Raw genomic sequence first — 65,340 nt, 5'->3', positions numbered from 1 at the left:
GACAAAGGCGGGTGCCGGGAGCGCGCGTGCGCTGTGAGGGGGGAATCGTTCCTCAGGGAGCGGGGAGAGTGAGGGGAGGTGCTCAGTCGTCCCCGGGGAGGGGTTTTTTTTGTCATTCCCGGTGCTTTTGTCGCCTTGTGAGGGAGGGGAAGGGGGGGTCGCGGCTGCCTGTGTGGGAAGGGGCGTGAGGCTGGTGTCTGCAGGCCCCCCGGGTGTAAGGTGGGGCTGGTTTGGGCCAGGCCTCCTGTGTTAAGGTCTGTGTCAGGTGGGCAGTGCCGGGGAAGAGCCACGGGTTTGGGAAGGCGTGTGAGGAGTTGAAGGGAGATCATTTGGGCCTCTTCAGGGTAGGGTGACTTAGTTGCCATGTGAGGAGTCTTTGTGACCTTCCTCCCTTTTTTGGGGGGCTGAAGGGTGGAAGGAAGGTGCTCCCCGCTGCAGGGGATGACAATCCTGCCTCATTCAGGTGCTGTGGGGCCTTCCCTCATATCTGTCTGGAATCCAGGAAGAAGTGCATTTGCAGTACTTTGCCATACTCTTAATCCCCTTGAGGAATTGTGGTTTGAGGTCTCATGGTTTGGCTCCTGTGAAACTTCAAACTCCATCGCCTGTGAGGTTTTTAAGAGCTCAAGTATAACAACAACAACAACAAAAAGGCAAGTGGGGGGAATCGGGAGAGATTAGTGACTCCCAGGTATACTAAGGAGCAATAGAGTAGTGAGTTTAATTTCAAGTCTGAGAGAAAATAAACAATTTATAAGCATCTAGAAGGAAACGAGAAGGTGAATGCTAGCCAGTATGGCTTTGTTGTGAATGAATTGAGCCAATCTAATTTCCTTTTCTGGCAGCATAACAGAGCTTGCAGATAAGGGAGAAGCAGCATAGGTCATATATCTTGATTTTTAGTAGAGCTTCTGACACTGGCTTGCAGGATATTCTAATAATAAACTGGGAAACCAGTCTAGATGATACCGCTCTAAGGGAGTTGTGGAACTGGTTGAGGAAAAATGTACTTGATATCAGTGCTTGTACAGGGAATTACCCTGGGTCCATTACTCATCCATGATGAAATAAGAGAGTGTAATTACTACATTTCAAGATGAGATCGAGTTTGAAGGCAGAATAAACATGAAGAACTAGGTTTCAAAATGAGAGCTCTGTGGAAAAAAATAGGATGCAGTTCGGTAGCAGGTGCATGATGCACACTTTATTGTAACCAACTTCAGAATTGCGAGACTGGGAAGAACTGGGCAGCTGGCTGTACAGGGAAGGTAAAGGATGGAGGGGCTGCCGTGGGTCGTAAGATGAATAGGAGTCCTTAACATCTTGCTGTTTTAGAAGGAGCAAACATCATGCAGGTCCATATAGGTAAGAAAATGCCGTTAGTGCAAACACAGGAATGCTGCTTTGATGAACTGTGCTAGAAGAGTATGTCCCTTCCTGGGCTCCACAGAGAAATATGAATGATTTGGAGAAAAAGGTGGCAATAATGATCAGAGTCTTTGAACACATGACTTTTGCTGAGCCTGTTGAGAGGACGGAAAACTGAGGAAAGCTGTGGTAAGCCTTCAAATAGATAAAAGGCTGCTGCTATGAGGAAAAGAACAATCTGTTCTCTTATGTCCACTGGGGGTAGGGCGAGAAGTCGTAAGCTGAGATAACAGCAAGGCAGATCTAGGTTACAGTGAAAAAAATTCTCAGTGATTCCTTTGAAGTAGTCAAGCCCTGCCTGGGACTGACGTGGCAGGTTGCAAGGCTCTTCTTAGAGATTTTTAAGAATGGATCAGACAAATATTTGTCAGAATGGCAAAAGTGCGGTAAAGATCTTGCTTTTGGGAAGGAGGGTAGAGTTGATGGTCTCCTAAATCAGTGTTACTATGATTCTGTAACTGCGAGATATGTAATCATTGCAGCCCTTATTGGCTTAACGATAAAACTAGATCAGCTGCACAGATTAAAGATACGCAACTAGGACAAGTAAAATTACGTAACAGGAATGAAATTACGTTTAAGTACAGTTTTATGTTTACAAAACAATTTTCACCAGATGGGGTGAAAGTATCCAAATGAAGAACTCTGCAGAGCTTTTAAGCATTAAAAGCTAAGGCTCTTTCTCCACTGAAGCTTTGCAGAGAATTTTCCACCATTGTTCCTGCTCTATTGATGATACAATTCTGCTGTGCTAATCCAGAAAGGATGCCAATGTTTTTGAGATTAAGGTCTCGGAAACAAGACTGAACAGATCTCAGTGAAAGTAGTTTAGATGCACTCTGACCTTAATATATATATATATATATATATATATGGAAAAAAAAAGTTGAGGTGGGACATCCTCATGCAGTGAATGCACGCGGATGGGGAGCGGCTACTCGAAAAGAGGTCTTTTTGGAAGCAGGTGTTAGAGATACAAACAGGTAATTGCAGATGAAAACGCAACAATGTGTGTTGTTTGTCTCAGTATTTGAAAATGGAGCAATTTCCAGCATGGTGTCATATCATGTCTGATGTTTAAAAGGAAAATGCAACAACTGTAATACTGTAATTTTTTCCCCTAATTGTATTCCCTGTTTCCCTAGAACTGCCATGTAGATCACAGTAATTTGTCAGAATCATTTTTCTCCAGTAATATTCTTGAATTATCCAGAACTTTGCCTTAAGATTAGGTGAAGTCACTGATGATCTAAATAACTGCAAATTTGGGATTTTTAGGCAGGGAAAGACAATGTATCCCAATGTCTGGGCCCCCCCCCCCATTCATTTATATGAAATGTGTGCAGTGGTCACGATGCAGAATGAGATAGAAGGAAGACTGCTCCCACCGCGTGCAGCTTGACCAGGCTTTTACTGGTGCAGTCTCTTTGCAATACTGGTTTTCTAGGTAATGATGAGCTCGATGCTGACTGCTTTGCCCCCTGGCAGGGAAGATCAGCGGTGGAGCAGGTAGGAGCCTGTGTGCTCAGGCTGGCAGGCCCCTGGGCTCAGGCTGTAAATGACCACCTTCAGAGCAAAGTGTAAAATGTGTGATATCTGGCAGCATCTGTGGCCCGTTAGCCTGCTTTTCAAAGGTTGTATGCCTAAACGCATTTGTTCCAGTTGTCCGAGCAGGGCTTGGTGAACAACAGCAGGGTGTTTGGATGACAGCAGTGTTTTACTCTAGCTCCTGCAGAAAATGACCACTAGAAAAGAAACAACAACAGTCTTTATCACCATGTTTTTCGATTATGGCAGCAAAGTTGTACATTGGCATTGTTAACGTTGGCTGATTCATTGGCTGGATGGGGTTTTGAGCAACTTGGTCTAGTGGGAGATGTCCCTGCCCAGGGCAGGGGGGTTGGAACTTGATGATCTTTAAGGTTCCTTCCAACTTTAACCATTCTGTGATTCCTTAGGGGTCAGCCCTCTTACTTCTGGAGTAATTCTCCTACAACAGGCGAAGTCTCATCCTGCACGCTGAACCACACTGTGCTGCCAGCGGAGCTGTTTCTGCCTCCCAGCTTGTCTAAATTTGCTCTTTCTGTGATGCTCTTCTCTCCTGTTGCATCATCCTGCTCCGTCTAACATCTTAGGTTTGAGCAGCAACCCCAAACACAATGTTCTGCTGTCTCACTCCAAACAAATTCCAAGTTTTCCCCCATACAATAAGCTTTATTAAGACTACGGATGAAGGCTATTGATGAGAGGAGTTATTTGCAAGAGATGGCCCGGATCCCAGCTCCTATCCTTTACTTGAAAAATCCCAAATCTGTTAGCACAGATCCTTCAAGTAGCATTGGATGTCTTCTACCATTCCAGGTATACTTGAGAAATATTATTTGCAATTTTTCAGGTCTGACACACAGATAATTCTTCTATTTACAGATCATTGCACACTTTTTCTGTCTTCTAGCCTTTTTCCCATATAGACTTAAACCTGTTTTTTAATCAGTACTAAAGCAATTTTTCAATGAGCAACTCTTGGCAAGATACATAGTATTTTGGAGGAAAAAAATAGATTGAAGTGGTGTTGTAGCAGTACCTTATTTACTTTTCGAACCCTTGTTAAGAAAGAAGATAGAAATCCTATAATGTGTAGGCGTGTGCCCATCAGACCTCTTGCTATGGAAAGAAATCACTTTTGGAAGCAATGATGTGCTACCCCTTGTTTTTAGCCCGGAGGAAGGAGAGGGTGGAGGAATTACATACTTGCTTTGTGTAGTTTTGGTCCCTGTCTTCCCTGCTAGGCTGCTGGTGTGTACAGAAGTGTCCTGAGTACCATGCCAGGGTGAGGTGGGCTTTTTTCTAAGAAAGGTCCTTGCTGTGCAATTTTGTTGCCCTTGAAAAAAAGATTTAGCCCTTAATGTGCATCCCTTTTGTAAGTAGAAGGATGCTTCTTTTTTTCCGCTTTGTGTTTTATTAGTGAAAACACCTCTGTACTAACCAGTAGACATTTCAGAACTTATCTCTGTGCGTAAAGACACTTGAGGAATATCTCTGTTCCCTTTTGTAGGGAACTGCATGAGTCAGCTGGTGTTGAGAACACACCTATGTTTTCCTCATCTCCATCCCACACCCTTTTCTGCTCTAGTAAGTTCATGGCAGTTGGGTTCAAACATGTGAGCTCTGTCTTTGGTGCCTGTTCCTGAGCCGCTGATGCAGAGGGAGAGACTTTAGGCACTTGCATAATCTCTCCAAAAGTGAGCCCTTTGCTTGCTGAGACATAACGCCTGGTGTGCATTTTGTTTAGAGCTGATTCAGCCATCCCATCTCCCTCTCTTCAGCATCATCCACTTCATGTATGGCCTTCCTGTCCTTGGCCAGGCTTTGGTTGGCCTCCTGTTCCTGTACCAAAAGGGTTTGATTGAACAAGGGGAGTCTTTGCGCTGGAAAAAGCTGACCTGGAACATATCTGATGAGTTTCTTCAGCATAGTGACGTCAAGGTGAAGAGTACAGTCATGACCCTAAAGAATGGTAGTTAATAGGTGGGTTTTTAATTGTGTGTTCATATCTATGCACATATTAGAGGACAGGAAGTGGTTGCAAAGAAGGGAGAGGAGAGTAATGCTTTGTAAAGAATGATGCACATTTGTGGGTAACAGTCTGAAGAGGGGTGTGCAAGTCAACAATGGGCCAGGTGTCTACGGGTGCTGACAGTTTAAATTGAATATGTGCTTCCTGTGGTACAGAGAGACAATATGCCTCTGTGTGCGAGGTATGATTGTGTGACAGTTTGGTTTTTGTATGTTTTCAGTTTGTCCTGCATCTTCTCCAGCTGTTCCTGCATGCAACTGCTTGATTTTGTGGCCATCTTTTGTGGAAGACCAGCTCCTTTAGAAGCTTCTTGTTCTTGTGCAGAATTTTCAGTCTCCACATGGTGTTTCTGTTTGGAATCTGTTTCCAGTTCCTTAATCTGAAAAAGAGTAGAAGAATAAATGGTTATGGAAGGGATTTGAAGTGTCGATGTGCAATTGTGAGGATTAGAAAAAGAAATAGAAAGATGGTGTTTACCCCAGGAATTTGAAGCTACTCATGCTCTAGACTTTTGTAGTAGCTGAAAAATAAACAGCAAGTCATGCCGCTGATGGCAGTACACCTTGCAGATTCTCCTTCGTGGGTGTAGATCAGCTGCTGAGACCAGGGTCTTGTTACTGCTGTACTCGAGCACCATAAAGATCCTGATGGATGGACTCTGTGTAGGATGCAAAGTGCTGAAGTTCTGTTGCGCTCCATTGGGCCAAGAGTGCCCTACATGCATCTTTTCTGCCTAGTGTGGATTTCCTTAAATTAGTGCATTCCCTTTGGGACATGTTGGCTGTTAAATGAAAATGTTTCTCTTCAGGTATTTGTGCTGAACATGGGTGCTCAGATGCAGGAAGGAGTTTCATAGCTGCTCTGTTGGAATGATCTTTCTAATATATTTGTTCATGTTTTTCTTACCCTGGAGTTTCATGATGGTGCTTTTTTCTCCTTTCAGGGTTAACTGCTCAGCCTATTCCATCTTGACTTACAGGTCTTTTATTGCAATTTAATAGTGCTTCTTAATCTTTTCCAGCTGCATGTAATGATCCTTCTCCTGACAGATCTTTTGCCACACAGAAAGCCTACGAAGAAGGTATGAAACAGATTGGCAGCACAGCTATTTATACAGATCCTTGAAAAGTGGGATATGTAGATCTGCTATCTGAATGTTACCTTCTGAGAAATTTTGCCATATCTTTAATTTTTCTGTGTATTACAGGCTGCCTTTCTAAAGACTGGATCCACAGTTCACTGAAATCAATGGAAGTGATCCCAGCTGACTTGGAAAACTCTAGATTGGACCATAAACCAGGTGATGGTATGTTTGCTTAGTACCACTGGACTAGTCAAGGGTACTATACCCACCTATTATTATGTCAATAGCTTTAGTTCTAATGCCACTTCAGGCTTTTATTTCTACCCTTCAATGGAAAGAGGGTGGTTGCGAGTTTGCTGTAGATGGAAGGTGAGGATATTGTCTGAACACGCAGTAGCTGAAAGCGCAAAGGTGGCAGAAGGCTCAGCCCCACTCTGGGAGGAAATGCTGTGCGTTAAATCCGCAGCTAGCTATGATATTTCTGACGTGCCAGTTGTCAGCACAGTGCCAAAGGAGCAATCTGCTCAGTGCTGGCAACTTTTCTCCCCTCTGTGCCAATTACGAATGCCATTGACTAGCTAGAGAGGGAAGCCGGCCTACTCTTTGTTGGAGGCCTGATAGGTGTGATGAGTGGAGTTGTGTAATAAGCGAAAGAAAGGACAAATCGAGAGGAAATGGAGGAATTCCTCAGTGAGCCATCTGTGATGTAGATTACCAGGGAGGCAGGGAGGAAGTGGATTTCTTCTTTTGTAGATTAATTTTGCCAGGCGGCTGCAATCAGCGAGCTAACATGCATTCTGCTTTTCAGAGTCATAAAAAGCAATGCAAGAGCTAACATGTATTATTAACACTTTGCTTTCAAATCAGCACTGGAGAGAAATAATGGAATATATACCTTAAGGTTTCCAGCTACTAACGTAAAGGGCAGAAAGGTGAGGAGGTGACTTACATCAGCTGCAGCCTTCGTTGCTCTCTCATCAGCTGCTCAGTACTCACTGATGATTTCCTCATGCTCATTAGTAGTGTGTTGGAAGGTCAGGCTCCAGCTTTTATTTAAGAGTAAGCAGATGGATTCCAGAGGGCAAAAAGAAGTCTTAGAGACTGAGAATGTCTTATCTGCTCAGCTCTTCCATTTGGCTCGCAAAGGGATGATTTGTGCATCGCAGTTTTCTGTAGAGTTTGTTTTTTCTCTATAAAATTGTGCACTGTTAAGCCAAGTAGGATTCATCCCTGCTGGATCTGCATTACAGAATATTAGGACCCGTGTATTTACTTGCATACTAAATGAGAGCTAGAATGATGATACACTTCTGAGGCAGTAATAGACCCTGTTGCTTATGAAGGCCTTGAGTCTCAGTCTGTTTTTCTGAATTTCTGTGTGTATGGATTTGAGTTTCTATACCAATATTATTTATTTCAAAGTTATGCTGCAGCAGCAGCTGGCTTTAGACCCAGCTGAAGCTGTATTTGATTGCATTCTAAACAAACATAGTCTGTGCTCCACGGTTTACAATATGTATGTATCTCTTTATCTCACGGAAAATATGAGACCCGCAGCTCATTTAGCGCTTACTGTTTACTGATATGAATTATTGGAGGACTGTTGTTGCTGCTGCTGTAAAAATAATGTCTTTCTTTTGAAAAAAAAAAATCACTCTAAGGAAGGAGAACTGCAAGGGCTTTAATAGGAAAAAACTGCATTCTAGCAACACAAGCTGCTCTTCAGCAAAACAACATCATGTAAATGTGCCATTGTGTTCCAGAATGCTGCACAAGCTCTGTGCTATATAGGTTTTGTATAACAAATAAGTTTAAAACCCCAAATCTGGTATGGAGATAGCAATTCACCTACTAAAAATGTATCCTTTTGTTATCACTCAATTGGAAGTGAATGTATTGGTTGCATTTTTTAACCTATTTGAATAAAAGCAACATTTATGACTCGGTTTTTATAGCTGATGTCCCATAATTGCAGCTGAGGAATGTTTCTTGTATTATCAGTCCTTTCCAGAAGTTACACGCTTCTCCTTGGAAATGGTAGCACGTGCAGTCTTTATGAAAAAGAACTGCAGGCTATAATGGTCAATGTTAAAGTAGCTTCTTAAATCTATGCACAAAATGAAATGGCAGGTATATTATTTCATACTGCAATCTGTAACACAAGGGTGCTTAAAATGTCACTAAAATGGATCTCACTGTGGGCTACGGTCTATGGAAGGAATCGGAGCACCATGGAAACAACTAGTAAAATTATAGTTTCAATGGAGGCAGGATTTTACATTGTCCCTTTTAAGGTGGGTTTTTCGCAAGCACTCAGCATGGCCTTAACTCTTCCTCCAAATTTGCTAGAAGTCTTTTCGTAGGCCTTGCTAAGAGCAAAGCTGGGCCAAGATGGTGCTTTTTTAAAAATCCTGTTATCATCTGTCTGCTGTCTCTAAAGACTGAGGTCTTCACATTCTGCAGAGTTATCAGACCTACCTTAGAGACCACTGTTATCCGTTATTGGCCTAAGCCTGTGCTTCTTACCCAGATCTAAGACTTCTTACCCAACCAGTTGCACATAAGCCCTCTGACAAAATAGTTCTAAATAGTTCTGCTTTCTCTGTGCATGGACATTGAGTTCGTTATGTCTTCTCCATGACCTCTGCCTGCTTTAGGAGTTTGCAAGAGTGCTTGCTGCCCTCCAGGCTGGTCTGCGCTGCTTCCAGCGCTGTCTGTAGCGGGCTGAGGCAGCATGTACTGCTCCTGCAGCTCCTCCTCAGGCTGGCAAGCATCCTCATCCATTTAGATCCAAAAATGAAGGATTAATGTAAATAATGAAGGGAGAGGAAGCTGAAAGATGTAGGAGGTCTCTCTCTGCAAAGCTGGTCTTCAAGGTGATGCAGATTTTAAAATAGTTTAAAAAAAAAACCAAACCCTCCCCCTATAAAAAACTCCAAAAACCATCGCTGGATCCCATTGTCATGTATGTCTGTCTTGGATCTTCGGAGCCACACTGACTTCAAGAGACTTACTTCTGACTGAGACTGACGTAACTGAGGACAAGTTAGGTTTGAGTGTGTCTCTATATATATACACACATGTGTATATAGAGAAAGAATCTTTGTTGTTATTCTTTAGGTTACTAAAATTAGATTTTTGGCAGCAGTTCTGTCACTTTATTCCAACAAAGAGACTAGCCTTTTACTAATTGAATTACTTAGTTTTATTTTGGAAATGAAGCACCAAAGGAAGCTCCTTAGTTTTACATCTGTTAGTTTCTAGTCCATTTCTTGGTTATCCTGTTCTAACAGCAATTACAACTAATCTTAAAAGCAAGACTTTTTTGTTTTAACTACATATGACTAGTTCCTTGGGTTTCTAGTTCAACAAAAGCTGATAGTAATGCTTGTCTTCTGTAAGGTTTGTTGGAGCTACTGCAGACTGAAATCGATATGAGTGGGAGAACCAGGGCTTTTAAATATAAATTCTCAATTTGTTCAAGATGTCTGTCTAAACAAGAGCACATAATCTACTGCTGTGTTGCTTAAGCTCTGAAATAGAACTGGTTTGCTTTGCCATCCAGGGACCTGCTTCTACTCTCTCCAGTTTACCTTGACGTGCTGTTGCAGTTTGTTCAGTTTCCCAACAAGCTCACTGTCATTCCTGTTGGCGTGATCCAGTTGCATTTCCAGTCTGGTCGGGTGAGTGTCTGTCGTCTTGAGCCCAAGAGCTTCAGCACTCCCTTCGCTTCAGCCTCCAGACTCGCCTGCAGAGACTCAATTGCATGCTGGTGGTTATTGCTGTGGAGTCCAGTGAAGCATATGGTACAACATTCTGTTACATTGAGTCTGATCCAGCCTTTGTATCAAATTATTGCCCACCAAGTAATAGATATATGAGAACTTTTCAAACCTATTTAAAACCGAGAAACCAGTATTTTGCACTAAGGCATTAATGAATACCTTCTTTTAAAACATAGAGCAGGGAGAGGCTTTCAAATGGTCATCCTGAAAGTCTGCTGCCTAAAATCTGGATCACCTTCTGCTAAACCAGTCCAACCAGCCAACATGTGACCAGACTGCACCTAACTTCTAGTAACGGACACTCTACAGCCTCTAGACAATTTGGTCTAAAGAGTGATTCCCCTTAATGATTATAAATCTTTCCTAGTGTCTAAGTTAAAACCTTTATTCTGCAGCCTGAGACTTAATGTCACATCATCATGGTTGTTTCAAATTCTTCCTTCTCGTGTTCTTCTGTCAATGTCAGCTTTAACCTGAGCCATTTTGAGCTGAATGCAAATCGGTTTACTTCCTTCAGCCTGAAAGGAAGGGTGCAACAGATGAATAAATGCCCTTTGTGGGGTTAAACATACAAAATCCATCTGGTGGAATGTGGGCAGCAGCCACCCAGCTGGCGTGATGCTCCTGCATCTGTGGCATTGGTACCTCCAGGGAAGACTCTGCTTCCTCCAGTGCCACCTGCAGTTCATCCTTCTCAATCTCCAGTCTCTGTCTTTTGTAGCTCATGAATGCTCTTCCCTACCCCTCAGCTGATTGATTAGATCCTTAATCTCCTTTAGGGAAGAAAACAGATATTTCATATGATAGGTTTATTTCAGGACTATGAACTTTACCAACTGCACCAGGCAGATTCTTTGAATGGAAGTGGCATGAAATGATTCCAGTCACTTTATATCAGCTGCCCTTTTCTTTCGTTGCTAAATATTATCCTGGATTTCTGAATGAGCCCTGCTCGCTGCATGCGTTCATGGAGGTGGAAGAATGAAACCTATTAAATCAAGAGAATTTTTTTACAGTTTTTATCCAGCCTCCCCCTCTCCCCCTTTTCAGATGGTTGCTCTTACAAAATGCAAACAGGGCACCACATCGTTCTGTAGAGCGGAGCGGGGCTCTCTGCCAGCTGCTGTGGGCCAGAGCAAAGGGTTGGGGGAGATAGCCCAGAAAACACTGGGGCTGTGCCAGGGAGTCCATCATTGTTTTCTGTTGGCTGCAAGGGCAGCAGATTGTAGCATCTTCTAAATATTTACACTGTCATCTTCCAGCCTCCTGTAAGAGATTAATTCTTGCAATTTTCATCTTCCAGCCTCCTGTAAGAGATTAATTTTTGCAATTTACAGAAGTGCTTTTTAAAAAAAAAAAAAAAAAACAACCAAAAAACAAAAAACCAAAATGCCAAGAGAAACACTCTGAGCAGCAGTTTAACTGACTTGCTCTGAACTGATTCCTGGAGATGCCTGATCCTCCCCACTGAGGTTCAAGGGAACATCTTCTCAGTGTAAACCTGGCCAGTGCTAATAGTCCCCTAAGTGAATTGCTCAGGATTAGAGAGAATTCTGGTAGCCAGGAACTGGGACTGCCTCTGTCTTAGTTAAGCCTAATGCTGTAACCAGTTATTATTCCCTTATGCAGTGCTCTAGTGATGATACCTGGCCCAGCCTGGAGTGATGATCTCCTACTACAATGGCGAGTACAACTAAGCTGCTATTGTGACTGTGTTTTGAGGGTCCAGAAAGGACCTCAATCCTGCATGTTATCCCCAGAGTCGGTGTCCTGGAAGCAGTAAACTGGTGCTAGTTACAATTGTGGGTGATCTGATCAGGGTGGGCTGTGTGTGTGTGACCCAAGAGCAGAATCTAACCTTTGACTTCAGGTCCATCAAATATATGTTTCCAGAGAGGGAAAGCATTGCTAGAAATAAGAAAAGTGGAATTGGTGCAGGGAGACACCAGTAGGAATCAAGGGGCTTATGATTTGCAGAGTTTTTTAACACCAAACCTGTACTTACCCTAAAAGGCCTTGTTCTCCTTCTTCATAGATTCCAGGCGCTCCAAGGATTCTTCATAGACAGTCTTTAGCTCAAAATTTTCAGTTGTACATTCCTCTTTGCGTTTTTGTTGCCATTCTGTGAGCATTTTACCAAAGTTTCTCTGCTTCTTGTCCAGGGCACCACAAGCAGCATTAGCCTGGAAAGATAAAGCCAAGCATTCACTGGACACAAGTTTTCTTTCCACTTCACTTCTCTGCCTGTGCTGCCAGCTAGTCACAGTTAAATTGGCAGCCACTCTAATGACTGGCAGAGTTTCTCTTGGTCACTCTGAATGGATGATTAAAATGTTTACGAGGCTTTCTTTCCTCACCATTAGGAATTTAACAAGATCACCCAGTTCCCATCAGTGTGATAGTCTTCCTTGCTCCTGTGGTTATAATGAGGCTGCTGTGGAGCAAATGTTTTCCACTTCAGATATTCCTTGTGCAGATGTGCTGTTAGTAATTGCCTGGGTTGATTAGTATGACTCTTTCTATTTCAAAGAGGGTTCGGTTACAAACAAGATGTTATTCAAGACTATTTTGGACTTGTGTTTAACTGCTTGTCATGAAGGGAAAGAATAAAGGTGCATTTTTCTTTCCTAGGAGCTTTTAATCACAAATATTCTACATATCCTTATGATCTGCACATGCGTTCAGATACCATGGTGACAAGCACACCACAGGAACCATAGAATAAAGAACTGCTTCATTAAAGAAAGTGATGGTGAAACAGATTTTTCAGCCCAGTAATGTAATGATGTATGTGGGATTTTCAGCTCTTGAGACCCTGTTCTAAAGCCGACTGCAGTCATTGGCAGATACCCAAGGACTTCAGTGGATTTGGAGCAGCCTTTGTGCCTATTTTAAGTAACATTTTTATTCAAACGTCCCACAGTTGCACTACTATTCATGCTCTTACACCAACACTAGCAAGAATAGAAATACTAATTTAATGAAGGAGCATTTGTTGCTAGTGTTTAAGCTGCATGTTGTTTAGATCTGCTTGGAGTGTGGTGGTTAATAACCAGTGGCCAACCCACTGGTACTGCAACACTGAAAAGTTCAAAGCAGGATATCATTATCCTTAAAAAGAAGATGAATACCTTGGCTTGCAGTAAAGGAGGGCTTTTGCTTTAGCTGTACTCTTGTTTCTGGAAGTCAGCTAATGAGCTTACCAGAAGCATGCTGTGTGCTCCTAGGAATTAGCTGCGGCTCTCGTACGGGTTTTCTCTTGATGTGATAAATCTTAGCCTTGCTTCTCATGGTCATACAGATTACTTGACGTTTAATAGAGAGATCTTAAAATATTAAGAAATAAGGGACCAGTCCAAAGCTGACCTGGGTTAACAGAAAGATTCCTGGGGTTTCCAATACCAGATCTTATGTCTTGCTGGGTCAGGCTTGTGCTGGATGCACTCTTGAATATCCTGGATTTCTTGCCTTCTCAAGGTCAACAGCGAGGTCCTCCACTTCTTTCTGAAGCCTCTGCCTAATTTTCTCTTATGTTGGCAACCCAGGCTTGGACTGATTCAGCTGTCTCCTCCGCTCCTTGGAGCTTCACAGCCAACTTTGTCCTGAGGGAGTGAGGGCAGAAATATCCTGGTGAGTAAGTAGTTAACGGAGCAAGGAGTGGTAGGAGTCAGGAGCCCTCATCTCAAGCACCATCACTGTTTTCACCAGTGAAAAGGTGGAAACCTGGTAGCAGTCTCAGAAAAGGGACTGCAAAACTATTACTAGGATGTGGCCGATTCATCCCCTCCACTGGTGGGGTATGGCATACTGGGCCACAGCTCAGCTCTTCATTACTGGGTTGTAACCTGGTGACAGACACTCCCACCGTCCATTAAAGTACCTTAAGGACTGGGATAGTGTCTCAGAGCAAAGGAGCCTCCCTCCCTTGTGACTATCCCTGGGATTCAGTACAAAGTCGTGCAGAGATGCACTACCTTATTCCATTTGTCTCACCTTGTTCAGGTGCATAGTGATGCCTTAACTTTTGTTGCTCTTATGCGAAAGCATCTTTATGTTAGCTCTGTTAGAGAGACTGCTGCAAGGGTTGGCTCAACTTCTAGTCTGTAATACCAGATCCCAAGGACCAGATTCTAAGGGGTGGGGCTGCTGGAAGAGTAAAGCCCTTGTTGGAATAAAGAAAGGCTGTCCAAATCCAAGCCTTTATCAGAAAGGATCAGTGTTGGTTTTCTGTTGTCAGTGTGTAAGTGTTAGGTCTGAATACTCCCTGTTTATTATTGCAAGTATTATTTTCTTTCTCTTGGCTGGGGTTCTTTGCTTTCTCTCTGTCTTACTGAATTGAGTCCTAACAGATCACACCTCCAAGCTGTGACTCAGCGGTCAAACTGAATAACGAGCCTGACATAAGTCCCATCCCAGATTCCCTGAAAGGCAAGTGCTCACTTGATTTCTTCCAGCTCTTTGGTTCTTTCAGTGACATCAGTCTTGTATTTAGTCCTCCAGATTGTGACTTCAGTATTGAGTTTAGAGGCCAGGCAATGCAGTTCAGCTTTGCTCTCCACCTCTTCCTCCAACTACTCTTCCATTGAGTCCAGATCACGCTTGGTGTTGGCCAGAATCACTGCAGCAGCAGCACAGGACTTGAGACATTATGGCCATTACCGTTCATCTGTCCTACTGGATGCATGAATGCACTGACCCCACTCCCCAGAGCTGGAGTGTTCCACTTGAACAACCCAGTTCTGAACCAGCTAGAAACATCTCAAGCTTCAAAATACCTTCCTGGTCAGGAGCCAAGTTTCTGTTCTCTGTACCTGCTTTTTGCTGTGCTGCAGTGAATTGAATTGAGTTCATACAACTGAAAACAGAACTTGGCTTGTCATCATCGCTGTTTTCTCTCAAACAATGTTTCAAAAGAACTATGACAGTAAACCCATTTGGTGATTGTTCTGAACACACAGGCAATTCTTGCCAGACTTTTGATATACAGGTGCAGCACTCAAATTACTCTTTGGAGATAAGCAGAAATTTCCAAGACAGATGTGTCAGACAGACCTGAAATGCTGGTGTATTTTGAGCCAAACTTGTGGGATCTATGCAAATAAACTGCTGTATGAGAATGGACAGTGGGCTGAGAATCTTCGCTGCTGATTCATGGGAGATTTTGTATCTTATTTTCATATCCAGGCTCACGCTCCCCACCCCACTGCTTCCAAGATCAGCTGGTGACAAGCCCAGAGATTAATTTGGATGAGAAAGTTTTCCTTTGTGAGGAAACAAGATTTGTTACTCTGCAGTGGACAGCATGCAAAAGAGCAGTCACTGCATGTCCCATGACACCAACAACCTCTGTAGGCAGTTGGCGGTCCCCAGTACCTTCGACTCTTCATCCAGCTGCCTCTTGAAGTCATCTGCTTGTGAGGAGAGAGAAATCTTCACGTGGACGATCTGGTTTAAGTCTGCTCTGAGCTTCCTTGTGCCCCCGACTCAGCTGGCTGTTTTCAGCTGTGGGAAAAGTCTGTAATGAAGCAGGGGAGGAACTAATTCAATCTGACTGGAGAGAAAGAGAAGCAAAGGCTGGAAGGATGGGGCAGATTTGCTAGAGGAGACAGGGCAAGGCTGCCAGGGTTAAACAAAATGTAGGGGAAGAGGAGGATCAGAGTGAGGTAACATTGCACAAAGCTGTCAAGGAATTTACCTTGAAGCCTGATGGCATTAATTTCAGCTTGGCTTTTCTCCACCTCAGCCAGCTGGGCATTGGCTTCAGACAGGTTATCTTCCAGCTTGTGAACAAGAGCATCTGAATTCAGCTGTGAGAGAGAAGTCAGTCATATGATGCTGAGGCTTGAAGAACCAAAATACCCTCCCTCTCTTGCAAACTCAAGTTTATTCCAGTTGGTTGTATTTATAACAGGATGACTGTAATAGCCCGGGGGAGTGGAGAGTGTCTGGATCTTTAGTGAGGGGGATGTCCTCTCCATCAGCCAGGGTGGGCAGTGTTCACACCACCTGCAGACAGCTGCTTGCTGGGGTGGGTTATCTCCCATTGCAGAGGGCTGAATTCTTCCTTGCACTGATGGCTGCACCCGTGGCTGTGTTGGTGGTTTGTTGAGGAATTCCCTCCTGGCCTTTCACCTTGGATTTCTGCAGGAATTCCACTCTGTTTTCATGACCTGTTTGTTTGTCTGCAGCTTCCCTTTGACTCTGAGGATGCTCCAGGAGCTCTGCCATCTGCAGCTGTGTGCTTCCTGTGTGGGGTAGAGCCTGTGGCCTGGATCTGCTGGGCTTCCTCCTCCAGCTCAAGGATCAGCTTCAGCAGCCCAGCTTCCCACTTGCGGTTCTATTAGATCTGAGAAGGGGCCAAGTGGGTGTTGTCAGCTGGGATCTGGCAGCCCTGGAGTCTCGGTAAGGCCCTCAGGGATGCTTTATAAGAAAGGCTTCTGGAAGCTTTTTATTTAGCTTTAATGGTCTCTTTATTTGGGACAAATCCCATCTTTGGTATTTATCCATTAGGAGGTCAGTGGCTGATATCTTCCAGAAAGATTAACCATCTCTAGGCCTCCGTGCTAAAGCTCAGAGTAATTCTTTGGACTGCAGGCATTGTATATTTCCTTGCAAAACAGTATAAAATGCACCTAACAGTCCTGCCTCCTCTTTTTACTGTATGCTTCTGAATTAGCAACTTTCTAATGAATTTCTGATCCCCTTCCTCTCCAACTCTATAGGAATGACAAAGCTCACAGTGAATTTAATGGACCCTTGGTGCTTTACCCCATCCAAGGTCTGCAGTGTGCAGAGAAGGTTGGGTAAGGTCTGCAGGATCTGACCCACTTATGAGCTCAGAGAAGCTGCTGAAGAAGCTTTTTCTTTGGAGGGTCCCAGGGATGTTTGTCGTTCTCTTAGGAGAGACAAGATGCCCTGATGCTGGGAAGGTGTTTGAGCTCAGCAGTTGTTGCAACACCACCTTCTTCCAGGCAATCTTCCGTGTTTCTCCACCTAGTGGGAAAGAAGGGAAGAAATTCTTACTCCATGCCAAAGAGCCTTTGTAATTTAGGAGCATAACCATTTTGGAAAGAACGGTAGCAAGTGTGAGGGCATAATCAGAGAGGGAAGAGAAATTCCCCAGTGCTATGCTCTGCTTTAACTCACGTTGCTGCTTTTTGTGTCACTGGACAAGTTCTTTTACCTCGTGTTTTCCCACCTAGAAAAGCCCACCTGCAGGTTTCCCACCTTCAGGGTGTCTAACAACACTGACCTATCTCCTGATACGGTTGAGAATTAATTAGCTAGCATTTCTACTGTGAACTGAAATGGAAATGTTACTTATTATTGATGCTATCAATTTGTAATAGTCATTAGACTGTGTTCAGAGCATTCTATTAAAATATAACCTTTTTGGGGAGTGAATTATCTTCAGGCTTTTCCATTGTTAATGAATCTGATTATATATTTAACAACCACATCCTGGCAATTTACGAAAGATTTATTAGGGTAGATCCACCCATCACTACAGAACTGTAAAAGGTGGATGGGGTGATTTGATGGCTGAAGCACAGGACAGAGAAATCCCTGTTTTCCCCAACTTGCTGCTCTCCTGCTCTGTGGAGGGCTGCTCCATCCATAACTGGCTTCTTCAGAGGTTGCTATGAAAGGAGTAGCGTGTTCAATTTATAACTCTGAGTTTGCTTGAGCTAAAACTAGAGTTCAAGATTGTTGTCCATCTTACTACTCTTTCATGAGGAATTTTGGGGTTTTAATTAGTAGTTTAATGTCTTTAGGTCTTTTCAGAGGTGTAATCACTCCCCTGGGGAGTTTTTCCCTCCTTGGATAATGTTACCTGTGTTCTTAGAGTGTGCTCAGCATCTAGTTCTTCTTACAACCCTTCAATATATGGGCCTGGAAGGTGCACACAAGCACAGCTGTGGCAATGTGCAAGAAATGTGAGAGAAATCTGTGGAAATACAAACAAGAATCACAATTTTTTCCTTTTTCCATATATATGTCAGCTGTACTGGATTTTTTTTTTTCCTGGGAGAGATCTGCTGGGAATACTCAGCCAACAAAGCAAGAAAGACCTGGCCAGGTGTCTCAGCAGACAACTGATGTTATCTGCAGCGTTGTTGCCTTCCTGTATCATGTTGGAATTTGGCCTTCAGGAATAGGATCAAGCTGATTTGGTTACTTGAGGGAAAGAGAGGCTTATTTGTAGAAATAGCTGCAGTCTAGGTTTGTGGGTCATTTTTTTTTTTGGTTAAAACGCTGAGTTTTGGGCACTGAAATATGTCGGATGACAGAAATATTTGAATTCAGAATAGTAACACTGTGCATTCATTTTTTTTTTTCCTGGGAGAGATCTGCTGGGAATACTCAGCCAACAAAGCAAGAAAGACCTGGCCAGGTGTCTCAGCAGACAACTGATGTTATCTGCAGCGTTGTTGCCTTCCTGTATCATGTTGGAATTTGGCCTTCAGGAATAGGATCAAGCTGATTTGGTTACTTGAGGGAAAGAGAGGCTTATTTGTAGAAATAGCTACAGTCTAGGTTTGTGGGTCTTTTTTTTTTTGTTAAAACGCTGAGTTTTGGGCACTGAAATATGTCGGATGACAGAAATATTTGAATTCAGAATGGTAACACATCTTGTGAGCTGTGGCCTCACTTCTGGTTTTATTTACCACCTCTCCTTCCACGGTGAGAGGGAGAATGCCTTCCAGGAGCCTTTGGCATTCGTGTGAGTGAAGAGATCTATCGGCTGTCTTTGCTATCTGCCTGCAAGGAGAAGAGGAGGTGCTGGCAGCAGATCACCTTTCTGCAGGCCACAGCAGCATGGCAGGACATCTGCAGAGAGCGTACCATATCCCAAACTTCAAAGAAGGCAGAGCATACAGTGAGTGGATAATATACAAGGCAAGCTGGATCTCAGAGCTGGCTGAGCTATTGATTCACTGGAAGCTAACAAGACAAATGTTTCCAAGCCGAGGGCTTTCACAAGCTCATAGAGAAGTAGTCAGAACCTGCTGCAGAAAAAAAAAAAAAGTCAAAATCTACCTGGGGAAAAATAAATACTAGATCTCAGCTGGTTCTATTATTTAAGGGTTTGAAGCGTGATAGGCTCCAGACTCCAACTTAACAGGGTAGGTTTAAAATGGCTGTATTAATCTTTTATGCCAATTCAGTCTTACCAAAAAGATAAAGCTGCGCAAGCAGGCTACTGCGGGGTAGGGAAAGGAAGGACGTTACAGCAAATGAGTTAAGCCAAGTAAGTGTTTCTACAATGTACTGAACGTGTTAATCTTTGTTGAAAGTGGGTTGAGATCTAGTGTCCTGTCTCCTTGGTGGGACTGGAAGGGCACTTAAGTCCCTTTTTCCTTTGTGGAAGCTCCTCCTTACCCCATCATTAACTAGTCCACACGTAAAGGCACAAGCAGCCCAGGAAGTTGAATTGTCTGTTTGCAGCTCTGAAGAGCTAACAACAGCACTTAATTTTTCTTCTGTCACTTAGGCATCCCAGTGGCCTTGCTCTGAAGCACAAGCATCTTGTACTCCCTGTGGAGCACTGTGTTAGAATTTGAATTAGCAAAGCTTGCCAGTATTTATTAATGATTGTACACATTGCCTTAGCTACTTAGCTCTTTAACTAGGTAAATTAGTGGTTTGGATAATGTGGAGTGGGATATTTGTATTCTGGGAAGTTAATTTCTAAGGGGAGGTTTGTCAGAGAAGTGCTGGCAGACCCATCACTAAAGTAGTCAATAGTGACACTAAAATAAAGTTCTAATTTGTGATAATATTTTGCATTTCTAAACCAGTTTTTATCTGGAGATCATAAGGCCTTACATAAACATGAATCATTTAAGCCTCATAACTTCCCAGTGATTATACACTTTTTATATGTGGGTGAGCATGGAAGATGAATTACAAATATCAGACAATGAGTCAGAGAAAGACACAGGAAACAAAATCCTGTATTTCTGATTCTGCTTGCCTGATCTACTGAACTGTACTTCTGCTTGTCATTAGGTTAATACTGAAGAGATCAGGGTATGACACTGGATTTTCCTGGTGACTTTATGATCAAGTGACTTTTCAGGTGTAGCTAATGCTGTCAGAGCTGTGATGTAGCACAACTGCACCCAGTGGGATCCTGTACCCTGGGAAATTCTGTTACAATTGACACTTCTTTACAGCCTCTTTCAAGTTTGGCTCATTTCATCTCCTTGAGGTTAGCAATTGTTATTTTGAGGTCACTCTACTTTATGATGAGCCTTTTCCACCTTGCTATGGATTGTCTTTTCTTGTTCCTCCAACAAGTTGAAAAAAGTGGAATCAGTGTGAAAAAGAACTTTGTAACATACATACAGGTGATGTTTATCAGAAGGGTGCAAGATACCAAAAACAGATGGAAGAGGACCATCTAAAATACAGACCATGGCAACTGCACCTCACCTCGTGCATCAGAGTGGTAGGTTTGCTGTCCTTGGTTGGGTTCTCCTCACATTGTAGTTTTCTAGGAAGGGAGAGACCAAGACAGAGTTGGTTGAGAAACTAATTCAGCCTGAAAACCCAAAGAATAGATTCATCTGAGATGCCTCCCGAAAGCAGTATGCGCTTCATGTGTGTATTTTCAATGGGCCCAGAGGAATCTGGTCCAGCATTGACTCTTACGGAAGAATCCTGCTCGCCCTCAGCAATTCATGTAGCTCTTTTGGGCAGTGGCACAAGTTGGCAACACTTCACTGTGCTGCCATGAGTTAATACCTAGAAAAACACAACTCCCTTCCTGTTTGTGCAGCAAACTGTGGCCTCGCAGTATTTAAGCAAGCAGACAACATTGGGTTTTTTTCCTTTCCCCAGACTGGGAGAATGAGAATGGGAGAAAGTAAAGAAAAATGGAGCAGTTATTTCTGCCTGATGAACTTCCTCCAAAGCCCTCTTCTCCTTTTGGAATTTAGTGACTGAGTCATTCTGAGCCGCGAGATCTGAAGTCAGAGTTCGAACTCCGTGGTCTAATGCCTGGAGACAGGAAAGGGAACATCATGAAGGTTTTGTGGATCACACGAGCCGTTAGCAGCATCGGGACAAAATGTCACTGGAAGCTTATATTTCTTTAGAAGGGATCTGAGCTTCAGTTAATAAATTCTGAGACATATGAGGCATCTGTGAGTTTAACATCCTGTGGATGTTAACACTGACTTCAGAAGAAGCAGCAGACAGCCACATGGCTGCTACAGTACAGATTTAAAACTTCTCCAATTACATTAAATCAAAAACAGTTCAGGTGCAGGAGAGGGAAAAGTATTCCCCAAAGCGAGGTGGAAAGGAGTTACATGGCTGTGGAGGGGAGCATTTTATAAGTAGAGGCTGGTCAATATTGCCATGTAAAAGTGGGTATAATTAATAAAGAACATAGAGGAGATGCAGATGTCTTTAGGGACATTTCTAGGGTTCATTTCCCTGAAGAATGAGGCAGAAAAAAACCTCTCTGTCACGTTTCATACCTGCCTTTCCTTCTGAGTTTGAGTCAAGGTAGTCTCCTGCCCTTCCAAGTCACATTTCAGATCACTGAGCTGATCCTCCAGGATCCACTTGCTGGCACTTGATGTCACCTCCTTCATATCCAGGATCGGGCTCATTTGGGCCAGGTGCCCCTCAGCATCCAACAAGTTCTCTTGTTCCTAATGAAGGCAAGAGAATCCAGTGTTCATCCTATGAAAGGCTGCTACAACTCCTCTCTTACAGCAGCAAACTTCCATTAGCAAGAAGAGTAAGATTTTGCCTCTTCTGCAGAGTTTATTAAGATTCCTTTAACATACCTGTTGATCTGAATCTCTGTGACTCAGGCCATAGCTTCTTAAAGTTAAGCATCAAAAAATCTGTTTGTTTATACGTCTTCTGCAGAGTTTATTAAGATTCCTTTAACATACCTGTTGATCTGAATCTCTGTGACTCAGGCTGTACCTTCTTAGTTAAGCATAAAAAAATCTGTTTGTTTATACACACACAGGTCCTTAAAGAAGAGTTTACATTTTAAAAAGATGCCACCCTGACCTGGTGTAGATCATGCTGAGCATCAATGGTTGACAAGGAAGATAACTTGGGACTTGTGACAACAGCTCCTTTGCTTTAGCCATGAGGCCTCTCGTCTCCTCTGTTTTCTAAGGGCTTAACTTTATTTCAGATACAGTCAGGCTGTCTGTGAATCTCACGCATCGTCCCCATATGCTCTTTATTCGTTCCATATTCTGAAAAGGAGCCTCTTCTGAGTCATTTGAGAAAGACAATGCCCTGCCTAAAGGAATATGAAGCCTTTAACCATTGATAACACTCAGCCAGCAGTTGGATGGGGAGGTCATTTTTCTCCTGACTGAGGGTCCCTGTCTGCTCCTCTGCTCTTTTTCGGGTTTTGTGGGGTCCTGACTCTTTGACATGATGCTTCTCGGCTCCAGTTCTTTCTGTTACTTTTTCTTCTTCTATTGGGCCACATTCAGCAAAGGCTTCACCTGGAAGTAAGGAGTTCAAGCGTGAGGTTCCCCAAACAAGCCTTTTCTATTATAATGGTCCCTGAAAGCCCTGAGGTGGTCCTTTTATTATCAGATCCTGGTATTTTTTGCATACCAGTGGGAGACCTGGTGTTTCCTGAAATGCCTGTTTAGTGCAGAGAGTTTCATATCTATAGTATGAGTAATACCACTCCTAGAAAAGGTTGTTCTGGTGCACAGTAGCAGATCTGCGTGCCAGCATAGAAATCAGGACTGCATTCCAGATTCTGAACTGATATAAATGCAGAATGATTCTTATAATGCTCTAGATTCCTACCAGTCCAAATGGGACCAGAATCCTTTGAAAGCTCTTTCTTTCTAAGGCTGTGGAAGTTCATTTGGTTTGCACTAGAGTTGGGAAGGTATGTCCCCAGGCAAAAAGGCAGATTTTGTTTCACCTACATGTGGAAAATTGGCTTTAACATAGTTTTGTTTCACTTGAATGTCTCGGTCAACACTTTCTTTCCTCTCTTACCAGAAAACTAACTGAATTATCCATCCTGGGACTAATTGAAGAGAGTCCGAGCTGGAACTGTTCCTTCATGGTGACAATGTGGTCCTGCTTAAGAGAAGTGAACTAAGCAGCTTTATTTCGGCTTTTAAGTGTTAATGACTAGTGAAATCTTTTAGTCCCGTGCTCATAACCTCACCGCTTTTCTCGATGCTCTTTTGAGAAGTGGGAAGTCCAGGTCTGGAATTTCTAAGACACTCTCTTTCCACTCCCTGGAGGAAGCAAGCTTAGACTCAGATTTCAGGAATTTCTCTGTCTACTAACTTTTCTGGCATTGATTTGGAAGGAAATCATTCAGGCCCCTTGCCCTATTAATAATTAACCGGAATGCCACTCGCTTTCTCAGTGTCTTTACTTAAGTGAACGTGGCCATTCTATTTTTTTCTCCCAGCCCTTATCTTCCCTGCCCAGACATCCCAAGGTTCTCAGTGCCTGTAATTGCCACTGTTTAATTCTGCAGATGAGGACAGCCTCAGAGTATTTTCCTCACCCTACCATACAATTTCCACCCTCCCCAGAAAAGCAGCTGCAGAAACTTCTGGACATTCCTCTGCATTGCCATCAGGTCTAGCCTGCAGCAAACAGAACGTGTGTGGCTTAGAAACAATTCTGTTTCCAGGCACTGTATATAGGGGGGACTTAAAGTGTTCACTCTCCATTGTAGGCAGCAGAATGCTGGAGTCAGTGTGTAGTCTCGGTCAAATGGAGAAGACCTCGATGCCCCACAACTTTTCAGCATGCAAGAAGAGCCATAGCAGCTTTCTGACATAGGAAAAGGGACAACAGCATTGAATTTGTTTTAAAAATGCTACTGGGGATGTAGAAAATGAAGTTTTTCATGCACTGGAAGAGCCAAATACTGCTGGAAATATACAAATATAGAAATAAACTGGAAGTTAATTGAAAGGATGTTTTTTGCCTCCTGTCTTTCCTCTCCAGTCAGTGACAATGAAAAATTGTTTCAGTGACCGTGAAAAAAATAACAGTAGTAATCTTGTGGTGCTTGTCTTTAAAAGTAACATCAGGGACAGTGTCTGGCCCACCTAACCTCCATCCATAAGTTGAAATTTAAGGATAGAATAGGCGGGAGGAGTGATGAATACTGCATAATTATTATAAAAGTTGGGAAATGCAGATTTTAGGTTCACACAAAGAACAGAATACTCCCTTTTGCATGGCTGTTCCAATAGCTACTCTCATTATGTTATGACAAAAACATATATGCACAATTAATGATATATGCTGCTAATATTAGACAGCTACAACAGTCTCTCTCCATTTTTAAATTGGATAAATGATCAGTTAGTAGGATTTTTGCCTGACTAAGGAATAGTAAAGAGCAAGTGAGATTTATCGCATAGCTTAAGGTGCACTTCATTTGCATTATATTAACTGTACTGTCTGATTAAAAGTCAGTTTGGGGGAGCATGTGTAAGAGAGAACATTATATGCATGAGGAAGTGGGTTGCTGTAGAAACTCTAACTCTGCAGCTATATCTACACCAAAGGCATGCTGAGTCATAACTGCCAGCAATTTATTTAGCTCAATTTGGTAGGAGCAAACAGGACCTCGTTATATCCAATTCTGCTCTTTCTCTCCCCCAGGTCAGTAGAGCCAAGCAGCAACTCTGATGCTTTCTTATTGTCCACAGACCCTGGAGGGATTATGCTGGGATTCAGCCTTTGGTATCTAAAATGAGAAAGACAGGTATAATGTTATAAGAGCTACATTTAGCGGTAGCGCAGAAAGGCTCATCGCTGCTTAAGATCTTCTCTGGTTTAGCTTCCTGGCCCCAGGGGCACGGACTGAAATATGAGTGGTAAAGAAGATTGTGGACATTTCTATCCGTCTGTGAAAAGTGGAAGTTCTCGGAGTGGGAGATGGAAGTGTTAGAAGTAGGCATTCCTACCCACTCCCTCTGATTCCTCACGGACAAATCGCTGCACAGGATGCACACCTCCATCATCTGAAAGTGGAAGATGTGCCTTCATAGTGTTGGAATTCAAACAACGTGAGTAACTGCTTATTCATAGCAGATTTGTTTGCCGTTTTCCAACTGCTTTCCATTACTTGCCCTTCCACTTTATTACATGTCAGAGGTGAAAACTTAGGTTGCTCTTCCTCTCTGCAATTCACTGTTTCTGCGGTTGGTACCGAAAAAAAAAAATAGGTTGCAGGAGGGAATGCAGCCTAATGAATAATGGTGCCAATTTGTCTAGTTCCAGGTTGTGTATTTCCTAATTCTTCATGCTTCTCTCACAAAATTAGAGGTTTATTAGACATCCTGTCTCTAGCCCTGGCGCTTGGAAGCATCTCTCAGACTAACATTCCCTTGGAGGGGTACAAGGTAGTCTGTGAAGCGATGACCCAACTTCTTTCGTTCCTGAATAAAGATCTGTTGTTCCTCCAGCCACAGCTTGTGCTGGAGCCACGATGTGGCTTTGCCTGAGGATTCCTCTGCAGTGCTGCAGACTCTTTCCGTTCTGTGTTGGTAAAATCAGGGTGACACCGTTATCCAGCCTTAGGCAGGGTTGAAGATGAACTAGGGAGACTGAGCTGCTGCTGGAATACAAAGGCATTGATGGCAGTTTAAATACAAAGGCACAGATGATCGCTTACCCTGCAGAAGTTGGGAGGCAGTCACAAAAAAGGACCCTTTTTCCTGCCTCTTGCTGCCACCAGCTAAAATCAATATTATTGCACAGAATATGAGAGATGCTCTTGAAAGGGAATCACACTGCAGTAGTATATTGGAGCCTCCGATGTAAATCTGCCTGGACTGACTGAAGTTAACAGATCAGTGCTGTCTGGATAAACTACCAACCAAATAAAAATGTGCATCATTTTACCTGCATTGTGCTTTGGTTTAGAGGTTGTTCTTTCGTTGTTTAGTACCCTAAAAAAATCCTGAAGCCAGAAGTGAACATCATCCTTGGAAAAGAAGAGAAGCTGCGTTCACAGTCTGTTGGCATTCACCATTTTTTGCACTCTAAGTCGGTCTCCTCTCACACTGGTGCTGCTTTGCCAGTTTAGCGTAGGCTGAGATGGAGTTGCACATGGAGGAAGTAGAAATAAGATCCCACCCTATTTGATAGCTCGAAATCTGAAAAGCAGTTTCCTAAACTGTTTCCCGTTCACCTTTCAACTGCGGAGTCCTGGGCTGATGACAATCCCGGTAGGCAGCAAGTTTTCCTGGTTGATGGAAACCTGACATTTGTCTGGGCAGCAGAAGGCCGCTGAGTGCCAGGAGGGGATTATGTAGCTCATCATTAAGCTGGGCCTGTGCTCACGCTTCCATCTGTGCGAGCGTGTTCCTGCGGCAGCCCTCGGTGGTGCCTTCACGAGCACGGTGTGCGCCGGCTGCCTCTTGGTGCTGGAGGGGCAGGATTTTCAAGGGCAGAGCTGGATTGTCTTTTGGCACGGAAGAGACGTTTACAGAGACAGACACAGGCTGTCACCTGGATGAAGAGAGTGTTATAATGACAGGCTTAATCCTTTCCAGGAAAGAATGATGGGGAAGCACTGGGCACCAGAACCGATGACATTTGCTTGCCCACACGTTGAGCTGACACTATTGATTGTACCGCATAACGTTCACCCTCCCCGCAGCCTCCTCCTCTTTAAAAAGGACCCAGAGTAGGGTCAGTGCTGGATTTCGGGAGCAAGCCCACCACTGCTTCATTCTTCTCCTGCCACCCTGTGATACCATGTCACACCTGGAAAGGAGCAGGGGAGAAAAGGTCTGCCCAGTTCAGGAACAGTGAGAGAATAGCCCAGCAGCAGGGCATGAGAAAGCAGATTTCTGGTTGTTAACCTGCGTAGAAAGAGGGAGAAATCCTCTGTGGGTGCAGGGAAAAGAAACGAGTAAATGTTGACACGGGAATAGCACTAATGTACTCCCTGGAGTCTCAGGACTCATGAGGGGCCCTTACCATGGAAAGCCCATTTGCCCTGAATAAAGGATTCTGCAGGACTGCCAAAGGAAAGGATGTTGTGGAGAGATTATATTTTTACCTTTTAGGCTTCTACTTGGATACGCTGACAGTGGGGACAATGCGGCTTATAGACTGGTATAACCAAGCACAATCAGAACATATTTTGGCACAGTCCAAATGTCACATTCAAAAAACCTGCTCGGTAGCAAAGAAAGGAAATAGTTGCTGAGTGTAAAAAAGCTAGAGCAAAGGGCCTGTGATTCATGCTCTGATCATGTTCTGTCAGTATGTCTGTGCAGTGGAGTATATGAATAACTGGTGGAGTTTGATAATATGCTTAAATACTGTTCCCGCTGGTAGGCATTAGCATGGCTGCTTGACAGCACAGCAGAGAGGAGAGTCACATCCACCAGGAAAGGCTCCACAAGCTGCAGTGAACTGCAGGACTCTGGCTCTTCCAGCAATGTGTAAGCAACAGAAGCAAAAATGAATTTCGTCCTTTGGCTGATGTGCCTTTTGGGTAGCTTTCCTATGGCTTTGTATCACTAGAAGCAAGCCTGGGCTTGAGTTTTTGGTTTTTTTTTTTCCTTTTCAGAATATCTATAAGGATTATATTTTTAATGGAGGCCAGTGGCAACATGTTGAAGACTCATGAAACAGCCTTGCTGTTCTGGGTACGTTAAAATGCTCGGCTGTGGCGTCGCTGGTCAGACATTTGCACAACCAGTGTTTTCAATTAATTGTTTCTGGAAATTATTTCTGAGATGCACATTTCTGAGCCAATCTCCGGCTGCGGTACTTCTTTAGGGCAACAGGGCCACATTAATTTGCACCAACAAAGTACTTTTTTTCCAATGCTGTTGTGCGTTAAAACCCATGGAAGTTGGATGTCATCTCTTCATACAGAGGACTTGCCTCGTGTCTGCCCTCGCTCAGTGCATATTCCAGCTTTCTCCGGGTTGGAGACAGGGCTGTGGCAGAAGCAGCCCTGGTCTGCATTTGCTAGTGGTTGGCCTTCACTGGCCATCAGTGGCCTTGAGGAACTTGCACTCGCTGGCCAAATCCCTGGTCCTGGCAGCGTAGGGCCAAGAGAGCTTCTCTGCTCCAGCTTGCTCCCTGCTTTCACCCTGGACCTGGTGATGCCCCTCTTGAGCTTTCCAGAGTTCAGACCCATGAGCAGAGCAACTTTGTCAGTTGGAGGGAAGAAGATGACCATGTTAACCTCAGTGAAAGGATGAAAATTGCTCATCGTCCCTATCCCCTTGTTGCATACTCAGAAACATGGCTCCAGGCTCTGTCTTCAGGGGCAGGGCAGGTCTCCAGAAGGAGAGAAGGGCAGAAGGGAAGCGGGTCTCAGCTCTGTCCCTTCACACACACCCCCCAATCAGCAGAACTCACTGGATGGAGCCGACAGGGCTGTGGCAGAAGCAGCCCTGGTCTGCATTTGCTAGTGGTTGGCCTTCACTGGCCATCAGTGGCCTTGAGGAACTTGCACTCGCTGGCCAAATCCCTGGTCCTGGCAGCGTAGGGCCAAGAGAGCTTCTCTGCTCCAGCTTGCTCCCTGCTTTCACCCTGGACCTGGTGATGCCCCTCTTGAGCTTTCCAGAGTTCAGACCCATGAGCAGAGCAACTTTGTCAGTTGGAGGGAAGAAGATGACCATGTTAACCTCAGTGAAAGGATGAAAATTGCTCATCGTCCCTATCCCCTTGTTGCATACTCAGAAACATGGCTCCAGGCTCTGTCTTCAGGGGCAGGGCAGGTCTCCAGAAGGAGAGAAGGGCAGAAGGGAAGCGGGTCTCAGCTCTGTCCCTTCACACACACCCCCCAATCAGCAGAACTCACTGGATGGAGCCGAGGCAATAACACACACCTCAAACAAGGTGTTAGAGCAACTGCTCTGTGTCTGGGCTCCCATATGCTCTGGGAGGTCCGTGCTGGTTTGCTCCACCGTTGGGTCCAGAAACACCTGCAAAGCAGGGCTGCTCCACAAAGAAGGATCAAGTCCTCAGCTGACAGCTCCGCCATCTGGCTCAGCCTGCTGCCCTGTGGCAGCTGTGAATGCCAGCTCTGACTCTCAATGAAGGGAAGTGGGTCTCAGCTCTGGCCCTTCACACACACCCCCCATTCATCAGAGCTCGCTGGATGGAGCCAAGGCAATAACACACACCTCAAACAAGGTGTTAGAGCAACTGCTCTGTGTCTGGGCTCCCATATGCTCTGGGAGGTCCGTGCTGGTTTGCTCCACCGTTGGGTCCAGAAACACCTGCAAAGCAGGGCTGCTCCACAAAGAAGGATCAAGTCCTCAGCTGACAGCTCCGCCATCTGGCTCAGCCTGCTGCCCTGTGGCAGCTGTGAATGCCAGCTCTGACTCTCAATAGCACATCTGTTCATTTAAAAAAAAAAAAAATAAAAAAAAATCAGTGTGTTGTTTAAGGTCATTTTATATTCCCTGGGAACAAGCGTCTGGTTTTAGCAGCTTTTTCAATCTTAGTGAACTGGCTGAGCTTGGAGCATTCTGGCTTCCTCCTGGTTTGCTGTCACCAGGAGTGAGACCTCAACCCACCACCGTGTTGTCCACCTCTGCCTGCTCCTCTCTTGGCTTCTGCTTGAACTTCCCAGTGCCCAAGTGCACAGTCCCCCTCGTCAGCTTGGAAACACAGATCCTCTCTTCTGGACTGGAGCCCAGGACATCAAAGGCCACCTGGCAGAAGGGGTACAGACCCACACAAGGGAATTCTTAATCTGCACCATAAGCTGGAAGCCAGCCTGTAGCGCTAAACAGCTAAAATCATTTTCCAGCCCATTGAAATTTGACCAGCCAGGTCCCTTCAGACTGGTGTGGGACAAGAGCAGCTTAACGTTGCTGCAAACCAGCCCTCTGCTTTTCCTCCGTACACAGATTTATGCCAGCTAAGAACCACGTGCTTAGTTCTTAGTGTCTCTGATACCACGAGCGAAATGCACCGGGGATATCAGCTCATTCCATTCTTCACCACGCTTTTTAAAATCAGCAGGACACGAGCAGCAACATCCCCTTGTAGCAATTATCCCACCTCCCAGCCAGCAGAGCCGTGGAGGATGTGGAGCTCTGCGGGGAACACGGTGCTTTGCTCTCTCACCGTGCCCGGAGAAGGGAGAGCGCAGGACGAGGAGCACGCCAAGAGAATCTCACAGCCATGGTTTGGGGACTGCCTGTCGTAGAGGCTGTGAAAATCATATCTGCTTTGTACAAAAGGCTTGTTCCCCATCTACAAATCCTGGAAGCTGTAAAATACCAACAGCTGCTGGAAGGGGCACTGTAAGTTCAGCAGCTGGAGACTGTTTGATCTCTCTGTAGCTCAAGTCCTGCTTGTAATAATAGTCTCGGGAGCCAGCAGACATTACCAATAAGCTCTTTTCAGTAACAGATACTCTTCAAGATGATATTAAAAAGGAAAATGTGTGTCAAAACCAGACAAAGGGTCAACTCTTCTTCTTACAAAAAGCTGCTCCTCGAGATTACATATGTATGCGAGATGAACAGGTTTTAACCCGTGGTCTCTGCCACAGCTTTCAGATCTGTCAGTTTTCAGGCTTCAAACAAACCCTGTAACCAGCTCGTTTGAAGTCCTGCAAACCCCGGGCCATTGAATGTTAACCAGAAACTCCTCTGTCAGGCTCATTTGCTCTGGAGCAGATCTCTTACATTCAGGCTTCAGCTCACAGACAATTGAAGAAATCTTTCGGCTATCCCTAGCTGCTCTTTCAGTAGTTTATTTATCCTCAGGTTGAAGAAGCGGAATTTTATTCCTAGGGGAAACTCAGGCTGGAACAGCAGCATCCTGTTTGTTGTATTTTCAATTTCACTGATGTTCTTGCTTATTTCAGTAAGAAAGTGATTCTTTCCCATCATCTGTGTTGTCTGTTGTGATCACACCTCGATGCACCCAGGGGTAATGATTAAGTTTGGGCACAGAGACAGACCAAGAGGTGATTACACCAATTGCCATCGGTACAATCAAACATGAGCTTTTTGACTGGACACTGAAGGTTCTTCTCCCTCAGGTTTCAATATCTAAGCACCTTTTGAGTGCATCACTTCAGAAAAAACCCTGTTACGGGTTGAGTTGCTTAGACTGCCTAGGAGATTTTGACAACAGCCGTGTCAAAGTAAGTGGGATTGAACACCCAAACCTTTTCACCAGTATTGAAAAACTTGTCCTGGCTGTCTTTCCTGCACTGAGGAGACGTCAGCAATTGACATGAAGCAGCTCAACACTTCAGTTGGAAAATGATCATTTTTACCTTAGTGGCAGCCCTGCCGGATCAAGCGGGACCTCCCCATGCATTGATCAAGATAAGGGAAGACAGCTTTCTTTTCTCACCCTGGCCTGCCTAAGGAAAAGTCACTTGCAATCCTCTTCTTCCTGGATAATTAGTAACAACCCCCCACTGCAGAGAACCTATTTCAATCTCCAGCCAAGCACGGTTCTGGTGAGTAGGTTTCTTATTCTAGAAACAGCGGATGGAGCAGGGATGTGTGCATTAAAGGGAGTGAGTAACACACACAGAGTGCCATACCAGTAAATTCGAGTTTCTTCTTGGAGAGAATCTGATGGAAGATGTGATAATCTCTCTCAGCTGCTTCTTGGGAAATGCCAGGTGACTTCTCCAGACCTGGAATTCCGAGGGAAACACATCCAGGTGTAGGAAGCAGCCACAGATTGAAAAATCATGGCCCTGTGGATGTCAGTGAGAATTTTGCTTTTAATATCAGCAAAACCAGCATTTCACCAATGATGTCCTTTGGAAGTCCTGTGAGTGCAGCAAGAACCACAGTATCTTTCAGAGATACTCTCAGAGCATGCTTTTAAGCTTCACAACATTCCCCCTGGCACAAGTTTTAGTGTAGCTGTTTTGGCAGTGAAATGGAGGCAAAAGATGCCTTGAATTGTCCAGTTATGTCAGTGCTGGGTTCAGGAACAGATCTCCAGACCAACTCATCGTACTTCTAAGCATCCTCTGAATTGCCAGTGCATGCTTTGTATGATTGACCTGTGAAACGTGTCCTTATACTTTCCTTCCGATTTGCCAGTGCATGCTTTGTATGATTGACCTGCGAAGCGTGTCCTTATACTGCCCTTTCCTTCCGAGAAGAGCTCTGGAAAAGATATTTTGTACTTTGTAGTCACTCTGTCCATACCTCTGTCAGGCACTAACATGCTCGGTTTGGCTTCTGATCTCCACAAAAACCACCCTCCTCTAGACCTCACTGTATCAGTTCATTCAGCTGCACCAAATCACCAGATCTTGCTGAAAGTCCTGGCTGGGCATTTTTGCTCCTTGTCTCTTAGCTGAAGTCTTCTGTCTCTATAGCTCTGCTGGTGAATGGCATCATGTGAGTTCTTCAGACAAATTTGGGTTGCCTTGGTTGCCAATTTTAGTTAGTCCGGGTGACTTTGGGGAGCACTCCTACAATCCCTGCTGCCAGCAGAGCTCCAGCAAGGGTGAAGAAGGACCTTGAGCTGGTGCTGCAGAGTCAAGGTCTGTCCAAGCCCTCGCTCTCCAGGCCTGGAGATGCAACCTGCTGGTAAACAACCTGAAACTTGCCTTGGCCCACTGTCCAGAGAGGCAAATCCAACATATGGTCTCTGGGTGTGATGCAAATCTGGGATGAGTTGAAAGTAGGAGGGATGCAGACAATCCCACATTAAAGAATACCCGGTCCATATGTTTCCTCTCTCTTTTTTCTGTGTGCTAAAGGGCTTTAGTCAGGAAACGTGGTGGGGTCTTTTTACCTTGAGAGCTGGGATTTGTGGTTCTCAATTCAGTCTTGGATGCACGTGTGCAAACAGAGAACAATGCACCTTCCCTGGACAGCTATTTTTAGGGTCTTGGTTGCAAGACAATTATACCATTGTACTGATGAATGTGAGTAATGGTTGCAATATAATTGTAGAATGAGAAGTGCACAGCTTTTGGGGGAGGCATTGTGTCTTTTATGTGTTCACACAGAGTCTCATAGGCAACTAAAGAAAGAAGAAATAAATTTCTCATCTGAAGCACGTAACTTCACTGCGGAAGTAGGGGCAGATTTGGGGTTCATTTACAGCAGAGCAGATCCCTCAAGTTAACAGAATTTATTTCAGATCTGCACGTGTCTGATGTAATCAGAACAGGGTCCATTCAACACAAGAAAAAAAATCCAAAAGCAAAATTAATATGAAGAACTAGGTGCGTAGTTACAGCTCTCAGTGTTAGCCCCAGCCAGCTTCCCTGTGCCACCAGAGTGAATTCAGATAAATTTGCCCTAGATGAGAAAATAAAAGATGAGTCTGTTAATCAAGATTGCAATATCTGTAGGAAAACAGAAAGTAGCTGAGAGGTTCTGAGCATTCATCAGGGACAGACAGCATTGCCTGTAGGGGCAAATTTGCAAGTCAGTGAGAGGAAATTTAATCTTTTCAAAGATCAGATCTATAAAAAACCTCTTTCTTCTTGGATTCTGTATTAGAGCTTAAAGAAATCCTCCTTTCTCTGCAGCATATGGCAGAAGTATGTAGCACACAGAGGAATGAGACTTCCGTTGAAAAGCCCAATGTTTTACATTTTCACTGACAATTTCAAAATTAAAAATAATTTGCAAAAAATGAAAGCAGAAATTTACTGCTTTGCAAAAGTAAACAGCTGAAAGGGCATGGATTTGGGGTTAATGAAAACTGTTTTTTTCTTTTGGCATATAAAAATATGAAGTCAAAACAAAATCAACTGACAAACTTAGTTAAAGACAATCAGAAACAATAATGCTTCCTGTGAAATGTTAATAAATATAATCTAGCTGTAGTGCTTGAGAAAGCATTTTAAAATAATTTTTGTTTTTGTTTCTTCTGAGAGAACATCTTTGTATGACCTACCAATCAGTGAAGGGCTGGTACTTCCAAAACAGGAGGAATTTTTCTTCCTCATAGTTTTAGCATTATCAAGGGCCTCCAGCACAGGATTCACCTGGATTATTTGATCTTCCAGGGATTCCTACACACACACAAAAAGAAGGTAAAAGTCAGCATCAGCAGGATGCTCAACACTGAAGACTTGTGCTTTGGGCACAACTACTCCTCACCATCCAAAGCAAGGCAGTAAATACATTTTCTGGCAGTCAGGTCCCACAGAAAGCTGAGTTACTGCTGTGAGCAGCAATTCCTCTCCACGTTCAGCCCTACTGAAGGCTCTCCACAGAAGTCCAGCCTTGTGGATTTGGGGCAGGCAGGAGTCTGGCTGATCTCCCCGTTTCTAAGAAACAACACCAAATGCAAAGTGCAATGCAGTTTTCAGTCCTTTGGTCTTCCAGAAAAGAGTTTTTGGGATGTGCCAGGATTGAGAGACCCATGGGGGAATGAATGGGAGGGCAAGGCTGGGATCTGCAGGCAGCTTAGGAAAGAGGAGTGAGGTTTATTGCTTGTAGGATGAGGAAGGTTATTCCAAGGATAGAGGGCAGCATAAGACAGGCTAGGAATGTGTGTAGGGTAGGGACAGCCTCGGGGGGAGAAGTTGTGGAGGAGGAAACAGGCACAGAGGTACAAGCTGGGACATGACAGTCCGGAGCTCTGGTGGTGAGGAAGCTGGAAGGAGAAATAGGAAGCCACCGAAGGAATCCCACACGGCTAGAATAACAGGATTTTTGCTGCAAGGCCAAATGTAGCTGCTATTTATGCCTTTAAATCCTGAATTGTTTTACTGACCCCCACAGTAGAGTCGGAGGGGAGAGGAAAAGAGAAAGAAGAAACACCTCTGCTCTCAGCCTTGGAAGCTGCAATGCCTCTGCAGGGTGAAGCAGCCATTCTCATGGAGAGCTTCTTGCCATTTGCTTCCAAACAACATACTTCTTTGCTATCAGGAGAGAAAAGACCAGGTCTCACTCCCTGATTATTGACGCTTCTGTCTCTTTTATTATTTGGACAACTTGCTCTTCAGCATGTTTTACCCAGATAAAACGCTTTTTAGTTTTATTTTTGCAGGTGGCAGGAAATAAAGCGCTGGGAAATCCCACCTGGCCAAGGATCCCTGAGGCTGCTCTACAGCACTGTTCTCTCAAGAATCTCCACGCTCTCTGCAAACACTGTGATTATTCCTCCCACTGCTGTTTATTTCAGTTTCCAGACCACCTGCAAGCCCCCAGAGCTCAGTGTGAGGGTAGATCCGTTGCAGCCACAGATCAATATCACACTCCGTTTTATGAATGGGGAAAAAAAAGAAATGCAGGGAATTCATTTGAAGACAGGGAAGAGGAAAGCAGAGAACTGAAATGTCCTGGTGCTTTGCCATTTGCTTTTAACGAGTGACAGACAGGCAGGAAAGAGGGGCTTGGACACGAGCTGACATTGGAAGATTTAAATCACACCCACCCACCCAATTTACAGCAGCACGGGCTGGCCCCTCTGAGTCAGGACCAGTTCCTGTCCCACCATTACCCCATGCTGCTTTGCTTCTTCCCCTCTGCCCTCTCAAGTCATAGATCCTCATGTGGGTGTAGTGCTGACACAGGTTGTCCAGGACACTGGCCTTGTTCAGGAAGTTCATGTGTGCCATGTCATCAATCTGGTTGAACTTCGGTGGGTTCATCGTCCACTGTTCTGTCCATCTGCTGGACATTCTTCATCATGATGATCTGCAGTGTTGGGGAACAGAAAGTAGGTGGTGTTACCCTAGGTAGGTCTCCCTGGACCACATGGGAAGATGCTCTCTTGGGCATGCTTCCCCTTCAAGTCTTGTTCTAGCAGGTGCCTCCTGTGCAGTGTGGGCATAGACCCTCTTAGTGTGAAAAGCCACAGAAAAGCACAAAATAGCACAAATGCAGGCACAGCTGTAAAAAGGGTTCAGAGGAGCCTGAAAGGGAGGACCTGGTTCGTCAGCTCCTGTCCTCAGCCGTCAAAACCCACCGGGGTCATGGAGGAGAGTCCATGGCACATCCACTTCACACACCCCTTGGTGGTTTTCACCCTTGTCACAACCTGAGACCATACCTGTGGCAAAGCCATTCCGCAGGAGGAAGCAGGGGAGTTCAAGGACATGACTCATGTCCCAGGGCTTTGCATTTTTTGGGACCTGTTTCATGTTGGGAGCAAACTATGTCCCGCACTCCAGGCGGTCTTCCTTCCCCCACCCACACATCTGAACCAGCTTTAATGTTGTCAAGGCAACAGTCAAACTGCTGATGGTGAGTAGTCTTTGTCAGTGTCCAGCTACCTAAAGATGTGCCTACAATACCTGCTCGACTTGTTGCTCCCTGCAGAGGCAAAGCTGATTTCATCACTGCTCTGCGTTCCTGAGATTAAAGGGAACACGGGGCCGAGCTGTGGCTTTGTTTCGCTGTGTGGACACACTGCCCAGGCCGGGGGCTGTTCTCCTTTCCACCTCTGCAGCCCCTGGGATGACAGCCCCAAGCAATGCTTTGTGCCAGCCCGGTGAGTCACGGTCTGCACGGGAGGAAGAGGAGTCTGTCTGGGGTGAGAGGAAGAAGCCCCCGGGGTGGATGGGGGACTCTTTGCCCAGCAGGGTCTGGTTTTAGAGGCTGCTGCTTGGGCTGAAGTCAGAATGGTTTGGCTCTGCTTAGATGAGGATGATGGTGCTGGCCCTTCTGCTGATCTCATTTTCCCCACCGGATGTGCCAGGATTGAGAGACCCATGGGGGAATGAATGGGAGGGCAAGGCTGGGATCTGCAGGCAGCTTAGGAAAGAGGAGTGAGGTTTATTGCTTGTAGGATGAGGAAGGTTATTCCAAGGATAGAGGGCAGCATAAGACAGGCTAGGAATGTGTGTAGGGTAGGGACAGCCTCGGGGGGAGAAGTTGTGGAGGAGGAAACAGGCACAGAGGTACAAGCTGGGACATGACAGTCCGGAGCTCTGGTGGTGAGGAAGCTGGAAGGAGAAATAGGAAGCCACCGAAGGAATCCCACACGGCTAGAATAACAGGATTTTTGCTGCAAGGCCAAATGTAGCTGCTATTTATGCCTTTAAATCCTGAATTGTTTTACTGACCCCCACAGTAGAGTCGGAGGGGAGAGGAAAAGAGAAAGAAGAAACACCTCTGCTCTCAGCCTTGGAAGCTGCAATGCCTCTGCAGGGTGAAGCAGCCATTCTCATGGAGAGCTTCTTGCCATTTGCTTCCAAACAACATACTTCTTTGCTATCAGGAGAGAAAAGACCAGGTCTCACTCCCTGATTATTGACGCTTCTGTCTCTTTTATTATTTGGACAACTTGCTCTTCAGCATGTTTTACCCAGATAAAACGCTTTTTAGTTTTATTTTTGCAGGTGGCAGGAAATAAAGCGCTGGGAAATCCCACCTGGCCAAGGATCCCTGAGGCTGCTCTACAGCACTGTTCTCTCAAGAATCTCCACGCTCTCTGCAAACACTGTGATTATTCCTCCCACTGCTGTTTATTTCAGTTTCCAGACCACCTGCAAGCCCCCAGAGCTCAGTGTGAGGGTAGATCCGTTGCAGCCACAGATCAATATCACACTCCGTTTTATGAATGGGGAAAAAAAAGAAATGCAGGGAATTCATTTGAAGACAGGGAAGAGGAAAGCAGAGAACTGAAATGTCCTGGTGCTTTGCCATTTGCTTTTAACGAGTGACAGACAGGCAGGAAAGAGGGGCTTGGACACGAGCTGACATTGGAAGATTTAAATCACACCCACCCACCCAATTTACAGCAGCACGGGCTGGCCCCTCTGAGTCAGGACCAGTTCCTGTCCCACCATTACCCCATGCTGCTTTGCTTCTTCCCCTCTGCCCTCTCAAGTCATAGATCCTCATGTGGGTGTAGTGCTGACACAGGTTGTCCAGGACACTGGCCTTGTTCAGGAAGTTCATGTGTGCCATGTCATCAATCTGGTTGAACTTGGGTGGGTTCATCGTCCACTGTTCTGTCCATCTGCTGGACATTCTTCATCATGATGATCTGCAGTGTTGGGGAACAGAAAGTAGGTGGTGTTACCCTAGGTAGGTCTCCCTGGACCACATGGGAAGATGCTCTCTTGGGCATGCTTCCCCTTCAAGTCTTGTTCTAGCAGATGCCTCCTGTGCAGTGTGGGCATAGACCCTCTTAGTGTGAAAAGCCACAGAAAAGCACAAAATAGCACAAATGCAGGCACAGCTGTAAAAAGGGTTCAGAGGAGCCTGAAAGGGAGGACCTGGTTCGTCAGCTCCTGTCCTCAGCCGTCAAAACCCACCGGGGTCATGGAGGAGAGTCCATGGCACATCCACTTCACACGCCCCTTGGTGGTTTTCACCCTTGTCACAACCTGAGACCATACCTGTGGCAAAGCCATTCCGCAGGAGGAAGCAGGGGAGTTCAAGGACATGACTCATGTCCCAGGGCTTTGCATTTTTTGGGACCTGTTTCATGTTGGGAGCAAACTATGTCCCGCACTCCAGGCGGTCTTCCTTCCCCCACCCACACATCTGAACCAGCTTTAATGTTGTCAAGGCAACAGTCAAACTGCTGATGGTGAGTAGTCTTTGTCAGTGTCCAGCTACCTAAAGATGTGCCTACAATACCTGCTCGACTTGTTGCTCCCTGCAGAGGCAAAGCTGATTTCATCACTGCTCTGCGTTCCTGAGATTAAAGGGAACACGGGGCCGAGCTGTGGCTTTGTTTCGCTGTGTGGACACACTGCCCAGGCCGGGGGCTGTTCTCCTTTCCACCTCTGCAGCCCCTGGGATGACAGCCCCAAGCAACGCTTTGTGCCAGCCCGGTGAGTCACGGTCTGCACGGGAGGAAGAGGAGTCTGTCTGGGGTGAGAGGAAGAAGCCCCCGGGGTGGATGGGGGACTCTTTGCCCAGCAGGGTCTGGTTTTAGAGGCTGCTGCTTGGGCTGAAGTCAGAATGGCTTGGCTCTGCTTAGATGAGGATGATGGCCCTGCTGATCTCATTTTCCCCACCATCCTCCTGAAAACCTTGGTGGTCTAAAAATATTCACGTGCAAGGGCTGCAAGGCAGCGGTGCTGCACCTTTGGAAACTGGTTTTAGGGCTCAAGAAGGTCCTGGTTTAACACTATCAATCTGCTGCTCTGGGATGAATGTCACCCATAAAGCGGGAAGGAGAAACTTTCCTCTCAATTTCCAATTCTGATCAGGCAGAGATGAGGAGCTGTAACAGCTCGACAACCATTTCCCCCCTCCATCTGTATGCTTACATCTATAGACTTGCTGGTTTTAGATGCCCATATTTGCAATGTATTTTGAGGAATTGAGTCTGTGGCCCCTTGCCACAGAAGGCTCAGGACTACACTGTGTCTGTGATCTCCGTGAAATCCACCGACTTGCATGGTCTCTGCAACAGATCAATGAAATGCTAAACCAAACACCTACAGAAGATAAATGTGCGTGACTGAAACAACTTCAGAGTTTCTTGGGTGCAGGTCTCAGACCTTTATGGAACTTCAGATCCTTTATGCTTCACCATCCTTTTACAGCTGGGGAAACTGAGGCACGGCACAACGACAACTTAAATCAACTTAAATCAGCCCAGTCTTTGGCAGATAAAGTACCTGCAAAAAGTATGTTTTATTCTGGCCTTAAGTCAGTAGGAGTGACTGGTGCTCAGCTCCTCTAAGGGCAGCCCTCAGCTGTGATGTTTAGGTGATCAGAGACAATGTATGTTCTTAAAAGCTTAGGCATAAATGTAGTCCCAAAGGCCCAAGGTCAAGGAAGTGGTAAGGCCACGCCAACAACTGGGGGTGAGTTAAAATTCTGACATTTCATTTCCCCCAAATTACATAGAATTTAATAAATTTAAGGTTAAAATACTAGTGAGTTCAAGTCTACTGGTTATAAAACAACCCCACAGTGAATATAGGTCCAGATGGGCCTCATAGACACCGGCAGGCACTGTGCTCTTCTCTTTCTGCCCCGTGGAGGTCCTTGCTGACCTCCACCCCACACCTCTGCCCAGCAGTCACACACAGCAAGCACCCACCAGGCTGAACCCGTGATCCTGGGAGATGTGAGGTGACAAGGGCTCTTCCGTAGCTGCCCAAAGGGCCCAAGCCAGCACTTAGGTTTTAAAAGAGACAAGACATTCCTTATCCATAAGTTCAGCAGCCCATAACACTGGGAGCCTGCTTGGGAAAGCTTTGGTCCCTCAGGAGAGATCAGATAATGCTTTTGTTTCGTGGGGATTTCTCCTTGTCTTTCCTTTCCTTATAGGGTGGTTTATGAACTTGGCTGCTGGAGTACAGGGACAAGAAGCTGAAATAGGAAGGCCATCTCATGAAGCCTTCATTCAAAGCCACATCTTTGGCTGTGCCCTTCTTGCCAAGGTGGCCTGGCGGATTTCATCGGTGAGAGGAGCTGATCTGTGCCAGACAAACCAAATCCATGCAGGAGCAGCCATAGAATCATAGAACTGTCAAGGTTGGAAGGGACATTTAAGATCATCTAGTCCAATCATCAACCTAACTCTGATAAAAACCATCGCTGAACCATGTCACTAAGCACTATGTCAGCCTGTCTTTTAAATACCTCCAGAGATGGTGCCTCAACCACTTGCCTGGGCAGCCCATTCCAATGCTTAATAACCCTTTCTGTGGAACAATTCTTCCTAATCTCCAACCTGAACCTCTCCTGGTGCAACTTGGGGCCATCTCCTCTTGTCCCATCGACTGTTCATTGGGAGAAGAGACCGACCCCCCCTGGCTACACCCTCCTTTCAGGGAGTTGGAGAGAGCGAGAAGGTCTCCCCTCAGCCTCCTTGTCTCCAGACTGAACACCCCCAGCTCCCTCAGCCTCTCCTCATCAGATTTATTCTCCAGACCCCTCACCAGCTCCGTTGCCCTTCTCTGGACCCGCTCCATCACCTCACCATGTTGATGATGGGATTAAAGTTTCATTTTAAAATAATTCCTAGGCTCTGTGTTTATGATGCATAAATTCTTTGTTACAAGTAGAGTGGCTGAAGGCTGCTGTTGTGTTACAGCCTGCCTTGTTTCATTCTCCCAGAGGATGCAAACTGCCCTGAAACAACTACTTCTCTCCCAGCTTGAAGTATTTCTCTGCTGTATTTGCCTCAGCTGGAGCGTCTGGGATGTTGGTTTAACACTATCAATCTGCTGCTCTGGGATGAATGTCACCCATAAAGCAGGAAGGAGAAACTTTCCTCTCAATTTCCAATTCTGATCAGGCAGAGATGAGGAGCTGTAACAGCTCGACAACGATTTCCCCCCTCCATCTGTATGCTTAAATCTATAGACATGCTGGTTTTAGGTGCCCATATTTGCAATGTATTTTGAGGAATTGAGTCTGTGGCCCCTTGCCACAGAAGGCTCAGGACTACACTGTGTCTGTGATCTCCGTGAAATCCACCGACTTGCATGGTCTCTGCAACAGATCAATGAAATGCTAAACCAAACACCTACAGAAGATAAATGTGCGTGACTGAAACAACTTCAGAGTTTCTTGGGTGCAGGTCTCAGACCTTTATGGAACTTCAGATCCTTTATGCTTCACCATCCTTTTACAGCTGGGGAAACTGAGGCACGGCACAACGACAACTTAAATCAACTTAAATCAGCCCAGTCTTTGGCAGATAAAGTACCTGCAAAAAGTATGTTTTATTCTGGCCTTAAGTCAGTAGGAGTGACTGGTGCTCAGCTCCTCTAAGGGCAGCCCTCAGCTGTGATGTTTAGGTGATCAGAGACAATGTATGTTCTTAAAAGCTTAGGCATAAATGTAGTCCCAAAGGCCCAAGGTCAAGGAAGTGGTAAGGCCACGCCAACAACTGGGGGTGAGTTAAAATTCTGACATTTCATTTCCCCCAAATTACATAGAATTTAATAAATTTAAGGTTAAAATACTAGTGAGTTCAAGTCTACTGGTTATAAAACAACCCCACAGTGAATATAGGTCCAGATGGGCCTCATAGACACCGGCAGGCACTGTGCTCTTCTCTTTCTGCCCCGTGGAGGTCCTTGCTGACCTCCACCCCACACCTCTGCCCAGCAGTCACACACAGCAAGCACCCACCAGGCTGAACCCGTGATCCTGGGAGATGTGAGGTGACAAGGGCTCTTCCGTAGCTGCCCAAAGGGCCCAAGCCAGCACTTAGGTTTTAAAAGAGACAAGACATTCCTTATCCATAAGTTCAGCAGCCCATAACACTGGGAGCCTGCTTGGGAAAGCTTTGGTCCCTCAGGAGAGATCAGATAATGCTTTTGTTTCGTGGGGATTTCTCCTTGTCTTTCCTTTCCTTATAGGGTGGTTTATGAACTTGGCTGCTGGAGTACAGGGACAAGAAGCTGAAATAGGAAGGCCATCTCATGAAGCCTTCATTCAAAGCCACATCTTTGGCTGTGCCCTTCTTGCCAAGGTGGCCTGGCGGATTTCATCGGTGAGAGGAGCTGATCTGTGCCAGACAAACCAAATCCATGCAGGAGCAGCTGCATGGTCTCTGCAACAGATCAATGAAATGTTAAACCAAACACCTACAGGAGATAAATGTGCATTGTCAAGGTTGGAAGGGACATTTAAGATCATCTAGTCCAACCATCAACCTAACTCTGATAAAAACCATTGCTGAACCATGTCACTAAGCACTATGTCAACCTGTCTTTTAAATCCCTTATTCTGGCCTTAAGTCAGTAGGAGTGACTGGTGCTCAGCTCCTCTAAGGGCAGCCCTCAGCTGTGATGTTTAGGTGATCAGAGACAATGTATGTTCTTAAAAGCTTAGGCATAAATGTAGTCCCAAAGGCCCAAGGTCAAGGAAGTGGTAAGGCCACGCCAACAACTGGGGGTGAGTTAAAATTCTGACATTTCATTTCCCCCAAATTACATAGAATTTAATAAATTTAAGGTTAAAATACTAGTGAGTTCAAGTCTACTGGTTATAAAACAACCCCACAGTGAATATAGGTCCAGATGGGCCTCATAGACACCGGCAGGCACTGTGCTCTTCTCTTTCTGCCCCGTGGAGGTCCTTGCTGACCTCCACCCCACACCTCTGCCCAGCAGTCACACACAGCAAGCACCCACCAGGCTGAACCCGTGATCCTGGGAGATGTGAGGTGACAAGGGCTCTTCCGTAGCTGCCCAAAGGGCCCAAGCCAGCACTTAGGTTTTAAAAGAGACAAGACATTCCTTATCCATAAGTTCAGCAGCCCATAACACTGGGAGCCTGCTTGGGAAAGCTTTGGTCCCTCAGGAGAGATCAGATAATGCTTTTGTTTCGTGGGGATTTCTCCTTGTCTTTCCTTTCCTTATAGGGTGGTTTATGAACTTGGCTGCTGGAGTACAGGGACAAGAAGCTGAAATAGGAAGGCCATCTCATGAAGCCTTCATTCAAAGCCACATCTTTGGCTGTGCCCTTCTTGCCAAGGTGGCCTGGCGGATTTCATCGGTGAGAGGAGCTGATCTGTGCCAGACAAACCAAATCCATGCAGGAGCAGCCATAGAATCATAGAACTGTCAAGGTTGGAAGGGACATTTAAGATCATCTAGTCCAATCATCAACCTAACTCTGATAAAAACCATCGCTGAACCATGTCACTAAGCACTATGTCAGCCTGTCTTTTAAATACCTCCAGAGATGGTGCCTCAACCACTTGCCTGGGCAGCCCATTCCAATGCTTAATAACCCTTTCTGTGGAACAATTCTTCCTAATCTCCAACCTGAACCTCTCCTGGTGCAACTTGGGGCCATCTCCTCTTGTCCCATCGAACCTCCCCTGGTGCAACTTGGGGCCATCTCCTCTTGTCCCATGGCCTGTTCCTTGGGAGAAGAGACCGACCCCCCCTGGCTACACCCTCCTTTCAGGGAGTTGGAGAGAGCGAGAAGGTCTCCCCTCAGCCTCCTTGTCTCCAGACTGAACACCCCCAGCTCCCTCAGCCTCTCCTCATCAGATTTATTCTCCAGACCCCTCACCAGCTCCGTTGCCCTTCTCTGGACCCGCTCCATCACCTCACCATGTTGATGATGGGATTAAAGTTTCATTTTAAAATAATTCCTAGGCTCTGTGTTTATGATGCATAAATTCTTTGTTACAAGTAGAGTGGCTGAAGGCTGCTGTTGTGTTACAGCCTGCCTTGTTTCATTCTCCCAGAGGATGCAAACTGCCCTGAAACAACTACTTCTCTCCCAGCTTGAAGTATTTCTCTGCTGTATTTGCCTCAGCTGGAGCGTCTGGGATGTGGTTACTCCGCAGCTATTGCCATTGTGGGTGTTTCGGGTGAATACGCTTGGGATAGAGTTTCCGAGCAGGAAGATTCAGATAAACAGCCGCTTTGAGGTGAAAATTAGAGAGTTCATGTTAACACCCACCTCTTGAATTTGTAACTGACTATTCACCCTGAAAATCTGACTCTAAGAACTCGGCATGTTCCGTCAGGAGCAGAATAATACCACAGAAACCGGGGCCAGCTCGAGTCTCGAGTACTGAAAATTGTGATTAACTTCTCAGGAATGTATCCGGAGCAAGTCATATTTTCTGGGCTTTTTGAGGTAATTATTTCAATGGAATAAATTTGAATTATTGCCTGCGTGAATCCTTGAATCTGTGAATGAAGTTCATACACAGTTCTCAGACTAATGGAGAAGGACCTGAAATGCATCAAATAAATAAGGGGTTCTGGCCTCTTCGCTCATGTGGAACGTGCAGAACTGTCTGTTTTTACCGCACAGGAGGAGCGAGCTGCAAAGGGAGCAATTGGACCTCTCCATGGAGTGATTCAGGTCAAAATGGCAAACCTTAAATAGCTACAAGCTCACTCAGCCCATGGACAGATCAGCAACGGCTAGAGCTCAGCCAAAAGTCTTCCTGAGTAATGAGGAATCATGGAATCCTGGAATCATGGAACTGTTGGACTTGGAAGGAACCTTCTAGAGATCATCCAGTCTCACTCCCCTGCCAAAGCAGGGTTGCCCAGACACATCTCTCAGGAGCATCCAGGTGGGTCTTGAAGATCTCCAGAGAAGGGGACTTCACACCCTCCCTGGGCAACCCTCACCCTAAAGAAGTTCTTCATCAGATTTGAGTGGAACTTCCCATGTTCCAGTTTGTGCCCATTGTCCATCGTCCTGTCACTGGGAACCACTGAAAATTCAGAGTCCAGCTCCATCCTCCCTCAAACTGCCCTTTAGATACTTATAAGCATTAATTTGGTCTCCCCTCAGCCTTCTCTTCTATCCAGCAAACTGAATATAAAAATCTGGCCCAGGAGACCAGAAGATGGTTTTGCATTTATTAGTCATTTAAAAAATAATGCTGGTTCTGTAGTGAAAGCTGTATCCTCATTCTCAGCTGTTGTCTGTTGCTTCCTTGGGGAGGATCAGTGTATTCCTGGGAGGGCTGGAGGGGTATTGGCTGCACGGAGACACAACCAGGCTCTAACCAAAGAAGGGCAGATCATGGCTCCTGAGGCACAGAGGGGCTGGTGGGGAAGATGCCAAGTGCTTTCAAATCCCACCAGGTGCTCGGTGAGTCATGGGTCCTGCAGAAGACCGTCTGTGTGGTTACACGATCAAAAACTCTACGGGAAGTGTGGGCATATGGAAGGACAGCTCAAGTCTTTCTGCTGTCTGAACTTTTCAGTGCTCAGCTTTCCAATTGTAGGACTCTCTAAATGCAGGGACTTATGGAGGCAAAACAAACAGCCTTCTGAAGTTCTGAAGATTATTTTTTATAAAGGAAAAAAAGGGGAAAAAAAATCCCCTGATGCCTCTGGCATGTGGTGTCAAATTGATCCCACGTAGACCGTTGGCAAGGTTGGGAATTTTTAATCTATGGCACAGACTTTGGCCACTTGAGCTCATGGAGAGACTCAGAGCTTGGTGGATGTCTCTGCCCTAGGTGGACCAGCTGTACAGAGGCCTAAGCCAACTCTTCCACCAGGGTTTAGCTGCGTCTGCCAACAGCAGAGGAGTATCAACAGTCAGAAAACAGGTCTCTGCCCAGATCTGGAAGTTGGTGGGGATGAACAGCCAGTGCATCTGCCTGTCCCTTCCTCTCTGTCCTACCTTAGCTCTCCAGATGTGTCTGACATGGAGGTCAGGGGTAGCCAAAACCCTCAGACCCCACCCTAAACCCAAAGCAGGTCTATCATTTAGTCCTTCCCTAGCCCAAGCCTCAGGGCTTTATGTCTAGTTCTGGCCAAGGACCACCACCAACAAATCCTTACGCTTGGCCAGAGACCATCAGGAGCCCCAACCTCATCCTGGACAGGGATGTCTCCCAGCCCCCAGCGGTGAGACTGGGCCAGCCCCACACAATTCCAGCCCCTGGGGCTGTCCCTGGGTCAGTCCCTTCCAGCACAAGCCTGGAACTTCTTTCCACCCCCCTGAAAGCTCGTTATCAAATCAGTGTGTGTATGAGACGTGGAGCCGTTAAAACAGAGACGAATATCGCCCCTGGGCTTGGCAAAAATTATCTTTAGCTCGGAGGATCAAGTGGAATATGCATGTCCGATCCTCTTTTTAGCATTTCCTAGACACAGCTTTCAAACAAAGGCCCCTAAATACACATTTTAAACAAAGAGACTAATTTCTGTTGAAATGCTGTCCTCAGCTGTGATAATCGGAGGCGCCGGCGCAAGGTGAGCAGCCGTCTGGCAGCCCTCCCCGCCGAGGAACCGCAGGAGAAAGCTCATCTCCTCCTCTAATTAAGCTGCGCGTGGAGTCCCTGACAGCAAAGTGGCATCCAGAAACTCAACAGCCCAAGATTTATTTGGGTTTTTTGGTGGCTTTGTGGGGTTTCTCTTCCCTTCATGATTTACACTCCTTTAGCGTGTGCCTTAGCCTGTCTCCCGGTAGGTGCCATGGAGCGAGATCATGCATGATTTATACAAAATTATGTGTTTTATAAGTTTCCGTAAGTCCCAGGTTTCTCCATCACTCTGTTGTGCCTCATCCCCAAATTCACCGCAGATTTCTGTTTCTGTTCCCCGAGTTAGAGGTTCAGGGACTAAAGGAATAATTATTACTAGGCCCCGGTAGGAAAAAAAAATAATCTGTGAGATTTTTGGCCATAGGTGATTATCGTTTCCGCAGCTGAATAAAGCAGTGTCCCATAACTGACAGGGGATAATGGATTTAATAAATAGCTATGATTAAGTCTGATGTTATTTTTAAATAATTTCAAAAACTGTTACTCTAATCCCTCCGTGGCTGGCAGAAAGGATGCTGCTTAGAAGTTAAAATTAGCTCCTTAACGTTCAGCCTGGTGTGGAGTTACAGCCGCTCCAGGGTTGTGCTGGTTTTTCTGGGGCATCCGCTTACACCGGTTGCCTAATGGACACTCACAGCTGCCTTTGGGAAGTGGGAAAGGGCTCCCATTCCTCATCCCGTTGGCTCTTCTCCTTCCTGGGGCTCAGGGACCTCGGCGGGAGCTCCCACCGACCCCGGCCCAGCTGATGGGGTAACCACTTGGTGTTACATCCCATGGTGTTACCCACTTTACAAGCTGCCTTCCCGCACAGCAATGCCCTTCTCCTTAATTCCCAGGGAATTCCCAGCTCTGCCAGGCCTCTGTCAATAAATATAGATCTCTTCTGTGTAACAGCAATGTGACTTTTTTTTTTTTTTTACTTTTTTTCAGCATCTACATCTCTGAGCGATGCCATTCCTTGGCTGGGAAGGGGCACTGCAGAACACTTTGCCTTGAGAAGCCCCACACAGAGGGACAAGTTTTCTCCTCTGTGTAACCTCACAGAAGTTTTAGGCACGAAGAGTGTGTTTGTGCTCCCAAATAAAAACTCCTGGCAAACTGGGATGGCGGGAATGGAGATGTCCCACAGTGCAGCAGGCGACTGCCGCAGAGTTGGTGTTTATCAAACCCACAGCAACGGACCAAATTCCTAGATATTTGGGAGAAAATCAAGCTGCCTTTAAGACAGGCTTCCCTCCCTTTGGTGCCACCCCACCGCAGAACCCCGGGACATCCCTGTACTGACCGCAGGGATGAAGTGCTGGACTGGGACCAGTTTGCCATAACTTCTGGCCACGGGAGATGCGATACTGCACCACCACCAGCCCCTAGGGACACCTCTCCTCCTTGTCTGCCAGCTCTAACCATCCCATGGTTCCAGCAGGAGCTTTTTCAATCAAATTGATGGAAAACCACGCTCGTTGCTTCATTTTTGTGGGTTGCCATCCCTTTGAACGAGCTGCCTGAACTGAGGCGTCCCCATGGCTCCCCGGCTGCGGAGGAACGGGGGGAGAAAAGCAGGGCTGCTTTTTTGAGGCCGCTGCACCAAATTAGGGGAAACAACAAGGTGCACCTTGAGCCTCGGAAAATCCAGCTGTGGAGCTCGGCTCAGCAGTAAGACAGGGATAACAATAAATCCCATCTCCCACTTTCTGCATGTCCTGATTAGACAGACTGCAAGGGACGGGGCTGTCACTCGTTCTGTGCTCGTTTAGTGCCTGGCACAAGGCAGCTCTGATCTCGACCCAAACCTGCAGCTGCTGGACGAAGCACAGGACTGAGAGGAACCTCCTGGCCAGCGGTGGGGATGTCACCAGCTGCCTGACGTTCTGCCTCCCCAGCAGGGACCGGTGCCGGCTGCGGAGTCAGCGCTGCCTCCCTCCAGGATCCTTCACCAGGAGGATGCATCCCAACTGGAAAAGGAGGAATTCCCAGGCTCCGTCCCTGCCACACTTAGGAATTGCCCCGCGTCCACCTTGGCAGCTGGGTCAGGAGCCCACATGGGTACTTCCTTGGTGTTGCTGTAACTAATAAGTAAAATTAATTTGTTGATGTTAACTTGCTGGACTAGACTAGAGCTGATGGAGAAAATCTGCTGGCTGGGAGTAAGCGTTCAGGGGGTTGGCAGGAATCCCTACCTTCGCTCACTCTCTGCCAGGTGAGGTTTTTCTTTCACCAAGGGATGGCTCAGACCAGCTGCTGCGGCCACACAATGTCCCACCATGGAGCTCGGGGTGTCCCTGCCACCGTGGAGATCCACGTGCCAACCTCTTCCCTCACCGGTGCCTTTTCACACGTGCAGTGAGAGTAAACCTACCGAAGAAACATGGAAAAAAAAAACAGAGGAGGGGAAAATCAGAGCATTTATCTCAAGGCTTAAAACTGGTACTTTTAAATCTGCCACCAGTCACCATCAAACCACCCCGCAGTGCCCCGGTGGGGAGGTGGCCGGGTGGGAGAGAGCAGCCACCAAGAAAACCTCCAACCTGGAACCGCAGCTTTTCATACCTGTCACGATGCGGATTTTCAGCTTGAGCACACAAGGCTGAGCTCAGGGGACACTGTCATGTAGATTTAGGGTTTTATCTCCTTTCCTCTCCATTAGCTGTGATACCCTCTTATTATGTGGAAAACCGAAACGGGTTGGTTGGTTGGTTTTTTTTTTCCCTCCAGCAGTTGTCCCCTTTCCCGTTGGGCAAATATCGATCTGTCCTCAGCGTGGGGTTGAAATGGGCTCTGCTTCATCCTCGTGGGGTTGAAATGGGCTCTGCTTCATCCTCTGCCCGTTCCTGGGGCCAAGCACCCGGCGGTGCCACCTCTCCTGCCATCAGTGACCGAGGCAAAAGGCTGGGGAGGGGGGGTTGCTCGTCAATTTGCACCTATTTTTCTCTCCCCATCTTCTCCCTCCCGGCCCTGGCAGCGACAGGGGGATGAACAGGACGGGGCTGATTGTTCTTGGCAGGGGGAGAGGGAATGGAAAGGGCAGAGAGGGAAAGAGCAGCCCAGGATAAGGATAAACTCACAGCCGTGTTCCTGCAGCACCGGGGGCGAGAGAGCTCTCCAGGCAGAGGAGCTACTCCTGGCAGGGGGGGGGAAGGGGGGTGACCCATGCCAGAGGCTGCCCCCGCTTATCTCGGGGCGTGATTTTAAGCCAATTTAATTAAATTGCTTGGCAAGGTTGCGAGGACTCATCTATTGCAGCTTGAGCCAGGCCTGTTTTGATTTAACGTTGGCTGATTAGGAATTAGCTGAAACAAACCGCTCAGGAAACAAAATTAGAGGGTGCACACTAACTTTTGCACCAGATTAAGTTGAATTAAAAAGCAATTGAAATGTAATTTTCCTGTCTCAAGCAGCCAAGAAACAAGATAATGCAACCGGTGGCACTTGAAGCTTAAAAATCCAGCATCTGGGATTAGCACAACTGGCTTTTTAATGCCCACAAACAGCAGATTTATCCGAAGGTCTTCTCTCAAACCTCCCCCCCCATCACCTTCTGCACAAAGCTCCGCACAACCCGTTTCATTTGCCTCGAAAGGGAGAATTGATATGACCCTGGGATTTGAATCGGTGACTTAGAGCAGCCTCTTTCCATAGGTATTTCCACGCTGGAAATAGCCGCAGAGGGAACTATTTGTTCCCTGGAATTCATATAACTTGGTTTGAAATGGTTCCCGTGCCCGGGGCTGGCAGGGTAAGTGTTCCCAGGGTGCTGGTCCCTCCTGCCCCCACCACCCCCCTGTTTCCCCCCCTGCTTCCTGCAGCCAGCCCCAAATGACTTACTGCGCTTCCCGTCCCCCTCGCAGCAAAAGTTGTCAAGAAAATTAAAATCGGGTTTCAATTAAATATTTCAATAGCTGCTTTCCCCACCCACTTGGCAAACGCTGCTCCTCCTCCCCATCTCCCCATGGGCTGGAGCGGGCTGGCACACACGGAGGGGTACGCAGCGGGTTGTAGGGGCTTTGCTCAACAGGGTGATGGTTTTTGGGGGTTCTTGGCTTGCAAGAACCAGGGTGCCTTCAGGACTTGAGGGTCCCCAAAACTGCCCACAGCACTGTAGCCAAGCCCCACGGCTGGTGGTTATTTTGAGGGCAGGGATGCTGTGGTCCCCGTTGGCCCGAGCGGTGGCACGGGCAGGAGGACACACCGTGTGAGCAGCCCGAGCGTTGGCCTGTGATGGGTGATGGGACACTGTAAATGCAAACAATCTCCTGACAAAAGCTGCTGGGGACTGTGACAGGCACATCACGCAGCAGGAGAAGAGCTGCCCAGCAGCTCCTGGCCAAAATCTAAAGGACTCATGAAACGAACAGGTTCCTGCTGGGTTTCTCTCCATCCTACCTCCTGCCGCAGCCCCCAGGCTCCCACCTGCATCAGCAGCTCAGTCCCTGCTGCTCCTCCACGTTCCTTAATCCCATCTCAGGCCTCTTGCGACCTCCTCATGGCTGATTCCCCTCTGCTCCCACCCGGCTCCATGGTCCTGGTCCCCACTAACCACAGATGGCTGCTCTCCTGCCCTGCATCCTCACCCAGAAGGACCTTCCTGCTGTCTGAACAAAAAAGGGGCATCCCCAGACTGCCCATCCCCTGCACACGATGGGGAGGCAGTGCCCAGACTGTCCCCCATGTCATGGGACGCTGTATGGGTGCAGGATGGCATCTCCCATGAAGGGTCTGGCCACAAACATGGCCAAAGTGGACAAAGCATAAATGTGTGGAGGAGATGGGGGGTGAGCAGGGTGGCCCAGGCAGGACAGCAGCTCAGGAGGGAAGGCACCACCACCCATTCTTCTCCAGGTGCATCCAGGTGGCCATGGCAAAGGAGCAGCTGGAGATAACGAGAGGCTGTCCTGGGAAGAGCCAATCATGGGGGGAGCAGAGGGGAGGATGTGGCTCCATGGGAGCAATAAAAGAGGCAGTTGAGGATGATGGGGCATGAGAGAGAGTTTGGGTGAGTAGTTTTCCTCTTCCTTGGGGTGATGAGGTCTCATCTATCCTATGATGAGTATGGGGTTGCTGGTTGGATTCTCCTGGCTGTTTGGGGCTTTGCAGGGTCTCCTGCTTGGCTGGTGTCACTGTGGGTGTTGTGGTGCACCTCTGCTGAGGTGGGGGTGGAGAAAGCTTCCCCCAAAAGAAGAGGTCTTCTGGGGTGTTGTTGTTCCCCTCTGTTGGAAGGGAAAACACAGTAAGAAAGGCTGAAGCAGACCTTGAGGTTTGAGAGTAGGGTTTGAGGTGTAATTGGCTTGAGCCAAGAGGGGGCTCATCCTGGTCCCACTGTGAGGTGGGTCTGTAGCTTGGTGGCTGGCTGCTGTGTTGAGGTAAAAAGTTGATGGTGCTGGTATCTAGCCTTGGTTGCTGGGGCAGGAAATGTGGAGAGAGAAGGTAAAAAAAACTCCACCAAAAGCTTAAAACTCAGAAAGCTGGATTAAGTGGAGCTCTTGGAGGCTGATTAGAGCCACAGGAGTTGGCTGTGAGCCTGGAGAAAGGGTGAAGATGCAGCACCTGTGTGTGCTTAGGGATTTGTGAGGCCCTTGGTGGTGTCTGGGTGCTCTGAAAGGACCTCCACTTCTGCTGGGTGGAAGCCTTGCTTTTTCTGACACAAACTGTCTGAAGGCTTGTGCTTGGTTCTACTTGTGTGTATGTCTGTGGTCCTTACTAAGAGAGGCTTAGAAATTATTTTTACCTGCCCTACTAATGTTTTTCACCTGGCAATCCTTAAGAGTAGCTGGGTTTCCAAGGGGAACTCTTTGCTTGGTTGAACTTGGTCACTTCGTGCCACTGCATGTGGCCTTGGGTCTGTTCTACTGGGGGGACCCTGGTGCAGGAAGCCAAGCTGGGCTGTGTGGTGGGGTGAGAGGGTTGGCTTGGCTGTGGCTACTTGTCCTTAAATGCTTTTTGGAGGCAAGAGGCCTTGCTGGGCTTGAGCCATGTGTCTGAGTAAACCTAAAAGCCCTGGGATCAGAACTAGAGGAAGGTGGTGTCACTGTAGGGATGAGAAGTGGTGTGTCCAGTGTGTGTCCTCCTGGGGTTACAGCAGCAGCTGTAATTTTTGTAGCCTGGTATTAAGTGGCATTTTGTGCCTGCCCTTAGTCTGGTGGCTCAAGCTGCAGTGTGTGAGGTTCCTACTGAGCTCTGCTTAGGGCAGGAGATCTCCAGCATCTCCTGTGCTGGGGAGAAAATGTGTGGGACAGGCTGTTGGTGGGAGTGTGGGGAGATCCCAGACCCCTCTGTGGATGGATGTGGATGTCACTGGTGTGGTTATGACCTGACACTGCTCTGTCCTGAACCCCCAAAGCACGTGAAGGTTTTCAGCTGGCACCTCTCTCAAACCTGCCAAGATGTCAGTCGTGAACAAGTCCGATGAGAGGATGAGGAAGTTCAAGAACAAGGGCAAGGATGTGGACGTAAGTACTGATCTCCACCACCCATCTGTGCTGTCCCCTCTGGGCAGTGGCCCCCACTGGGGGTTTGCTGGTTGGTAGGAGATAGTGAGAAGGCTTCTGAAGGGCAATTGACCCCAAATCTACCTGTACAAGGGAACAAAGGCAGGGGGGATGGCTCTGCCAGTGAGGATGATCAGTTGGCTTTTGAGATGTGTTGTGGGGCTGGCTGGGCAGCAAGGAACATGGTGGCACAGGCAAGGGGGACGTGAGCTTTGGGTGGGTGACTCTGAGCTGTGCTGGGGGAGGGAGATGGTTCCTGCTGAGTTCTCTGCAGCAGTTATCCCTGCGGAGCCGGGGCTGGGAGGGGATGTCAGACCATGGGACCTGTCAGCTTGCTTTAAGCCAGTGGAGCTGATGAGGGTTTGCTTTTCAGGTTCAGCAAATCTACCTTTTAAAAGCACCCACTGGTTGCTGCTCATCCAGCAGCCCGTGTCCTTGGGAAGCACTAAGTGAGAGGCTTTACTCTGTCCCATCTCCTATGAAACCCTCAGGCCAGAGCAAGGAGCTGCCCAAGAGGAGATCCTGGCTCTCTGCATCCCTTGTGTAGGAAACCTGGGGCAGAGGGTTGCAGAGCTGAGCTCCTTGGGGAACTGGGTGATGCAGACACCAGTAGGATGGTGTCCTTCTCCTCCCCTCCAGGCCCTGCGGAGGCAGAGAGTGGAGGTGACTGTTGAGCTGCGAAAGTCCAAGAAGGATGAGCAGATCCAGAAGCGCAGGGGTATTTCATTCAGTTTCATGGATGAGAATCTCTCTCCCGGAGAAGACAAAAGAAATGAGGTGAGTGCAGGGTGCTCTGCACCCAGGCAGGATTGGTGCTGTAGCTCTCATCTACCTGGACCACTACCAAGCCCAGCTCAAGTGACCTGGGTTAAATAGCCCATGGCATTCCTGATGGCCGTGCCCAGTGTTGGGGAGTGTTTGAGGCTGCCTTGCCCTTTTTCTGTGGTGTTTTGCATGGAGATGATGTCCCGTGTGGCTTCCCTGGACGGCAGGTAGAACAGGCTGGTGCTCCAGCTCGCTGAGGAGCTGGCGAAGCTCCTGTCTGGCTCCTTGCAGGGTGAGGGGTAATTAGCGAGCTGGTAGGCCCATTGTGGTGTGTCAGTGACTCTTTCCGTGCTTGATTATAAGGATTAGTTGCCTGGAAGGCTTTTGTGGATTCTCTTCCTCTGCCTCATCTCGAAACTGCATTGCATAAAGAGCAGACATTGCTTAGATATGAAGTGGTGACTGACTCGGGTCTAGACAGCTGATTGACTGCAGAGATTAAACTGGAGGGAGCCCTGGCCCGCCATCTGACTCTGAATCATCCCCTGTGACACAGATTATCCCGCTGTCCTTGGAGAAAATCGCTGAAGCTGTGAATGGGAGCAACACCAAGCTGCAGCTGCAGGCGACGCAGGCCGCCAGGTATGCTGCCCTGCGCCGGGAGGGAGGTGGCTGGTGGAGCTGCGGTGGGTCCCGTCAGCAGAAGGTGTTTCTTCCTGTTTGAAGAGCTTCTCTGGAGACATGGCAAAGGGGGAAGGAGCCTGGTAACCTGAAATGCCCTGAGGAACCTCAGCTGGTGCCGGTTTTGTGCCTTGCTTGGCTCCATCTGCAGGGACCTGTGTGGTTGAACCTCACCAAGGGGTTGGCTGTGGCTCCTGGAGCTGCCACACTGGCTGTGCCTGTGCTGGGGCAGGGACCGTGCCTGGCTCCCGCCAGCTGGTGAGGTGGTTGGGGAAGACACCAAGTGCCAAAGGCTTGGGCAGGACAAGGGCTGGAAAGCCTGGCTCTGTAAGGGTCACTGCTGAGCAGGGCTGTCCCCACCTGGGTGGGTGCAGGAGGGATCATGGGGTGCAGCAGGGGTGTCTTCTGAGGGTCCAGGAGAGGCTGAGTTGCTGCTGGTGCTCCTTTGGCTTGAGCTGCCAGATCAGCGACCTGCCCCTGTGCCAGGGGACCAAAAGCCTGGCTCTGTAAGGGTCACTGCTGAGCAGGGCTGTCCCCACCTGGGTGGGTGCAGGAGGGATCATGGGGTGCAGCAGGGGTGTCTTCTGAGGGTCCAGGAGAGGCTGAGTTGCTGCTGGTGCTCCTTTGGCTTGAGCTGCCAGATCAGCGACCTGCCCCTGTGCCAGGGGACCAATGATGTTCCCAGTGGCTGTGAGAGTGGCTCAGACATCCTGCTGGTGCTCCAGCATCTTCTTAGATATGTCTCCTGCAGGATCTTGTCTATGGCAACTCCTCTGCCAGAGGGTCTGCTGACATAGGATGCTGAACTAGCATCTCTAACAGGTCCCCATTCCCTCACAGGCCACAGCCTTTACCTGGCTACAGGTTTATGGTGTATTATGGCTTCTCATGGTGGGCTGTGCTGTGTCTTCTCCTGCAGAAGAATACTGTCCAGGCAGAAGGACCCACCTATCAATCAGATCATCGAGCTGGGGATCATCCCCAGGCTGGTTGAGTTCCTGACCCGCACTGACAATGATGCTCTGCAGTTTGAAGCAGCCTGGGCACTGACTAACATCGCCTCTGGCACCTCTGACCACACCAAGGCTGTAGTGGAGGCCAATGCCATCCCAGCCTTGATCTCCCTCCTGTCCTCCCCACACATGCACATCAGTGAGCAGTCTGTGTGGGCTCTGGGCAACATCGCAGGTGAGCAGAGGTCTCCAGGCCTGGGGGGATGTGGAGGGTTGCTGCCCAAGCCAGTGCTGGGGAGCTAAAAATACTGATGTTCCTCAAGATAGTCTTGTCTCCTTGCAGTGTTGTCTCCAAGCTGATGCCCCTATTGAAACTCTTCAGTCCCTTCATGTGGCCTGGCAGCCTTTGAGACCCTCTGTTGGCTATAGAATGGTTTGGGTGGGGAGGGGCCTTTAAAGGCCCCCTAGTCCAATCCTCCTGCCAGAAGCAGGGATGACTTCAACTAGATCAGGTTGCTCACAGGCCCATCCAACCTGACCTTGAATGTTTCCAGGGATGGGGCATCCACCACCTCTCTGGGCAAGCTGTGCCAGGGTTTCACCACCCTCATTGTACAAAAACCACTCTTCCTTCTATCTAGTCTAAATTTCCGCTCTTAGTTGGTTCTGCGGGAGGATTTTGGCCAGAGTTGAGTGTGAGACTCTGTCCTGCTGGGGTGATCAGACCCATAGTGATGTCAGTAGGGAGAAGACAGGCTGTGTCAAACTAGCCATGGTGGCACTCCAGTCTACCTGTTAAATCCTCCCTGGAGGAGGATACTGACTGGTGTGGGAGCCTGGTCACCCAGCCCTGGCCTGTGGCTGCAGGTCTGATTGCCATTTGATGTTGACTGTCTTGCGACTTGGGCAAATGCACTAAACAACCCTTTTTCATATGTACAGGTGATGGTCCTCTGTACAGAGATGCTCTTATCAATTGCAGTGTAATTCCTCCCTTGCTGGCTCTGGTGTCACCTGCAACTCCAGTAAATAACCTTATCAGACCCATAGTGATGTCAGTAGGGAGAAGACAGGCTGTGTCAAACTAGCCATGGTGGCACTCCAGTCTACCTGTTAAATCCTCCCCATCAGAAAATACTGACTGGTGTGTGGCTGGTGAGGGACCCTGGTCACCCAGCCCTGGCCTGTGGCTGCAGGTCTGATTGCCATTTGATGTTGACTGTCTTGCGACTTGGGCAAATGCACTAAACAACCCTTTTTCATATGTACAGGTGATGGTCCTCTGTACAGAGATGCTCTTATCAATTGCAGTGTAATTCCTCCCTTGCTGGCTCTGGTGTCTCCTGCAACTCCAGTAAATAACCTTCATTTTCTTAACAGCTCTGTATCACTTGGGTTCTAGGTGAACAGTGGTCTATCGTCTGCCTTCATACAAATAGCTGTTGTTTTATTGAATGAGACCCTGTCTTAAACTGCCTTTAATGACTCTGAGCTTATATTCAAAGCTAGGGATGGTTCATTTTCTTAACAGCTCTGTATCACTTGGCTTCTGGGTGAACAGTGGTCTATGGTCTGCCTTAAAACAACAGCTATTTGTATAATTGAATGAGACCCTGTCTTAAACTGCTTTTAATGACTCTAAGCTATATTCAAAGCTAGGGATGCCAAGCAGACATTCCACAAGCCAATGTGATGTCTTCCAATCCTAGCTTTGCTCTCCAGCTTTGACCATCTCAACCTAGAAATGGGATTAAGCTGATGCAAGTTTTGCATATGTGCGTGGAAGGGCTTGAATCAGCTCTTTGATCTTCTTCCTGCTGCTCTTTGGGTAGCTCTAGAATGCTGGATTTGTGCCTCGTCTCTGCCCTTCTGTGATGGTGCCTACCCCACTGCTTCCTTGGTCTCTGGGAGAGAAGGACCTTCACTGAGAACCTCTTGGGGGTGGTGATGGTGGTACCACTGCCTCCTGGTTTCCTGTTCCTGGGTGTGGTGGAAGCTCTATGCTTTCTGTAGGCATAACTACGGCCTTTCAGGCCCCCTAGGTTTTCTGTGAGTTTGTACTGAAAGATATTTATTTAAAAAAAAAAAGTGTAACTTTGGTGGCTGCTCTGTTCCTAGCCCAGCTCACTCTTGTCTTTTCTTAGGGAGCCCTGTGGAAAAACAACATGACAAAACACCAGTTCATGTATCGCACCCCTTGGTAGCTGCAATGGTTTGAATGTAGCTCCACTAATCTCCTGGGAGCATCCTTACTGGGATGAGCTGCCTGAGTGATGCAACTTAAATCAATTCCTCACAGTGCCCTGCTCTAGAACAATGAGCTGCTAATATTTATTAATGCTAATATTAAAACAACAAATTCCTGCTCTTGTCCAAAGAATGCTCTGTAATTTGTCACAAGGAGCCAGCAAATAAGCTGTTTGGCACCTTTGTTAGTCATTGCAGCTTGTCACACCACCAGAGATGGAGTTATTGGAACTCGGTATTGGGGAGGGAGGGGGTGAATCTGTCTTAGTCACTTGCCTGTTTCATCTCCCTTCTTCCAATAAGCCTCAGCCCTTATTAAGAAGGCTGCTTCTGGCTACTTGATAATATCTCTGAGCTGCAGGGACCAGAAGTGGAGTGCTACCTCTTCCTCGCTTGTTGCTGCAGTGATGATCTTACACCTCCCTTGTGTTTCAGGTTGGGTTCCTGAGGAACATCACGTGGACACTGTCAAACCTCTGTAGGAACAAGAACCCCTACCCTCCCCTGAATGCAATGAAGAAGATGCTGCCAGTCCTCCTCTGCCTCATTGAACACGAGGACAAAGAAATAATTTCTGACTCCTGCTGGGCTATTTCCTATCTGACCGACGGCTCCAACGATCGCATCCAAATTGTGGTGGATACAGGGGTTCTCCCAAGGCTGGTGGAACTCATGGGCAGCTCGGCATTGATCATTTTGGTAGGAAATAGTAATCCCCAGCCTCTGGTCCCTTAATGTAAGAACATCTGAGGAGAGGGAAGGCATATTTCATTATTAATGTGGCTAGTGTGGTCTGCTGCCTCTTCAGACTGCAGGAGTGCTTGGCTGTTGGTCAAGCCCCTACTCTGTTCCAGCTTGCTGTGGTTGGCAGCCTGGAATAGAGACTGCAAAGCTGCTTAGAACAAAACAGGAGGGCGATAGGTCTGTAAATACAACAGTAATCACCTACGATACCTTCCTTATTTGAAGGATCAGGCACTTAGTGGGGGATCTCGCTGGGCTTTCTGGTGTGTATCCCTTGAGGTAAGGATTCACCTCATCTCCTTTAATCTCTGTCTAGACTCCAGCTCTCCGTGCTGTTGGGAACGTAGTCACGGGGACTGATGAGCAGACCCAGGCAGCTATAGATGCTGGTGTCTTGGCTGTCCTGCCCAGCCTCCTGCGACACACAAAGCCATCCATACAGAAGGAAGCCGCGTGGGCGCTCAGCAACATTGCAGCAGGGCCTGGCCAGCAGATCCAGCAACTCATCACCTGTGGGTTACTGCCACCTCTGGTGGAGCTGCTCGATAAGGTAAGGGATGACTGTGGTGCTGCACAAGCGATGCTGAAGTTCATGAGGTCCATGATGCCTCCTTTGTGAAGCACTCAGCATGTACCTGAGAGCCACCTGAGCAATCATTTGAAGCTGTTGAGATCCTTGGAACAGCTTTGGGTGCTCAGACTCCTCAGGATGGCTTGGGTCATGTCCACCTGTCACTCAAAGTGCTAGGGAAGGTGGGTCAGTCCAAACTGCATACAAGGGAAATGGTTATCCTCACCTCATGCTGGTCTTAGAGGGATGCTAAAGCTGGGGAGTGCCTTAACTGTGTTATTCTTCCAGGGGGACTTCAAAGCTCAGAAGGAGGCTGTGTGGGCAGTGGCCAACTTCACGACAGGAGCCACCGAGGAGCAAGTGGTGCAACTTGTCCAGTCTGGGGTCCTCAAACCTCTACTTAACCTGCTCTTGGCCAAAGACAGCAAAACTATCCTGATCATCCTAGATACCATTTCAAATCTCTTCCTGGTAAGTTCTCCTACAATCTCTTGCATCCTTTCCCCAGAAGAGCAGCAAGGTGTGAGTCATTGTGTAGTGAAAGCAGCTTCTCCTACAGCAGCTGCTGATCTTGTAGGAGTAAGAGTTGAAATTCATGTTGCCTGACTTGTTCTTGGACATCCTTACATTTCTCAAGGGCTTGACAAGATTACCCAAAGTGTTCCTCTTTACCCCCTGTGACTTGTAGTCTCCTCCTGGAAAGGAGAAGAGGTTATGTGCCAAGTCCCAAGCTTGGACAGAAGTAAAGGTCTTTCAGAAATGCAACTGCAGGGAAATCAAGTGATCCTGGGGGGGCATTGCAGCTCTGCCAGCAGATGTCTATGTGCCTCTCGCTTGAAGGCCTGTTCCTTGTAGCACCTTTGCACCAGTGAAATGGCTTTTGCAAATGAAATGGTGGGTGGCAGGTCACGCCTGCCGCTTCTCAGCGTGTGGCTGTGACCAGGTAGGGTTTGGCCAGCTTGTCTGGTTGGCAGTGAAGCTGCTGTGCAGTAACCCCAGCAGGGACTGGCGTTCCACATGCAGAGTAGCCCCATCCCTGGGATCAGGTAGGGACCGCAACTGCAGGGACTGTGATCCTTTGACTTGTAGATCAGGGCTTTACAGTGAAGACTGTCTGGGACCTACTGCTGAGCTAAGGTTGCATTTTCCTGCTTGGTTATCTGGTGCTACAGACGGCTGAGAAGCTGGGAGAGACAGAAAGATTGTGTCTGCTGGTGGAGGAGCTCGATGGTCTGGAGAAAATTGAAGCCTTGCAAACCCATGACAACAACATGGTCTACCGAGCAGCACTGAATATCATAGAGAAATACTTCTCTGGTGAGGTATGTGAGCTCTTGTGGTTCCTTCTCTGAAAATGGGAAGCTATTACACACTGGAATGAAGCGCAGGCTTTAAGGATGCTGAAAGAGGGGTTTGGAAGAGACCTCTACATGACTAGAGTAGTCCTTGCATCTTGTTCCAGTTGCTTTTAAAGGTCTGTAAAAGCTCCAAGTTGTCAGCTGATGAGTTGCACAAGAGATATGGATGCCTTGATAGCATCTCGCTGCTGGAATTTAAACTGGCATCAGCTGGAGTTGCTGCAGTTGCTGATATGAATACCAAATGCGGAGAAGTTTCCTCCTTCAGAGCTGAGCTAGCTTGTCACTATGAATGGAAGCCTCCTATTTGGCTGATAACCGTGCTCAGGTTGCATTTGGGTTTCTTGACCCCCCCCTCATGCTAATGAACTTATGGAAAAAGAGGATAGGACACCAGCTAGTTGTTCTGAGAGTCCCATGACTGTCACAGATGCCATGCTTGGTCCTAGCCTTAGTCTCGCAGATGGAGAAACATCAGGGAAGAGGCTTAGTGGTTTGGCAGATCTTGGTGCTGAGGCTTGGTCTAGATGTGAACAGCAGCAGCAGGGAGCAAGTGTCTTAGCCCTTTGCCCAGAACAGGGTCTGCGGGATGTCCCTGTGAAAGGGTGTGGAGGAAGTGGCTGATAACCGTGCTCAGGTTGCATTTGGATTACTTGACCCCCCCCCTTCATGCTAATGAACTTATGGAAAAAGAGGATAGGACACCAGCTAGTTGTTCTGAGAGTCCCATGACTGTCACAGATGCCATGCTTGGTCCTAGCCTTAGTCTCGCAGATGGAGAAACATCAGGGAAGAGGCTTAGTGGTTTGGCAGATCTTGGTGCTGAGGCTTGATCTAGATGTGAACAGCAGCAGCAGGGAGCAAGTGTCTTAGCCCTTTGCCCAGAACAGGGTCTGCGGGATGTCCCTGTGAAAGGGTGTGGAGGAAGCTCTCCTACACACCAGCCTGAGGGGCTGGGGGAGCATCTCTCCAGAGCTGTCCTGCATTGGTGCTGTTCCAAGCAGGTTATTTAATTTGAGTTCTGCCACTCCAGCCACTTTCTTCTTCTTTCTCTGGTGTCTGAGCCTGTGGACTTGGCTCCTTTTTGAGTGAGATGCAGGGACACGGCAGCTTCAGTGTGCTGTAAAGAACAGGAGAACTTGGTGCAGCCTCCAAGGGTCCTGTTAGAGTCAAGCTGATCTTAACAGCTTGTTACAGCAGCAGAACTTTTAAAAACGGGAATAAAACAGCAAGCTGCTGTAAAAACCTTCAGGCAAACTCTGGTGTGAAAAGCTTAGGTTAATTAAGATGCAGAACCTTAACTGATGGCTGTCAACTTCCTCCCAGGAAAACACAGATCTGCAGCCTGGGACTGGCCAAGATGGACTGTACGATTTCTCGGTGGAGAAGCAAGACTTCAACTTCTGAAGATGAAACCCTACACAGCTCTGAGCTGGTGGGTGAAGGTGCTCTGGTAGAGCTCATGTCTCTAGACCAAGAGGACCAAAAGCACTGAGTCTTTTTACTTCTGAAACTTGTCAATAAACTGCACTTCTTTGTACTCCTTGCCTTTGACTTTTTTTTTTCCTCATAAGCTGCTGTTGCAAACAGTATAAACTCTCTTTTCCCTCATATCTAAGGCCTTGCAGAAATGTATTTGAGCTCCTGGGTGTGTTTTTGGGGTGGAAAAAAGTGGTGAGAAACTTTCTGTGAGCTGTGTTAAGCTGCTGGAGAGGAGGGTCTTGCCACCAAATCCTGCTGGGTCTTGGGGCTAGTGAGGGAACTTCTAGGATTGACTTGGAGTAGCTGAAGCAGCTCTGAAAAGCTGGTTAAGAGGTGTCTTGCCCTTCTGTGGGTGAACACACCTCGATGTGAGAGGAGATGCTCCTTGAGGAGAAGGAAGTGGGCCTGGGGGTGGTGGGTAACTGTCACCCCTGTGTATGGAAGTATCAGGAGCTGGGGTGCTTGCAGCAAGGCTGTGTCAGAAGCAATTATTGCCATGGGAGTTGATTCCCCTCCCACTGCAGCTTCCCAGATGCTATCCACACCTGGAGCCCATTGATCTGCCCCTTTAATATTGAGGACCTGTATTTCAGGTTTCCAGTGCGTGTCACTGCCCCTTCCTGAGAGGAGTCCTCCCTCTCCCCAAGCCCTCCAGCTTCAGTCTCTAGCTGCAGGCTGAGCAGAAGGTGAGGATGGAGTTGATGTTGCTCTGGTCTCTTGTACCCATCCCTGAAGCCATACATACCACTCTGCTGGTGGATGCATCACGCAGATGTGATGTGCTGCTGGACACTGCTCCATCCTCGTGGTGCTGATGGGTTGGGGAAGGTTCTGCTAGGTTCCTTCACTCCACAGGGCTTGGAGCTATCTCAAGGGCTTTGCTCTGTGCGAGATTGGGGTGGCAGCTTCCTCCTGCCTGCTGTGGTGGGGGTTTGGCTATCCAAAATAACCCTGGATGGGTTCAGGGCTCCGCTTCCTTGGATGCGGTGGGAGCTGATGGGACAGATAAAATTAATCTGAAGGGAAAATCTTCTCTCCAGGAAGCAGAACCTCTTTCTCCACCTGGTATCTGCTCACCAGAGGATTTATGTGTTTCTCCTCTGGACCACCTGGGAGAAAAGGGAGTTAGGTAGTTAAAGTCTGGCTACACTCCATGCCCTGCAAGGAAGTGCGCAGCCCTGACCGAGTGTGCCAGAGCCGGGTATCACTTAACACTAAGAAAGCTGGAGCTGATGAATTGGAAAGTGCTCCTTGGTTTTTATTTCTTGGATCCAAAGCCATGTACAGAAAACTGGGATAAAGCAATGCCTGAAAGAGGTGCCTGTGAAAATCCTTTGTCTGTGCCCATGGGTTAACACAAAGGGCTCTGGCTCGGCTGCCTGCGCCCTCTCATCCCCTGCTGCTGCTGACGAGGCTGATGCAGCAGCTGGAAAAGCTCAGATTTCACCAGGTAAAACGAATCTCAGGCAGGAGCTTCCTCAGTGTAAAAGGAGATGAGGACCGGAGCTGGGTCCCTGGTCCAGCCCGGAGCATCCCGTGTGGCTGTTACCACACTCAGGCAGGACTGTCCCTTACAGGCAGTAGAGCTGCTGTTTGCTGATGCTCTGCTGACTTAAAGCAAACTAAAAAGAGAAAGGGCAGAGCTATTTGATTTCTTTTTTCCTCCTTCTTTCCTCTATGTGCCGGAGACGAGCCTGCAGTAGACGGTGTTACGCAGAGCCCTGGGACCAAAGCTGCTCGCTTCCACCGTCGCATCCTTAAGCTGCAATAAAATGGTGTCCCTGTAGCCCTGAACGTGATGGAGAGGAAAAAATGCCCCTTTTTTTAAGGGTGTTGGTGTCTGTGTCCTGTGCTGTGGGGCGAGCAAACTGGAGGAGATGTTTGGGGTGGCTGGAGAACCGGGACCAGTGCCTGCTGGAATGGTGAGGCTGCTGCAACGAGGGTGTGTGAGCGACCTACAGGCATCTGCTTGCCTGGTTATTTGGAGCTGCTCTCCTCTGATCACCACGGGCCCTGGTTGTCCCACCCAGGGCACAGGCACCAGCCATCGTGGCAATTTTGGCTTTGGTGCTCTATCCCAGGGGGTTTGGAGCCACCAGCTTCTCCCCATGGGGTGGGATGGGGTAGCTGTGGGGACAAGGGGTCCGTGGGGACCAGCGAGGACGAGATGCTGCCGTGCTGCTTCCCCAGAGCATCTCAACCTCCCTCGAGAGACACGCAAAAAAATAAAAAAAAAGCCATTTTTCTAATTAAATCATCCTGTGTCCTGGCCCCAGAAGAGCACGGCGACGGCTGCTCAGTCCCCACGGCTCTGCAGAGCTGGAAAAGGTGCTGCCAGTGCCCGTGGTGGCCTGTTTGCCCCGAATTAGGACCCAATTAATTTCTGCAGATGGGGCAGGGTCTCTCCTAAAGCGCTTTTATACCTAATTGCTCATTTCCTACCGCCATGGGCGCACCCCGCAGCCTCCCCGGCACCGCACGGACTCGTTACCCGGGTCTGGCTCTGCAGGAGCGGGTGGAAGGGGGTGTCCCCGAGGCTGCACCCCCGGAGCCTTCGGGAGCCAGTCCGGGGAGCTCCCCGAGCCAAAACCCCCATGGGTGGCGAGAAGGAAGAGGGAGGAGAGTGGGATTTTAAGGCAGAATTTGGATGGTGAAATGCACCGCCAAGTCTTCTGCTGCGCCTGATGTTGGCCATAAATCGTTGAGGCTTTCTCCTTCCCTCCATCTCTACTTTGCTTTCTCCCTGGAATTTACGAGGAAAAGCTTTTTTTCCTCCTCTCGCCCCTGGGAAGGGCTGGGCAGAGCAGAGAAATAAAAGCCAGGGATTTACTGCCCGTGCTGGACCACGGGTACCCTCAGCAACAGACAGCCCGGGCTCAGCCCCTCGTGACAAACCAGGCTGGTCCCAGGGTTTGTCCCCACGCGGGGAGCCAGGAGGATGCTCCTGCCCTCGGAGGGGTTCAGGATTTGGGGATTTTTCTATCGGATGTGATTTTCTTTCCGGTGGGAGTGGGAGGGCTGGTTTCTGGGATGCTCTGGGGGGTTTTTTTTGGCAGTTCATAAATCAGACGTTGGGGTGGGGTCATGAGGGGGATGGAGGGATGGGGCACAGCGGAGCTGGGGGGCAGCAGCACCTGAAGTTAGGGGCTGTCAGCCTGCCAGGGGGGACAACATGGGGATGTGGGGAACATTCAGGGCAGGTCCCAGCCACCCAGGGCTGCGGGTGCTGCTCCCAGACCCCACGTGCTTGGTGCACACATGTTCACACATGTCCCCTTGCCACCTTCCATGCCACCCTCCATGCTACAGCCATGTCACCCCTATGCCACCCTCCATGTCATCACCATGCCATCCCCAAGAGGCTTTATTCACCCTCCATGACACCCCACTTCCACCTCCATGCAACCTCCAAGAAGTCCTATTCACCCCCCATGCCACCCTCCATGTCACCCCAATGTCACTCCCCTGTCACCCTCCATTCCACTCTGCATGTCACCACCCTGACACCTCCATGCCACCCCTGAGAAGTCCTATTCACCCTCCATGCCAACCCCCCTGCCACCCC

At 47.5% G+C, this 65,340-nt stretch overlaps 1 protein-coding gene and 1 pseudogene across 1 annotated transcript; one reads left to right on the top strand and one right to left on the bottom strand.

Moving 5' to 3' along the window:
* Positions 1-8,672: 8,672 nt before the first annotated feature.
* Positions 8,673-35,453, bottom strand: LOC106884635 (annotated as a pseudogene).
* Positions 35,454-52,825: 17,372 nt separating this feature from the next.
* Positions 52,826-61,806, top strand: KPNA7 (karyopherin alpha 7 (importin alpha 8)). The gene is made up of 10 exons (XM_014936248.1): positions 52,826-52,935; positions 53,614-53,751; positions 54,296-54,381; positions 55,340-55,608; positions 56,316-56,398; positions 58,056-58,319; positions 58,681-58,914; positions 59,224-59,406; positions 60,108-60,257; positions 61,620-61,806. The coding sequence occupies exons 1-10, from the start codon at positions 52,870-52,872 to the stop codon at positions 61,698-61,700; spliced, it is 1,554 nt and encodes a 517-aa protein (XP_014791734.1). The 5' UTR covers positions 52,826-52,869; the 3' UTR covers positions 61,701-61,806.
* Positions 61,807-65,340: the final 3,534 nt, after the last annotated feature.

Source organism: Calidris pugnax, unplaced genomic scaffold (genome assembly GCF_001431845.1).
Source record: "Calidris pugnax isolate Ruff unplaced genomic scaffold, ASM143184v1 scaffold17, whole genome shotgun sequence".
Taxonomy (NCBI): Eukaryota; Metazoa; Chordata; class Aves; order Charadriiformes; family Scolopacidae; genus Calidris; species Calidris pugnax.
The sequence above is the reverse complement of the archived record's forward strand: the minus strand, read 5'-3'. Positions and strand labels throughout refer to the sequence as shown.

Coding starts and splice junctions, on each gene's coding strand:
- KPNA7 (XM_014936248.1), top strand. CDS start 52,870: ATGTCAGTCGTGAACAAGTCCGATGAGAGGATGAGGAAGTTCAAGAAC. Junction 55,609..56,315: donor GGCTCTGGGCAACATCGCAG/GTGAGCAGAGGT, acceptor TCATATGTACAG/GTGATGGTCCTCTGTACAGA. Junction 56,399..58,055: donor TGGTGTCACCTGCAACTCCA/GTAAATAACCTT, acceptor CTTGTGTTTCAG/GTTGGGTTCCTGAGGAACAT.